Below are 72,089 nucleotides of genomic sequence, written 5' to 3' on the forward strand. Positions count from 1 at the left end.
CCTCACGTATGAGTGGCCCACGACCCACACCACTCTCTCCTCAGCCGGTGATCTCTGACCGCTGGTCCCCTGGTGCCGGGTCGACTGCAAATTCCGCCCGCATAACATGCTCGCGAAACTGTAAATCAAACAGAAGACAAGAAGCGTGAGTGCATGTAACTTGACTTCACAACATGTGCAATCGCACATACCTTTTAAAACAATTCGAGGACCATCGTCCCAACTGTTTCACCTCTTTAACACTCTGACCCCTGGCTGTAGCCTCAGTAGCAGCCCCTATCCTAAAGGAGTGGGTCCCAAAATCGCACGGGTCCAAGCCCGCCGCTGCGATTGCCATTGTTAGCACCCTCTGAAGCTGAAACCTCGTCAGTGGGGTGGCATCAATGTGTCTCAGCAGGCTCCCCCCCCATGTATCCGCCCTTCGTGCCAAATATTCCTCAACGCACTTTATCGGGCACATGGGGGACCCTCGCATGCGCTGGACAACAATACTGTCTCCCATAGCTCTCTGGTCAGTCTTGGACTTGGCTATTGTGACTACCATTGAATCACCCCTAATCAGGATGTGATCCCGACACAGACCTCCCTCCACATCTTTCTTATTCTTTGCGACCAGTTCGCTCACCCGCATAGCCCCATGGAACGCTAATGCGAAAGCGGCCCGGAACAGAACTGCTTCGAAATGGGAGGAACATGTCGTGGGCAGTATTGACATAAGCAGGGACAACCTATCTAACCCAATCGGGCGCCTCTCGTCTACTGTACGACCTTGCAGGCGTTGCCAGCCACGAAGGGCTTTCTTTACCAAAAAGGACGATGTCGGGTCCTTGATGCCCTGCGCCTGCGCCATAAATGAAATGGCGGCCCGGTGCCTATTGGCCGTTGCTACTGATCGGCCTTCCCTGTGTAATGCTACCAGAAACTTTAGGAAGCAATCCTCCTGACCACATTTGTCCTCCCCTGCCGGACCTAAAAATGCACAATAGGAACGAAACGCTCCTTCGTATGCCTTCCTCGTCCTGGGGGCTAAGCTTGCTGCCACGAGGTCTTGTAATCCGGGGCACCGAGTAGCCACAGTGCTTCGGGAAATGGTGCCGCCGCTAGGTCCGCGGAAGGTAGATAACCCCTGAAAGCCTGCATGTGTGAACGAGAGAGTGCATCAGCAGCCTGATTCAGTACACCCGGCACATGTTTCGCCCTGAATTGCACATTCAGTCTCATGCAAAGTAGCACAATTTCCTTCAATAATCGCAATATCCACTTGCAGCGTGCTGCCTGATTATTTATACATTCAACAACAGTCATATTGTCGGACCAAAACACCACAGAGCGATCTCTGAACTCATCCGGCCATGCCATCAGAGCCACAAAAATGGGGAATAACTTGAGGAACCCAATGTTACCTGTGAGACCGCTGGTGTGCCACCACGTCGGCCATGTTTGCGCCGACCATCGATTACCAAAGATTGCGCCAAATCCCACGCTCCCCGCCGAGTCGGTCCACAAACCCAGCTCGTCCGAAGACGCTGGCGGCTTGTTCCACACCACTCGACCGTTGAAATCCGCCAGAAATGCCAACCATATGCGCATGTCCTGGTGAACCTCTGCAGACAGTCTCGTGCGGTGGTGTCCTTCCTTGAGACCAACCATAGCTTGTGCGATAGAGCGGGAAAAGGGGCGGGCCATTGGTATCACTCCTAGGGCAAAGTTAAGTTGACCCACTGCTTGTTGTAACTGATGGAGGGTAACTTTCTCCTTGCTAAGGCACAGTTCCAGGGAAGCCCTGAATTTCGCTACTTTCCCTACTGGCAAACGGAAACATCCCTCCACAGAATCGAGCTCAATTCCCAGAAACTTGAGTGAAGTAGATGGTCCAACCGTCTTACCTGGTGCCAATGGCACTCCGAATCCCTTCATGAGGGTGCAAAATTCCTGTAGCGCCTGCGCACATTTTGTGTCGCCGGCTGCCCCCAAGAACGAAAAATCATCTAAGTAATGCATAACATGGCTATGGCCAGTGGCTTTGGTGAATGCCCATTCCAAAAAACAGCTGAATTTCTCAAAATAAGCACAAGAGATGGAGCACCCCATTGGCATACATCTGTCCATGTAGTAACGTCCCTGGAACACAAAGCCTAACAGACGCTGATCCCGTGGGTGTACCGGGAGCAACCGGAACGCCGACTCGATATCTGACTTCGCCATCAGCGCTCCGGGCCCCAGGCGATTCAACATGGTGACGGCATCATCGAAGGATGCGTACCGCACCAAACAAACTCCCGGGTCAATCGCATCGTTCACCGAGAGACCCCTCGGTGCTGACAAGTTATGGATCAGCCTAAATTCCCCCGGGTCCTTCTTGGGAACCACTCCTAACGGGGAACAGATGAAATTAGTTACTGGCGGGTGCCTATATGGGCCAGCAACCCGGCGAAGGGCAACCTCTTTTGCAATCTTCCTCTCCACCACCGCTGGATTGTGCTGAGCCGACAGTTGGTTTCTACAAAGTGGCTCCCCACGAAAATCCCCCGCCGGGATGTGGAAATCATATAAGAAGCCATTCCTCAACACCCCAGCGGAGACATGATCAGGGTATTCGTTTAGCCAGGGGATCATTGCCATGATATCAACGGGGGTAGGTAGCGGTAGACAGTGGTCCCCCTCAGTCTTGTTTGGACCCTCCTCTACCCACCGTCCCACTATTCCTGGATCTGCACGAACTCTCGGGGTGCGAGGAATTCCCGCAACCTGCACACGCATGTCTGAACTTACATGTCCCTTGTGGCCTGGTGCAGTTGCCCCTGTTAAAAACAGACCCCTCTCTTACCCCCATTCCCACCAGTCCTTGCTTGGTGGTCGCCACCGGGGCCCGCTCGAAAGGGTACCGCGGGCTGTTGGCGGGAATGCCCCGACCCATTTCCGCCTAGCAAGGACGACTTCGTCGCGCCCGGCAGGAGCTGCTTCTGCCAAGAAATCGAGTCGAGACAATCCCACGTCAGAGATGAATTGTACTCCTTGGCCTTACGGAACTTCATATCGTAACCCATCCACTCATTGCCCTCATACGTCTCATAAAAATCCATTATTCGTGCCTGATAGCAAGACAATTCGGGCAAAACCTCGGGCTTACGTTCCCCAATAATTGCAGTAAACATTGCAAAGGCCTTGGCCCAATTTGTGATTGTCTCATCAACCCTGAATCCCGCCATTTTTGCTCGCCATAGACTCGGGTGCCACAAATCTTTCTGCGTCTTAGCATACTCCATCTCGCCATGGTCAGTCAGCAGAGAAAACATATTTACATACTTATCAGCCCATATCAATTCTTTCGTGGCCAACGGTATATGTTGGACCACCTTCTCCCGTCTTGAGGGCAACGACCCCTCCCTCGCCATTGGCAATGCCTGCTTACCCGGCTCCATTGTCGTTCCCGCTGTTTTTTCGACGCTAGCTGCCGGTCCTTCCACGTTCACCTGTGGGGGGACAAGAGGGAGATTCGCCTTTGCGGCATCTCGCGACTGCCGCAACTGCTGCATTAGGAACTTGGCCTCTTCGGCCGTGTCTTCAGGCGCCGTAGCACCCCCTGTTTTTCTGCCGAGCCATGCGGCCAACTGGGCGGCTAATTCTGGAGGCATGTCCTCCTCGTTGGCGGGCGTAACAACAACCGGGATCGGTTGACCAGCGTCCGGGATTGGTACCGGGGCCTCGACTGGACTGGCCGGGCTCGCCGGGGGTACCTCGGGAACAGGGACCTCCCCCCCTGCCGCCCTATTCCTGACCCATTTACCCCTACCCACGGGGACAACTCCCGGCAATGCCGGGCCTATTACCTTCTTCGGTTTACCCGTATTGTTCATCGCCGCCATCTGCTTCTTCATGCTCGCCATATCTCTTACCAGCATGCGAAGCATCTGGTCAGTCTCGGACTTCTTTCCTGCCTTCTTTCCAGGCATTGTTATCGAATATTCGATCCAAGTTGATCAACACGGTCCTGGATCCTTAGCCTCGAAGTCGCTGAAAGAGAAACACAAGAATTACAAGTTCTCAAAATTGCTCCTTGTTCCGTCGAGGGCTCATGTGCAACGAGTGGGTGCAGCTTCCAAGCACAGGAACAAGAGGATGCTTCTTCGGATTCCCGCTCTCTTTATTCCTCTTCGGGAGGGCGTGAACCCTTCGCTGGTACGCCTACTGGGCGTGGCCATCGGTGTAGGTGTCTAGGACAACCCATCTTGGGCGGGAAAAAGGCGCGCCCCGGCTACGCCGCTTCGGGCATACCAGCCGTGACACGCCCCCCGCCCAAAATGGTTTCCCGGGAGGATCCGGGCCCCCAACCATACGTTCGGGGGGACCGAGTGGTCGCCCCTTTCCATTAGTAAAATAGCTGAGAAGCACGTCAACCACAATCTATCCCAATACCTCGAAACTAATAAACTACTGGAACCCTCTCAAACGGGATTCAGGATGGGCCAGAGCACAGAAACTGCAATATTGGCGGTAGTCGAAGAGGCAAGGAAAATCATGGACTCAGGAGGATCAGTGGCAGTGATCCTCCTGGACCTCAGCGCTGCCTTCCACACCGTCAACCACTCAATACTGATCCAAAGGCTCAGTAACCTTGGTATTGCAGGAGCTGCCTTGGCCTGGCTAGAATCCTTCCTCAAGAACAGATCCTTCCAGGTGGCCGAGGGCACCTTTACGTCCAGATCCACAGCCATCAGCTGCGGGGTACCTCAGGGCTCATCCTTGAGCCCAACCCTTTTTAATGTTTATATGTCCCCCCTCGAGAAAGTCGTCGCCCCTTTCGGAATTAAGCTACTGACCTACGCCGACAACACTCAACTGGTGGTATCCTTAAGCCAGCAAGACCATTCCCTTCCCAACCTCCAAACCTGTCTTATCGAAATAACTAAGTGGATGAACATTTCCCACCACAAGCTAAACAACGATAAAACAGAGATAATGATTCTGGGCAACAAATCCCTATATCACTCCACATCCATATGGCCTTCAACCATGGGTCCTCCCCCTGTTCCTAAACAAGAAATTAAGAGCCTGGGTATTTGGTTAGACGAAGATCTCAACTTCTCAGCGCAGGCACGGAAAACGGCTGGAACATGTCACGGCCTCCTAAGGTCAGCAAGGAAAATCTTACCCCTACTCCCGGCACAGTCCCGCACACTCCTTGTCCACGGCCTTGTGCTGTCCCGCCTGGACTACGGTAATGCCCTGTATCTAGGTGCCCCCCAAAAAGTTCTGGCAAAACTTCAGACAGCACAAAATGCTGCAGCCCGCATTCTCACAGGAACCCATCGTCGCTGCTCAGCCAAACCCTCCTTGAATGTCCTACACTGGCTCCCCATTCAGGAGAGAATACAATTTAAGGCTCTCTGCACGACCTACAAAATTCTGCACGGTAAGGCCCCCCCTATACTACAAAACCTCATCTCACCTCACACCACCACAAGAACGCTTCGATCTTCCAACTGCAATCTAGCCTCTGTACCTAGAATTAGGAGAGCTCGCTCTGGCGGCTGACTGTTCTCATACAACGCGTCCAAACTATGGAACACGCTTCCTCCACACCTCAGAGCTCAACCCAACCTTCTCTCATTTCGCAGAGCACTCAAAACATGGCTATTCCCATGAGGCTCGCCCTCATCAGGTTCTTGTCACTTAGCGCTGGGACGCTCACGGGCAGCCATGCGCTCTACAAATCTGTAAAATAAATAAATAAATAAAGCGTTGTATAGCGTAGGGTTAAAAATTACTATACACACTACAGAGGGTGCAACAGTAGGGAAAGCGTTGGATAGCGTAGGAGTAAAAATTACTATTCCCAGTGCCACTCCAAAGGGTGCAACAGAAGGGGAAGTGTTGGATAGCGTGGGGGTAAAAATTACTATTCCCACTCCAGAGAGTGCAACAGTAGGTAAAGCATTGGATAGCGTAAGGGTAAAAATTACTATTCCCACTCCATAGGGTGCAACAGTAGGGAAAGCGTTGGATAGCGTATGGTTAAAAATTACTATTCCCACTCCAAATGGTGCAACAGTAAGGAAAGCGTTGGATAGTGTGGGGGTAAAAATTACTATTCCCACTCCATAGAGTGCAACAGTAGGGAAAGCGTTGGATAGCGTAAGGGTAAAAATTACTATTCCCACTCCAAAGGGTGCAACAGTAGGGAAAGCGTTGGATAGCATGGGGGTAGAAATTACCATTTCCAGTCCAGAGGGTGCAATAGTAGCAAAAGCGCTGGATAGCGTAGGCGTTATATTAACATACGTATCAATGACCAATTTTTTTAAACTAAAAAAAGATGTAATATTTTATTTACAGAAATATATTACTAAATACCAAATATTTCTAATTAATATTTACTTAAATAACAAAAAATTACTTCCCACGCTACTCCCCCTTTAACACACAACACACTACACATACAAAAAACACAATTAATATAAATATCAATTAATCAATTAATAACAATTAATATTATTAAATTGATGTAATTATAAATTAACTAATTGACAAATATTAATTACCAATTATTAATTAATGAATTGTTAATAATTAATTAACAAGACATTTACAAGAATAAACAATATTTATTAATAAATTATTTATAATTAATATTATAAAATCATTTAAAAAAACGAATTACCAATTAATTAATTAACAATTAATTAATAATAAATACCAATAAATAGATACAATCGCTTTAATTATTTAATTTAATTATTTCACACCCTATTCCCCTATAAACACACAACCCACTATACATAAATAAATCACATAACAAATGTAATTGTCATTTAATCACCTAATAATAATTAATTAACAATTAATTATTAAATAACAATAACAAAAAATAAAACATATTACATTAACTCTAATTAATTTAATTAACTAATTAATAATAATTAATTACCAATTTATTGTTAATTAACAATTAATTATTAATCAAAAATATTTTTTTTAAAACATATTAATTAATTAATTATAATTAAATTACTTCCCACCCTATACCCCTATAAACCCACAACCTGCTCTGATACTAAAACGCAAAATGTAAACAAAATTACTAATTTCTAAACATACATTAAAAAACATGTTTAACAAACATATAAAATACATAATATTACATAACACTAAACAACATTTCGATATTAGTAACATAGATACCTTAAAATCGATATTCTGTCCATCGGTATTATTGCACATCAATATTCTATACAAACGAAATATTATTGTATATCGATATTTTAATTTCGATATTTTGGCTACCTACCGACTGCAACATCTGAAAATACATCATGTGCATGTGAGTGCTCCCCCTTTTCCTATCACAGGGAGCTGTCATGTACCACATAGAACCACCCTCTGGTGGTAATACTAGTGTTTGAATGGGTGTCCAATGTACACCAGCATTGATTTTGACGGACAGTTAAATGAGTCACATTGGCACCGGCGAAAGTACTACCAGGAGTAGAGCAGAGCACATGTGAAGCTAGATGAATGTTTTCTTCAGTGGTACTGGTTTTGATCAGAGTCGTACTGACCTATATGACAATCAGGCAGTACCTGATAGACTCTACGGACTTGTGAATATGTGTACCTGTTATGTGGCTGTTTTTTCGCTAGTTTTTACTGTTGATTTCCTTGCTATTAAAACAAACATTGCCTGCAACAAGTTGAAATCCATGCAGTCTTCCATACCTTGTAAAACGCTTTTACAATGTGTAATGCAAATTTTGAAAATGCCCCAATTTTTAAACATGGTCCACTTTTTGAGCTTTCTAATTCACTAAAGGAAGCTACTTTTATTTTGGTGCTATGGTCTATTTCTGTTCCAGTCTGACATTGGTCTGGTTGAGTTTCTCCTTTGACTGCAGGTTGTTAGCATATGGACAGAGGGCGGCTCACAGAAAATGGGCAGGGCGAACACATCTGGGCAGCTGTTTATGGTTTTCTTTTATTCTTGACTTTCATGTTGACAAATCAGAAATGTGATGAGCGAGGAGGGGTGGAGGCTTGTACAGATAATGCTCCAACAGGAGCATAATGGATTCTGTACCTTCGTTTTTTGGAAAACACAATTGTTTTTCTGTAATCTTCGAAATGTTATTTTCTCTTCAGTTTTAATGGGATTTGTGACACTTCCCAGCAGTAGAAATACAACTGTCCTATATTTGTATGTGTGGAGTCTCCACAGTCCTAAAAATACTACTAGAAAAAATATTTTGTGAATAGCAACCAGTCATAAACTATACGTTTTCCTTTGTGAATCATTCTTTTGTACCTATTTATCTTGGGAAAAATACTATTAGTAAACATTTCTATTTGCTCTGTGGGATTGTGCTCCTATTTGTTTATTACAGTACAGTCTCTGCAAATTGCTCTAATAACATCATTAATCAATGTAAGAATGCTTTAGAGGTGCGAAATAGAGTTATTGTTCGGGGACCAACTAGGAATTGTGCTTAGTTTATTAATAGCGCCCATTAATTTAGCAGCACTTCTGCAACCTGCTGCCCAAAATTGTATTTTAAAAATGCAATATAAATTTGATGCATTTTACGCTTAGCTTCATAAATGCTTCCTAGTAACTTAGCAGACTAATCGTTCAACTCGTAACATTAAATCATAAACATTACTAATCCTTTCGTTTGTAGTCATACCTATTAAAATGTTTTGCTTTAATTATCCTTGAAAGTATTATACCTCTTATAGGTTATATAATTCACTTCCTTAATTAACATTATAATATTTACTAATTTCAAGTAGGTATATGTGTGGGACTGAGTGGAACTAATTGGTTTCTCTAATGCTGCTTGGTAAAATAGCTGCCAAGAATGAAACACTGAAAGTGTTCTGTGTTCAGAATGGCCCGTTGAGCTCTGGCGACGCAGGGCCCGGTTCCGCATTCGCTGGGAACAGGAGACCGGACCACCTGTGACAAGACGCGTAAAAAACTGAAGCCAACTGCATGACAGTAACACATGCGCTGGCCTACATTGCTCTTAATGACTTGGGTATATTTTGTAATATTGCCCACATATATACCTAATAATATTGCAGATATGTGCTTAGATGAAAGGGCATACAGTAGTGGCTCTTATCCACATTAAAAGTGGTAGCCATGGTCAGTGTTAGCCAACCCAACCCATCCTGTGTTGAGATATCAGTCGTCTGTTTGCACAATATTGCTGTCCTTAAAGCTACTGCTAAATAGATGAATGTTCTGACCGACGATCAATTGTGGGACGAAATGATGCTTAGAACAGAAAGCGGCAGGCTGCTGGCCCAATCACAGACGAAGCCCCCAGATGGTATGGAATGTTATGTTACGGCATGTCATCTTCTGAAAAGTTAGGTTAAACTTCAATAGATTACCTTATGTTATGCTATGACGGCTTTTGATACACCATGGTATAGGGGCGCTAATATATATAACCGTGGGGCATATTATCAAGGGGGTTTATCTCCGCATTTTTGGCTTTAAAAGCCAAGAAAGCGGAGATAAAATGATCTCCCTATTACCTAGCTGGTGCTAAGACCAGTTAGCGACAGCTAGTAGGAGATAGCGACCATCTTGAGCCCCACTTTGCATGTCAGTGATATTTATCACTAATGACATGCAAAGTGGGCGTGCCAAGATGTTAGCGACTGGAAACAGTCGCTAATATCGCTATCTCCTATTACCAACTTTTGGAGATATTCGCGCTAAGCGCGAATATCTCCAAAAGCTAACACCTGCCCTGAGCAGTTCTTAGCCATGTTATCCAATGGGAGGTGGATAACATGGCTAAGAGCATTAGCTCGGTAATGCATGAATATCGCTGACTTTTCAGCGATATTCATGCATTGCGGCCGATTTTTATCGCATTTGCGATAAACCTTGGTAATACCAAAGTTTTTCTGCGATAAAAATCGCCGCAGCTCAGCAGTACATTTTTGACTCTAACCAAGCAATAGCGATAATTATCGCTATTGCTTGGTAATATGCCCCCGTGTTGTTAAGTGCTCAACTGGGTGATAGGAACATCTGTTATTTACAGCGCTTAGAAGCAGCCGAAGTGTAGTAGAAATGCATTTTTATTTTTGTTTCATCAGCGTTGCTATTCTTTACCATACTGTCAATCCCATCCGCACGTCGTCTGCCATGCTGAAAATGACTGCTCTTTGTTATGTCCTTTTAAATGTTCAAGGCCTTCACAGATAAACTAGTCTTCCCCAGCCAGACATGAACATCTGTTTCACCATCTGGATTGTCCAACAATGATGCACGGATTGTTAGCCTTTAAAGGGCATAATAAACGTTCAGTTTATTAAGAGTGCTACTGCTGTTTATTGCTGAAGCCAGAAGCAAAGGTTAAAATCTCTTATTTTCAAGTCCTTAATACATTGAACCGTAATAGAATATATAAGGTCAGTGAGACAGGCACCAGCAGGCGGACTATCTGTGGTACCAGGGTTCACTGACAAAATATTGAGGTGCAAAAATATCGACCTACACAATTATTGAGACATAAATATCTACTACAAAAATATCGCCAACCTATACTTAAAAAGGAAAGCACAAAAATATGGGGGGAAAATATTCCTTTTATTCATATTGTAGTATTAAATATCGATTGTGTATATATAAATTAATTAAAATATTAAAAATAAATTATATTAAATACTAGCATGAATTTAACACAAATTAAATATGTTTAGGGGCTTCATTCAGATGCTTCAGAAAACCTTTCTGTCTGTCGGTAGGCCGTTCCCTAATGCATCGTAATCAGTCGGTCTGATTCCCTTCCGACCGACCCATTAGGATGGTATCGGTTGGAAAGGAATCCGACGGGTCATTCTGACTGGCCTCCAATGGGCTCAGAGTGCCCATGCGCTAGTCAGAATGACTTCTGTATTCCCAAGGGCCGCTCTTTCTGCCAGAGGGATTACAATGGCGGATTCCGCCAGCCTTTCTCTTCCGACACAGAAGGGCTGTTGGAAGTCAAATTTGGGGTACTCCCAGCAGGGCCTGCATGGGTGCACGGCCTCCAGTTCTTGACAGAGGGGGCAATTATGCTGCCCCCCCTGTTGATTCATGCACCCTGTGGCAGGCACCTCAAGGTGCCTGCCACAAGGTGCAGGGATGAACTGCACCTCTTTGTTTTACAATGAGAGCATGCCTTCCGGTCGGAATGCATGCTCCCATTGTAAAGAAAAGGAGTGCGACCAAACACTGTTAGGTCGGATCCTAATTGTTCAGTTGGGACTTGACAGGAGGCCGGGAGATCCTACGATCAAAACGATGTCGGGCAGACTTAATTCCACCCAATATCATAACTAGGCCCTTAATATATATTGTAAAAAATATAACAAGTAAACTTACTTTAAAAAGTTAAACACACACACATACATATATATATATATCGAAAGAAGGTCCTGAACCGCTGAATCTCAAGCGGCACCAAGCAGGTACAGACCTCTTCCCCAGGAGTAGAGCGTTCAATAACGGGCCATTCAACACGATGAAGTGCAAGCAGTCATTGTTTTATTTGTGCAAATTACGGGCAGCTACCCTCCCTGACGCGTTTTGCTCCGTCAAGCGGACATCAGTGATGTCATCAGGGATGTCATATGAGATGTCATCAGTGATGTCATGAGTGATGTCACTGACCATGTCATGAGTGATGTAATATGTGACGTCATCAGCAGTGCATTGCGGTCTCGCAAGTTATAGTTAGCTGAGCTAACTATAACAGAGGAATTTCAAAGGTTTTGTATGAGAGAAATGTTCAGCTAACTAATACGTGTGAAACCTATGGTTTTTTCAAAGAATTTGCATGTTTTTTAAATGCTAATTCCTAACTATAACGTGTTTGAAACCTATGGTTTTTTCATTGAATTTCATAGGTTTTGTAAAAGGGGACGCCTCTCTGCATTTTGCTCTGACCTGTTTGGAGTTCGCCACCTGACCTGTTTGGAGTTCGTCACCAGCTCACTTCTTGCGGAACCCGCTCCGCGGGTCCCGCTGCGCCAGGAGTGCTGCCTGCTGTCTTACACAAGGGGACGCTGAGGGAAGGATTTTTGACGGGGCTGCGAGCGAGTGCGCGCGTTGAACTGGGACTGCATATCCCAGGAGCGCCCGCCTGCCTGCTTGACTGCTTACACCTGGGCCGCTCTCCCCGACCCCTCCCCCCTCTGCACCAATTTGTGTTCATAACGTTCATTACGCACCTTGCATCCCCGCTGCGCGGGAGCGCGCGGGAGGGCGCCGGGAGAAGCCCGGGACAAGGGCGGGACCGTCTGTGGCCGTCCGGGGCCGCTGGAGGCCGGGCTGGGCCACCCCATTAACATCCACGGTCCAGGTATTGACCCACCCACTGATATAGCAATTGACTTGTGACTTGTGTGTCTAGTGGGCTTACTGGTGGGTTGAAGGGGGGATCCCTCTACTATGGCTTCCTCAACAAGCACCTCCACCCTCCTACCTCCAATGGCCGAGGCAGAGCCGGCTGTTATGGGCCCCCTTGATTCCTACTTTAAACGCTTGCCACAGGATATAGATAAAGAAATCGCACTGGCGGAAAGGCGAGCTGGGCGTAGGCTCTCGATTGAGCTTTTGAAAAACCCGCCTGATAAAAATCAAGGTCTGAACTTTCCTGCGCTGGTCACACCTTTGTCATCTATTGTTTTACCAGCCACTCAGGATTTATTACTTGACTTATCCTCCCATAATGAGCTAACTGACATCTCACCACTAGTCTCCGTAGCAACTAGTCTATCTGTTGAGCAATCTGATGTAACTAGCCAACTATCCAAAGAGAAAGGAGATGTGGTAAAATCTAGTGTGTATTTGGAAGTGCCTAAACCCAAGCCCGGTGTCAAAAGGAAATGGGGAGTTACTGCCAAAAAACTACAACCCCAAAAACCTGTTAGAAAGCATAGGAAGGTGGGTTCCAAACCATTCTCAAGTAATGACCTTGTAATGTCAACGGGGGAGGCCATAGCAGCTCAATCAGAAGTGGACCCTGTAACTATGGTGCCTCCTACAAAACTGGTGGCACCAGCCGTAGATCCAACCTGCATAGTAATACCGGGGCCACTATCTCCCAAACATGACTTCCTGGTAGAAGTGGAAAAAATAATGCGTTCCCTCCTACATCCAGTAGAGCTTAGACTGCAAAAGTTAACTGAACAACTTGACCACCTAGAACAAGCTAGCCTAGATAATTTCTTTTCTATCAAATCACTAATTAAGGCTGGCAATAAAATGGGTGAGATTGGGAAACACCAACAGATAGTTGATAAAGACCAAGGAGTCGCGTTGGTAGACTCACAATTCGCGCCTGCAAATGTTACTCCTGTCCAGGGAAATAAAGGGGTGAATAGCAAGGATGTATCTGATTTAATGTCCACCAAAACCGTTAGCAATAGTGGGAAAACTAAGCCCAATAACACTGCCAACAAGGGTAGCAAGGTTAGTGTGAAAAACCTGCCCACCACTATTAGTAAAAATGCCACACCTCTGCCGACCGGACCGGGGAAAATTGCGGCCAAAGGGCCAGGAAAGGACAAAATCCCTTGTAGCAATGGCAACGGGAATAAGGGGGGGCCTACCTCCCAGATAGCAATGGGTGGTGGTCCCACAAGGGATGCCCCTAGTACCGGGAACGGGACTAATTCTGTTGTGGCAGTGGAAAACATCCTTACACAGTGCCGTGCTCCTCCTGAGCAAGCACAAACAGAACCCCATATAACTAAACCACCGACTAGGATCCCCCCAGTACAGCTCACCCCGGACTCCCACCCATATGTGGCCATACTTATGAATGTACCACCACTAATGGAGGGCCAAAGAGAAACCTATGACATGCTAAAAAACAAGGCCATGCATTGGCTTAGCGTCAATAGACCCCTGCCAGGGGGAGTGGATGGCTTGATAATTGGGGCAAGAAGGGTTAACTGGATAGGGAATACTTTAAAAAAGCAGGGGGGTGAGTGCATTATAATTAACTTCCAGGATCCAAGGGTTGTGGGGTTGATAACGGGACCTGGCTGGAATACTAATATAGGTGGGATTGGGGTTGTGGACCTCACTTTCTTTTATCCCAGACCGGTCATTCACCTAGGGGGCTGTAGGGAGCTACTGAGATCCAGTCCTTATACCGGGGTAGAGGCTGGCCCCATAGCTGCTCCCATACCAAGACCAAATAATTGCTATATACCAGCATTTATTCCCCAAAATGGGCAGGGGCAGATGAGATGGGGATGTTGACATAGATCAGTCACGCAATTACATCTGGAAGGGGAAAAAGCTGGGTGGAGTAACCCTGTTGAAACAATGATATACAACGAAGTTGAAACGAGCCCATCATCTGAAGTAGTGAAGGTGAATGATGGGAGCACCATTGCAAGTCCAGCAGGTTGTGCGGGTGAACTAGGCATTTCAACCACTATTTGTATGAAGGAGGGAATAGATGTAAATTGTGTAAATATTGCTTTAGGAAAGGATTGTGATGGTGGGAAGCCGGATGATTTCTTGCCCATGGCATTTAACAAAAAGGGCACTTGTATAGAAAACACTCTGGAGAGACTTTTGTCATGGAACATAGCGGGCTTGGGGGCCAGACTATTGTCACAGCATTGGATTGATTTTGTAAATGGATTCGAAATGTGCCTTTTCCAAGAGACGTGGGCTTCTGACCCAATTTATCTCCAAGGATATTTAAATTTTTGTATACCAGCTACGAGAGGCCCCAGGGGTAGACCTATGGGTGGCCTCGCAATTTGGATCAAACAAAACTCTAATGTTAAAGCAAAAATTATTGATCTAGGTTGCAAGGACATACAATTATTGAGATTATCCGTAGGAAAGGGTGGTTTGATAGACATCTACAATATATATGCTAGGGGCAGGAGTCTTGGGAATTCTCCTACCCTAGAGGTCCTATCCGCCTCCCTTGAATCCCGGTCACTGGGAAACAAAGTAATCTTGGCTGGTGATTTGAATAGGACTTTTGAGCCTCTAGAAAACAATGCATACCCAATAGGAATTGAGGAAGATGCCCTTTGGGGCATCCCAAACCTAAACCTCATACCTGTGAAGCGCTGGACAAAAGACATTCTGTTGTTGAACGCGTTATGTTTGGAGTATGGTTTGAGGGCCCTCAATGGCAGGACAAAAAGTGACCAAGGTGGCAATTGTACATTCGACAATGGGCACAATAAAAGTAGGATTGACTATGTCATCTGTAGTCTTGAGTTATGGTGTGGAGTGGGCGACATGGAAATTGTGGGGAGAGTAGAAAGTGACCATAACCCCCTCTGTGTCTCCCACTCATGGTGGAAGGCTGCACGAACTAACCTAGTTTCAGGCTGTGGGAGTGTACCTGTTATGGCTAATGACTTAAGACGGGTGAGATGGCCTTACGTCCTGGCCAATTCATCCATTATGGAGTCCATTAATATGGAGACAGTCAATGCTATTGATGCCATGGCAAAAGTAGACAAGGTAACACCAGACTCTGCCCAAATAGCTGACATACACGACACATTCTTCTCCTTGATAAAACCGCACTTTACCAAGCCTCCAAAGACTACCAGGAAAGCACCAATTACAATGGCGACCTGGTTCAACAAACAGTGCAGGGTAGCCAGACTGGAGTTGGGCAGAGCACTCAAAAGCAGGGACAAGGCCTCGATTAGCGCCACCAGGAAACTCTATAAGGACAGTATCCACAAGGCTAAGAAGCGGTGGGATGAGGAGTACTGGGAGGAGTTACTCGAGGCTTCAGGACAAAAGGATTCCAGACTTTTCTGGAAAATTGTGAAATGGGGAAGAGGGGGCGCCCCTAACAATCCCGACAACAATGTCGATGAGGCGTTGTGGGTCGAATATTTTAAACCCCAGTATGCTGAGAGTAGGGATACAATGGCCATTGAACCAATCCCTTTGGTATTCTGCAAGGGTGATTTATTCTCAACTAAGGACGCGGAACACGTAATAGCAAGTTTGCAGGGGGGAAAAGCCCCTGGGCTTGACGGAATCCCCTCAGATATTTTTAAACACGACAAGGTCCAGTGGGCAAAATACGCGACCTTGTTGGGAAACGGCCTAGCGAAAGGGGCAAAAATCCCAAGTATATGGAAGGGGGCAATAATAATACCGATCTTCAAGAAAGGGGATCGGTCACTCCCGGCAAATTATAGACCAATAAGTTTGCTGGCCACCATGCAAAAAGTAGTGGGGAAGATGCTGGTCGACAAACTTATGGCCTGGGTAGATGATAACAATGCTTTATCCCCCTTCCAGGCAGGATTCAGACGTGCAACCAGTACGGTCGACCACATTTTTCGTTTCACCATGCTGCGGTGGGGGACTGTACTCCTGGGCAAAGGCAGCCTTTATGTAGCATTTGTTGATCTAAGGGCTGCCTTTGATCTGGTGCCCAGGTGCACGCTGTGGGAGGTTCTGTCCAAAATAGGGGTCCCACCTGATTTGCTTACGCTGATAATGCGTTTGCATGAAAGTAACTATGCAAAGGTTCAGTGGGGGAGGAATGGGGAAACCACTACCAACTTTCCAGTCGAGCGGGGGGTCCGGCAGGGATGTGCAATGGCACCCCTGCTGTTCTCCCTGTTCATTAATGGCATTGTAGACAGGATGACGGGTGCAATGGTTGACGCACCTTCGCTAGCGGGCATCAGAGTTCCAATTCTGATGTTCGCTGACGATACTTTGATCGTGTCCAAAACCCCGTCGGGTCTTCAGCGAGCTTTGACCATTTTTGACTCATTCTGCAAAGAACGGGGTCTTGAGGTTAATGTAAACAAAACAAAGTTGATGGCCTTTGGGCAAAAGCGTCAATCTCGACCCAATGTATTTTTGAACAATGCCAAATTAGAGTTGGTAAATGTTTTTACATACCTTGGGGTCGAGATTTCAAGCAAACTTGGTTGGTCACGTCACATAGAGAAGGCGGTGTTGAAACACCAACAGATCTCGGGAGCCCTTAGGGTTGAACAAGTAAAATCCAAAACCAGGCCTGTAAAACCTGTTCTGATGGTCTACGACGCTAAAGCCTTGGGCGCAACCCTCTACGGGGCTGAAGTCTGGGGCTTTGAGAGTCTTACTACCCTCCAAAGATCAGAGAACAGGTTTATGAGAGGGATAACCAGCCTACCCCAAAGTACACCACTGATACCGCTTGGTTTGGATCTAGGTAGAAGATCGCTTAGTGACCGTGCCCGTCTGAGGCCTATCCTCTATTGGAGACGCCTATGGACCACAATGGAAATTAGACACTACGCTGAGGGGTTCTTAGCACTAGCCAAATTAGATGTTTTCCACAAAATCACATGGTTAAAAATGCTAAGGGACACCCTTGCTGAGCTTGGGCTCTCCAAACTATGGGAAAATCCCCTCGGGGAAGTATTCCCAAGTAAATCCAGTATTAAAGAACTATATTGGAATTATCTCGACCAGAAACTTTGGAGGAGCGTATCCTCGGAATCCATGGGGGGTAGATTTTTGGAAATTAAACAAAGACCTTCCTTAGAAAAATATTGGGACAGCATAACTGTCCCATTAGACAGGAAATTATTTTTCCAATTAAGGGCAGGTTCTCTCCCCCTGAGGTGCATGACGTCGAGATGGAGAACTAATAGTGACTCGTGTTGTCCGTCATGTGGGGCCCCTAAGGAAAGCATCGCACACTTTCTTTTTTTATGCGATGCTTATGTAAATGCAAGAAATTCTTGGCTGGCACCAGTTTGTAGGAACCTCGGTGTCCAAAGTGGTGTTGAGGGACTGAGAATTATTTGTTCCTCCACTGAAATACCAATCGTAGTTGGTACTGCTAAATATCTGGGGTGGGCTTGGTCTATAAGGAGGAGGGCTCTATCCTCTAATGTGTTATGAATTTTACACTTTCCTATGTACGACTTATCCTTGCAGACAACAACTGGGAGATATATATGAATTTTAAATTTAAAAATGCGGCTAATATGTATGGCATCAGCTCCTATTGTATAAACTTAGGAATGGTCCGCAAATTGGAGGTTGCTATATTGTAACATGCATTTAGTTTCCGCATACCATGAAAAAGCTATTTTTTTAATTCTAATTGATAACAATTTTTATCTTATATATCATGTATTTTTAATTATAAATTATTGTTATACGATGTTGATGATTTTAGAAATGTATGCATTTTTATGTGTGTGCTTTTATGAGTGTATAACTCGAATAAAGCTTTTTTCTATCTATCGTAAATAATAATTTATAAATGTATTAATTATTATGTCTTTCGTTTTATACTAATTTCTTATATTTTTAATATAAATATTTATATTTTATTTTAATTTTTAGATTATATTTCATATTCCTATTATAAAGTATTAACAAAACTAAATTGCAAAGTAATTTTTTGATGAATTATTGCTTGACACCGGTTGCAAGTATAACACAGCTCCAGCAATTCTCTTGGGGCCCTATGCTCACAATGCTGTATCAATCAAGCATGTGCAAGATTTTGATGCAGCATGAGCTCAAAAGTCACTTTTAGGAGGCCTTGCTGCACCCCCTTCTGCACAAGAAACCCTCTTCTGGCGCAGCGCTTTACACTGTAATACACCCTCCAGATGCGTCACATTGTTAATACCACACACCATGGCACATGTTTTCCACCACAGCTGTGTCACAAAAGTGACACAACGGCTGTGTAAAAGAGGCACAATGGGATTGTAAATCCACCCCTAAGATATGCAAATTCACCCAGGCACTTTCACCAGCAACGCAAATTGAAACATAGACTTGTAACATATTTATGTACATATGATACATTCAAGTGCTTCGGACATACTATGGTATACTATAGATAAACACCTTATAGATTTATGCTGTAGCAGTTCCTTATAGTTCTACACTTTCACATTCTCCATACACTAGTGACATATTCATTCATTCATTTAACTACTACACATTCATTCTGACAAACTTTTACACACTAACATAGAAATATAGTTCTTTCTTTGACCAGTGAAGGTAGTTCTAAAAAGAACTGTTTTTTTTGTTTTGTATTTTTTTTGTGTTTTCTCAACAAATTCCAAGCGGAACAAATGAATGAAAAAAAGAACAACTAATGTTGTGGACACCAATGATCCTGCATCCTGCGTTTCATCAAGTCTATGGACTGTTCCCCATAACACAAAAGTTTATCACAATAAATGCATAGAATTTTAACTTTAGCAAAGTCAGGATCAATATGTGGGTGTGGACTGCTTGCTGAAAATGCTGCTGCTAGTTGATGTGCTAGGTGTAGCAGAAGGTGGATTCCCGTGCAACCTCAGTTTTTCAGCACGAGCAAAGTTCTTCGGGTGCAAATTCTTCATGTGTCGCACCATATTTGCTGTGCAAAATGAGTATTTGTTACATGGATCCCCCCCTGAAAGAGTTGTTTCGCAAAATTTACAAGTTACTTTTGGAGCATTAACCTTTTTTCACCTTCTGGAAAAGTGAAAAACTTCCAAATTAGAGCTTCTTTCCTCTTCTTTGGAGGTTCTTCAGGAATGGAATCTCCCTCTGAAGAACTGCGGGAATATGACTCCATTGCTCTTATTATTGTGATCTTCCTTCTATTTGAGAAGATTCTCAGAACAAATGCTTATTCTTAGAAAGTCAAAGTCGAATAATTATAATGGGACGGTACTTTCAACAGTCGCAATAGGAAAAGTTATGAACCAATCAAATCTCTACTTTTTAAGTCACATGGCTTTACGTACGCTTATGATGCGCTTGTGCAACTCTTTCAATACGAGTACGCATGATTTTCTACCGCGATTTGTGTAATTCTTTTTAAAAGTAATAAATGATTATTACAAGTATTAAAAAAATGTATAGTTATCCCAAATGTCTGCCCTCAGTATGTACATTAAATACATACATGTTTTAAACCAAGTAGAAACATTGCCCCCTTTCGCATACAGAACGCCGTACATGACGTCACACCGAAGCTTTAATGCGACGCGTAACGTCAAAGCATATTCGTACTGTATGCGCGGGTACACGCTGAGTATGATAAGCAGTACAAACTATGGTGTGATCACCCTCTCAGTGACAAATCAGAGCTCAGGGCGCGCTAAGGAGAATGATTAGAAGTGCTGACTCATTGCAGATCCGATTCTGGGCCTGCCTCTGCACACATGATAACACCGCCCCATCTCTCTCTGTTGTTAATTGTTGGTGCACACACTCACACTTGCACATGCGCGGTGCACGCTTGCCCACACTACACACATGCCACCACCAAGCAAGCTTCTATCATTTAGCCTGGAAACCAATACATTAGCAAATGGGATGTCCCCCAGGGCAATCATTCTTGCAGACCGCGAAAACGCTACCAATGACGGCCTTGGTCAGCCCCCGCGGTTCCCATATAATGCGGGCACTGACGTGCGCAAGCTCTCTTTTGCCTGCCTCTGCTGCAATGACACACAGACTGTCGAAAACACCCCAGACTCAGTGAAACCACATCCTTTCAAGACACGACAAAAGACGACAAAAACAAAGGTAAGAGAAGACGTCACTACATCAGCCTCCACTGTAAATTGTATATGCATAATAGTATTTTTTAATCCTTCATATTGCTTTCCTACCCCTCAATGGTTTTAAATTGTACTTAAAAATTTGAAATATTTCTTTATAAGTCACGAGGTCCTATACACCTCTAATCTAAAAAATTGAGCACAAATTTCTGTGTCGCATTTCTGTACTACGCCACGTGCTTAGGCCTCTATTATTATTATTTGTGCGTCCATGATAGTATTTTTTTTTCTGCGTCACGAAGCCGTCCCAAGCCTCTATTAACTTATTGATCTTCCTTTGTTTGCTGTAGCTGCAACACTCTTAACTACGGAATATTAAGAACTCACAATAAAATTCACTTTTGATAGTAGTTACGCAACTCCGTTTACGATGACTAATCAAAATGTCCTTGTGTTTCCTTCAGCAAACATCGTTCAGAAGCAACTACGGCCTATCGACCAACAGCAATGGAATTCTCTGCAACTTATTGAATATACTTTTACGTATAGAAGCAGAGTTCAAGTGGAGTGGTGAACTCCGGTGGCCGCACTCTTTATACAAGGTAAGCACAGCAGCCTAGATATACAAAGCCTTCGCAGGAAGGCATTAGAAATAAGTCGCCATAACGGGCGTCAGTAATGCAGTAGGCACTTCCATATAGACACCACTTGAACGCGAACTATAACAACTGAAATATACCAGGTACACTTCACTCGTAAAACTGTAGTGTTAGCTTTATTTGTGAAACGAGAGAGGGCCATATTATCAAGCCTGGGAGACAAAATTATCACCACTTTATCAGGTGGAAAGTGGCAATAATGGGTTTGATAATATGCTCTATAGAATTCCAATCGAAGCTCATGTTAGATGTAAAGGACATCAGACAAGACCTTCGATTTGAATTCCATGGAGCATATTATCAAACGCATTATCGCCACTTTGGCGACACTTTCCTGCCGATAAAGTGGCAATAATTTTGTCGCCCAGGCTTGGTATTATGGCCCAGAGAGCATACTGTATAGTAGCTTCTGTTTAAATTCTATGATGACCTCCGAGCAGTGGCATCAAATAGGTTACAACAGTCTGACAAACAGATCTACAACCTTATTACGCCACTTTTGAGTCACTTTTAACATGGTTAAAGTGATGCAAGGAAAAAAACTCAACTCCAGACTCTGCAACACAGTTTTAATGTTGTTTTCTCTCTCTCTCATTCTCTGTGACATCATATCACTTTCTCTTTTAAACTTAGACAATGCTGTCTGCTTAAGCATGTAGAAGAATTGTTGAAATCAAGTTGTCAATCCAACTGCCTGAAGTGTTTGGCCGCAAGGTTTATACAACGGTAAGCACAGAGGCCTAGATAAACAAATCCTTCATAGGAGTGCATTAGAAATAATTCGGCATAACAGGCGTTAGTAACGCAGTAGGCACTTCCATATAGACACCACTTAAATGCGGCACTATAACAAATAAAATGTACCAGGTACACTGCACTCGTAAAACTATAGTGTAACTTTTAATTTATGAAAGGAGAGATGACCATATTATCAAACTTGGGCAACAAAATCATTGCCACTTTATCGGCACCAAACTGCAGCTAAAGTGGCCATAATAGGTTTGATAATATGCTCTATAGAATTTCAATCGAAGCTCATGCTAGATGTGAAGGGTATCTAACATGAGCTTCGATTGGAATTCCATAGAGAATATTATCAAACCCATTATCGCCACTTTAGTGTCACTTTCCTGCGGATAAAGTGGCAATAATTTTGTCGCCCAGGCTTGATATTATGGCCCAGAGTTTTAATGTTTTCTCTCTCTCTCACTCTCTGTGACATCATTTCTCTTTCTCTCTTAAACATAGACACTGCTGTCTGCTTGGACGTGTAGAAGAATTGTTGAACTTAAGTTGTGAAGTCTACTTTCTAATGTGTTTGTCCGCAAAGTTTATACAACGGTAAGCACAGAGGCCTAGATCTACAAATCCTTCATAGGAATGCATTAGAAATAATTCAGCATAACGGGCGTTAGTAACGCAGTAGGCACTTGAACACGGCACTATAACAAGTAAAATGCACCAGGTACACTGCACTCGTAAAACTGTAGTTTTAGCTTTATTTGTGAAATGAGAGAGGGACATATTATCAAGCCTTGGTGACAAAATTATTGCCACTTTATCGGCAGCAAACTGCCGCTACAGTGGCTATAATGGGTTTGATCTATAATTATCTCCGAGCAATGACAACAGATAGGTTACAACAGTCTGACAAACAGATCCACAACCTTATTACACCACTTTTGAGTCACTTTTAACATGAATAAAGTGACGCAAGGAAAAAATCTCAACTCCAGACTCTGCGACACAGTTTTAATGTTGTTTTCTCTCTCTTTCTCTCTCTCACTCTCTTTGACATAATTTCTCTTTCTCTCTTAAACTTAGACACTGCTGTCTTCGACGTGTAGATGTGTAGAAGAATTGTTCAGAATAAGTTGTGACATCAACTGCCTAAAATGATTACCCGCAAGGTTTATACAACGGTAAGCACAAAGGCCTAGATCTACAAAGCCTTCACAGGAATGCATTAGAAATAAGTCGCCATAACGGGCGTCAGTAACGCACTAGGCACTTCCATATAGACACCACTTCAACGCAGCACTATAACAGAATTGGAATGTACGAGTCACACTGCACACGTAAAACCGTAGAGTTACCAAAACTTGTAGGGGCATATTATCAAGAAAGGCGATAAAACTATCGCCGTTTTAGCGGCAAGAAACTGCCGCTAAAGCGACGATAATGAGCTTGATAATATGCCCTTGTAAATTCCCATACTAGCCCAGGTTAACACCAGAACTTGCACTGCTATGGGAATTCACAACAGCATATTATCAAGCCCATTATCGCCACTTTAGCTGTAGTTTCCTGCCGCTGAAACAGCAATTATTTTATCGCCGTTCTTGATAATATGCCCCGTAATGCTTCAGCTCATTTACTCACATCTACATAATTCTAAACTCTAATTTTCCTTTTTCTTTTGCAGATTAACAATCGGACACCTTTTGGAATCCATTTCACAATTTGTTTATAACATTGTTTAAGTTATTTTTCCAGTTCTAACATAGTTATAATTGAGTTTTTTTTATATTTATTATTTAATAAAAGTTATTTAAAAAAACTACAGGGGCGTGGCCAAGATGGCGGCTTAGGTGGACGTGTTTTCCGGAGGCTCCCCGTCCCGGACTTCCAAGCCCTGCCTAATTCGCTAACCACCCTACAGCCGGACCCCGGGCTTCGAGGCTAGGAGTGGGAGAAGGAGCTGGGACGACACCTTAGCCGCCGACGGGCGAAGAAAAGCACTCCACATTGCCGATAAGCGGAGACGGGCAGCGCGAGGCTGGAGGTGACCCGTCCCCCCACACTGCACACGGGGTCGGGGGGTCTGCGGAGGCGCAACACCACCTGAACGGGCCGTCGAGGCTGCCTTGGGCACTTGTGGAGACCCGGTGAAAGTTGGGTCCCGATTGGTGGCGGTGGACCGAGGGGACGACACGTGCAAGAGGCCGCCGGGGTGCCCGGCCACGAGCAGCTACGTGAGGCCCTGGCTGCGGCCTGGTGGACGGAGGTGGGAGACCCGGCCCGCCGGCCTGGAGAGACTGCAGCCCCTGGAGGTACGCGATTGGAGCGGGCCGGGACTGACACGGGCCAGCCCCCACTTGGGATCTGCTGGTGAGCGGGGGGCCTTGGGTCCCGTTGGGAGGCCTGGCAGGTGCGGCTGGAGGGGGCCCCGGCCACGGCCTGGAGATGGAGAGTGCATAGGCCCGGAGGCCGCAGCGGTGACAACGTGGGGCCTGAGGGCCGGTAGCGAGGCCATAACCGCCGGGGGTGCGAAGAGGCTGACACCACGCGGTCTGGGTCATCGAGGCTCGGGCCTGAGAGCTGGACAGGCCGGCGCAATTGGGGGGCTTGAACGCGAGGTGAGCCATGAGGAGGCGGCCCAGCCAGGGGTTCTGTGCAGGAGCCTGCCATTAGCCACGTGGGGTCCCCTCGCCCCAGGGAAGGAACGCAGGCCGGGCTGAAGGGGGCCCTGTTGGCACCGTGATCTGGTGTGGTCCGTCCCGGCAGCATCAAGCGCCCAGCAGTCGGAGCATTCTGCAGCCAGGAGGCGGAGGTGGGGGTGTACGAGCCCCGCAGCGTATCGAGGGATCGGGGGGTAAGGACCGTCCCCCGGTAAGCGAGCCTGCGGCCCAGGACAGGAGAGAAGCCCTGACGGTTGGGGAGGAGGGCCTGCGGTGGACCCACAGCTCAGGGCGGCCAACCCCTCTGCGGCGGACTGTGAGCGGTGAGCCCCCAGCTTCGGGGGTGGGGTGGCAACTGGAGGGCGTGAAGGGCCTGGAGACGCTGGAAGCCACAGGGGAGCCGCGAAAGGCCAAGGGGAACTGGGCCGCTGACGACTCGCCACGTTGCCTGACCGACCTGGGCTCCTGGTGTGGCTATCGGCCCAGACGACCCGATTGCACCCCCAACAGGCGGGCGCGGAGCTAGACGGTGGTGGAGTGGCTAGGGAGAGGGAAGATGGCGACCCCAGCCGCAAGGGAAACCGCACTATCACTGACTTGTTGTCGAAAGGGAACCCCAAACCCGAAAAAAGCCCGGACAAGCAGCTTCAGGGGCTCCAGACTAAGGGAAATGACCGGGATGGAGGCGAGGGCCCGGCGACCAAAGCCTTCATGGAAGCACTCTTCAACTCTCTTAAGGAGGACATTCAATCCCTTCGCCAGGACATGGCAGGGGAATACAAGGAACTCTGCAGCGATGTTGATGACCTAGGGAAACGAGTGGCGGCCAATGAGCTTTCCGGACAAGCTAGGAGCGAAGAGGTGGAATTTCTCCGACAGGAAATTGTCCGACTTAATGACCAGCAGACTGACCTCCAGTCCCACACGGAGGACCTAGAAAATCGTTCCAGACGGAACAACATCAGAGTCCGGAACGTGCCCTCCTCGGCTGAAGGGGGAGATGTTACCAGCTACTTACAAGGCCTGTTCCGGGCAGTCCTCGAGGTGGGAGACGACTTCGAGATCCGCATCGATCGAGCGCACCGGGTGGGCCCGGCACGCAGGTCCCAAGGGCCTCCCCAGGACATCCTTGCCTTTCTGCCCGATTACACCTTAAAGGAACGCATCCTGAAGGCGGCACGCCTCAAACAGCCCATGCAATACCAAGGCCACGCTCTGGAACTCTTTCAGGACCTCTCGGTGATCACACTACAGAAGAGGAGATCCTTCAAACCCGCAACTACATTCTTGCGCAATGAAGGGGTCCAATATTCCTGGGGTCACCCCTTTAGATTGATCTTCCGCTGGAATGGGACTCTCCACCAATTGCGCTCCCTGAGAGACACCTGTTCAGTGCTCGGGATTACTTACGAGGAGCCCCAACCAGGCTTTGGAGGCGGTGGAGGCACGGTGGGGTCTCCGCCTTCATCCTTTCAATCGACAAGCGACGGCTGGCAGAAAGTTAGACGCGGCCGATCATCGAGGAAAACGCTCAAACCTGACTTGAAGACAATGGAACAAGAAAAGGCAGCAGCAACCCAAGAAGTCTCCAAAGACACAGGCGCTGGTCCATGAGGTCCGGTAAGGGGGTTATACACAGCGACCTGTAGAGCGAGGGGTGGGGAATGGGGCGGGGACTCTCGAACCGTCAAGCCTCCACTGCCAACTACCCACTACAAGTACTCTTTGACTGCAGTCCTGGACTGGCAGGAGGGGGACAGCAGTCATGGTCCGAACTCATGACCTCCAGTGTTGGGGAGTGTTGTTCTGATAATTTGTTGGGGGGGAGGGGGGAGGGGATTGAGTGGTAATGTGATGTTGCACTGTGGCTCCCGGGGCCTTCCACTGGGTGTGGGAAAGGGGGTGGGCGGGGGGCCTCGCCGAGGCAGTGGTGACAGAATGACCCGGGGGAGCTTTCTTGGAGCCTTTGCCAGACGAGGTGGGGTGTGCAGGAGGGGCGTGAGGGGTGCGGAGATGCCCCGGTTTGGGAGGGTGGGGCAGGGAATGGCATGTACGAAGCGGTGGTCAGGTCTCCTTCCTAAATGCCTATAACTATCGGGACCTGGAATGTTAAGGGCCTAAACTCCCAGCAGAAGCGCCAGAAAGTGTGGAAGTATGAGCTAGACCAACACTTAGATGTAGTCGCTTTGCAGAAAACACATCTCCTAAAGTCGGAAGACCACCGGCTCAAGCACAAGAAGTACCCCCTTATATATAAAGCCTCTGCGTTCACTAAGCAAAAAGGGGTGGCGCTACGGTTCAGTCCGGCCGCGCAGTTCGAGCCAATGTGCACACAGTGTGACAAAGACGGGAGGTGGTTAATGGTCAAGGGCCGCTTAAAGGGTAAAGTGTGCACTCTGGTGTCCGTTTATGCCCCCAATGCGGGTCAAAAGAGTTTTCTGCTTACACTTCTGGGTAAGGTGACAGACTTTGCTGAGGGTCCTGTTTTCCTTTTGGGAGACTTTAACCTAGTTTGGCATCCAACACTAGACAGTACACACACTAGAAGATCTGACATGGGCCTCTTCCCGGACTCTATCCAGACACAGATTGGGGATATGGGGCTTCTGGACAGCTGGCGAGTGGCACGCCCGGACACGCGGGACTTCTCGTTCTACTCCCATGTACACCACACCTACTCCCGCCTCGATTACATCTTTTTTAGTCAGTCCCTACAGGGCTCCCTGCAAGACGCAAAGATCCTCCCCATCTCCGTATTTGACCATGGGATGTACACTATTTGTTTAACCTGGCTGGGGGGGTGCCCCGAAACCGGCGCGATGGTACATCTCGGAAGCATTAGTAAGGGACAAGGAATCTTGCACGCAACTGAGGGAGGCGATTGGGGAGTTTTTCTCCTTCAATAACCCGGAGGAGACCTCTGAATACAACACCTGGGACTCGTTTAAAGCGGTTCTTAGGGGTAAATGCATAGCGCTTAACACGGCCCTTAACAAACAGCGCGCTGGAGAACGGCAAGGCCTCGAACAGGAGCTATTGAAGGTCGAACAGGTCCACAAGCAGAAGCCCACCAGACAGACGTTGCGAGCACTCACGGCCCTTCGAGGCAAATTGCGAGCCATATATAACAACAGAGCGGAATTTACCCTCCTCAAGCTGCGCAGCCTAGCCTACACGCAGGGGGACAAAGTGGGGAAGCACCTGGCCAGGCAGTTGAAGGATAAACGGGAAAGGGAATATATCGGGGGCATACGAGATGGGGCGGGAAACCTTCAGCACAGGGATGAGGACAAAGCTGACCTCTTTGGGAGGTTCTATGCATCACTGTATACAGCTGATACTCATGACGCTGAACGTCAGGGCGCCTTTTTGCGGGACCTGCCTGCCCCACAGGTGCCCACGGAGTGGAACGAGATCCTCGTGGCCCCTATCACCTTGGAAGAAGTCCTAGCGGCTATCAAGTCGCTCAAGGCCCATAAGGCACCGGGGATAGATGGATACACCGCAGTCTTCTATAAGACCTTTGCCTACGAGATTGCACCCCTCCTGGTCAACCTCTTCAATCGTATGGCCGCGGAGGGCGACTCAGCGGCCTCCATGAACGAGGCGGTGATCTCGGTAATCCCCAAACCAGGCAAAGATCCCTCCTTCTGTGCCTCATACAGACCCATTGCCCTCCTTAACGTGGACGCCAAACTTTACTCCTCTATTCTGGCCAAGAGACTGGGCGACCTTATGCCGCTTCTCATACACCCCGACCAGTCGGGCTTTATCAAGGGGAGGCAAACTTTCAACAACACCAGGCGCATCGTCCATTTAATAGAGAAGGCCAATAAATTCTAAATACCTGCAGTGTTAATCGGTCTTGACGCCGAAAAAGCGTTCGACCGTGTGGATTGGAGCTTCCTGTGGTCCAGCCTAAGGAGGTTTGGGTTTTCCACCCAGTTCATTACAATGCTCCAGGCCAACTATAGGCACCCGTGCTCTAGGGTCTCGGTCAATGGGGTGCAATCGACCCCCTTCGGACACACTAGGGGGACGAGGCAGGGTTGTCCCCTGTCCCCCTTACTCTTTGCCCTCAGCATAGAACCCCTAGCTATAGCGATCCGGGAGCACCAAGGGATAGAGGGACTCCCCTTCACTGGTGAGACCCACAAAATCTCACTCTTTGCGGATGATGTCCTCCTCTCCTTGTCCAATCCGATGAGTTCCCTCCCACATTTACAAGAAGTGCTCACCTCCTTTGAGGGGGTGGCGGGCTTCCGAGTCAACCTGGCCAAATACTCCATACTTAACCTAAATCTCTCTAGAGCTGAGGCCTCGCAGCTTCGGGCGCTCTCTCCACTGGACTGGGCTCCCTCCTCCTTGCAGTATCTTGGGGCCCAACTAACTCCCAAGATCGATCAGCTATATGCGGCCAATTTCCCTGTTCTCCTCACCCGCCTCCAACGAGAACTGTTCCACTGGAAGCCGCTTTTCCTCTCCTGGTTGGGACGCATACATGCCATCAAAATAACCCTCCTACTCAAACTCCTCTATTTATTCCAAGCACTCCCTATAGAACTGGAGGAAGACTTCTTTGTACGTCTCAAGACCATGATCCAGAAGTTCGTATGGCAGGGGGGAAGGGCATGTTTCTCCTTCTACATGCTACGGCGTCCACAGCGCGAGAGGGGGGGGCGGGACTTCCAGACCTTCGCCTCTATTATAAGGCGGCTCAACTGCGCATCCTGGTTGAGTGGGCACAGATGGAATCGGAAAAGCACTGGCTCCATATGGACCGCAGCGTGGCAGGTAGAACTATTCGGGATCTAATATGGTGCGCTAAAAAAGACAGACCCCTCAATGCGTACATCAGCACCCCGACACGCACCACCCTTAAAGTGTGGGACACTGTGGCTGAGAGGGAGGGCTGGACGTCCTTCCCGTCGCCGCTTACCCCAATCCACTTCACCTCTTCCTTCCCTCCAGCGCTCCGAGAGGGGCCGTTCGATGCCTGGAGGACGGGCGGATGTCTCGCACTCACACACCTGTTCCTCAACTACGACCCACTTACTTTTGACAATTGCAAGAGAGACTACGGGGTGGGAGACCGGGAGCGCTACCATCATGCGCAACTCCTTCACTGGGCTCTGAACCCGCAGGTCAGGGAGGGAGCCACTAGACCCCTTACCGCATTCGAGTTGTTCTTGCTCAAGGCTAAGACTATGAAAGGGGCCATCTCGACACTGTATAAACTGCTGCTCTCCATGGAAACTGCACCACAGCCACGCTTTATGTCTTGGTGGGAGGTGTTGGCTCAGCGGGACATTGGGGAGGAGGAGTGGAAACACTTGTGGGCTGACATCTTTCGCTTCAACCGCTCCACGAAACTGAGGGAGGCACACATGAAGGTAATGGCGGACTGGTACTTGTACCCAGCTAGACTGGCTAAGATCTTCCCAGGGGCCACAGATAGGTGCTGGAGGGGGTGTGGTCTACTGGGTGACTTCCAACACATATGGTGGGACTGCCCCTCCATTAGGCCATTTTGGGAGGAGATTCTCGCTCAGATAAAATCCATCTTAGGATACCCGGTCCCGGTTACGATGGCGGAAGCTCTTCTGGGCCTTCGGGACCCCCAGCTAGAGCGCCAAACCAGAGCCGATAAAAGAATTATGTGGTTATGCTTGGGAGCTGCTAAACTATCAATAGCTAATGCTTGGAAACAGAGGGAGGCGCTGGCGATGTCACTGTGGCACGCCCGCCTGTGGCAGCTGCTCAGCCTGGAGCGCATGTCCGACATTTCCCGTGAGGACTTTAAGAACTTTGAGTCCCGCTGGGGACCACTGGTCTCGTTCATCTCTAAGGGCCTCCCATCTGCGATGTGCCCCTCTACTATCAGAGCCTTGCACTTGTTCCAGTTTTAAGTAGGCCTCAAGGGCTGACACGCTACTGAATGGCACTTTCACCACTGGGGGGCGGGAAAAGGGTTTTCGGGGGGTGGGGAGGGTGAGTGGGGGGGTTGCTGGGGTTTCTTTGTTACTGTTCATATACGGATAAAATGTTTACCATTAGCTGTCCTGGAACATTGGGGACACGACACTGGCGGAGGCTCTCGCAGGTATGGGGGGAGCTTGGAGGTTGAGGATACCTATCATGCACAGAGGTATTGTGATGTACCAGGGCACTTGGGGTTTCTCCTTTCTGGACTCTGCTGAGACCCGTCCCTGGCGGCTCACGCAAGGATTGTTATAGACTTACAGTGCATGGTCCAGAGGTGGCTTGCGTCGTGGGGACGTAATGACCCCTTCCCTTAGCCATACTGCGGATGGGATGCTCCTTGTCTTATGGGCCCCTGCGTGGGCATGTTGGCGGATTGTGCCCTGTTATTTTTTTAATGTGGACAACAATAAAATCTGTTTACAAAAAAAAAAAACGACATACTTTTTTTATTTTGTGGGGGAGGGGTATGACGGCCCACAATAAAAATAATGTTGAAATACTATAGTAAGATAGTCAAGACTAGGATTGAAAACTACTGAGTTCTACTAAAATGGCGGTTGACGAAGTACGTAATCAACGTTTGGCTCCTCGGCACTACCTTTCAAATAAATATATAAAAAATATGACTATTAATACTGTACCGAAGTACAGCAGCGGATGACACAAAAGAAAGCAACAGATTTACTAACTGATATAAAGAAAGGTTTGCTTGTTAAACTTGAAGAAAAAGAAAATGTGGGCTTCGAAACGACGCTGAGCATGCAAAGACAGTACAACTGCTACACCAAAAAAAAGGAAAGCTTTTCATACTATCATAGAAATGAAGGAGCATATTATCAACAAAAGGCGATACATTATCGCCGCTTTTATCGACAGGAAACTGATGATAAAGAGGCGATAATGTGCTTGATAATAGGCCCTTGTAACTTCCCATAGCAGCCCAGGTTCTGGTGTTAACCTCGGCTCCTATGGTTATTCACAAGGGCATATTATCAAGCCCATTATCGCCGCTTTATCAGCAGTTTCCTGCTGATAAAAGCGACAATGTATCTCCTTTTGTTGATAATATGACTCATTGCTCTTCTTTTGACCAGTAAAATTAGGTGCACATTATCAAAGACCGGTGTTAAAATTATCGCCGTTGTCAGGAAACTGACGATAAAATGGCAATAATGAGCTTCATAATACGGCCTTGTTATTTCCCATGGAATATGACTATTAATACTGTACAACAGTACACCAGCGGATGACACACATGAACCGGAAAAAGAAAGCGACAGATTTACAAACTGATATAAAGAAAGGTTGGCTTGTTGAACTTGAAGAAAAAGAAAACGTGGGGTTCGAAACGACGCTGAGCATGCGAAGAGAGTACAACTGCTACACCAACAAAAAAGGAAACCTTTACATACTATCATAGAAATTAAGGAGCATATCGTCAACAAAAGGCGATACATTATTGCCGCTTTTATAGACAGGAAACTGCAGATAAAGCGGTGATAATGGGCTTGATAATAGGCCCTTGTAACTTCCCATGCACCCCAAGTTCTGGTGTTAACCTGGGCTCCTATGGTTATTCACAAGGGCATATTATCAAGCCCATTATCGCCGCTTTATCGGCTGTTTCCTGCTGATAAAAGCGACGATAATGTATCGCCTTTTGTTGATAATATGGCTCATTTTTTTGGGACCAGTAAACTTAGGTGCATATTATCAAGGACCGGTGTTACAATTATCGACGTTTTATTGGCAAGAAACTGCTGCTAAAACGGCGATAATGACCATGATAATAAGGCCTTGTTATTTCCTATAGAAGGCCGTGTTAACACCAGAACATAGGCTTCTATGGCAATTAACAAGAACATATTATCAAGCCCACCCTCCCAACATTAAGCAAAAACCATAGGCCCTTTTAAATTCCCATACCAGCCCAAGTTCTGATGTTAACCTGGGCTGCTATGGTTATTCACAAGGGCATATTATCAAGCCCATTATCGCAGCTTTATCTGCAGTTTCCTGACAATAATGTATCGCCTTTTGTTGGTAATATGGCCCATTGCTCTTTTTTTTTACCACTAAACACAGCGAGCACATAGGCAGCGTGTTACTCTGCTGCTTAGCACAACGCTTAGAAGATATTTACAAGCTGTATTTTGTCGAACTTGATTATTTTTAAAATTGAATTTGTATTTTAATACTCTGTACTTGCATCATTTTAAAACTGACAGACAGCATACTTGTCGCTGACCCGCAATCACTTCCAGCACATTTTCGCTCGGTACCTGCCAATCTAGGGCAAGGCACCGAGCACCAGGGACTTTAGTGGCGGCCATCTTAGGTCGGGACAGAGCGGTGAGAGCGCTCTAGTCTCCGGCATAAAAGGAGCCCCCAGACTGTGTTTGCGAGCTTAGCGAGCACATAGGCAGCGTGTTACTCTGCTGCTTAGCACAACGCTTAGAAGATATTTACAAGCTGTATTTTGTTGAACTTGATTATTTTTAAAATTGAATTTGTATTTTAATACTCTGTACTTGCATCATTTTAAAACTCACGAAATTGCAGACAGCATACTTGTCGCTGACCCGCAATCACTTCCAGCACATTTTCGCTCGGTACCTGCCGATCTAGGGCAAGGCACCGAGCACCAGGGACTTTAGTGGCGGCCATCTTAGGTCGGGACAGAGTGGTGAGAGCGCTCTAGTCTCCGGCATAAAAGGAGCCCCCAGACTGTGTTTGCGAGCTTAGCGAGCACATAGGCAGCGTGTTACTCTGCTGCTTAGCACAACGCTTAGAAGATATTTACAAGCTGTATTTTGTCGAACTTGATTATTTTTAAAATTGAATTTGTATTTTAATACTCTGTACTTGCATCATTTTAAAACTCACAAAATTGCGGACAGCATACTTGTTGCTGACCCGCAATCACTTCCAGCACATTTTTGCTCGGTACCTGCCGATCTAGGGCAAGGTACCGAGCACCAGGGACTTTAGTGGCGGCCATCTTAGGTCGGGACAGAGCGGTGAGAGCGCTCTAGTCTCCGGCATAAAAGGAAACAGTCCCTCTCCGCGCTAGTGGACACGCTTTGTGGATGCGCCTCGTCTGCGCCGGAGTCCGGGCCAGGCCGGGACACAGGGCACAGATCTCTGCCCCACCCATTCCAGGTACGCTAACATGTGAGCAACTTAGGGCGTTTCGCCCCATCAGCCATGATAAATGTATAACAACACTGAACCCGCTATTAGCTGGAATACAAACTTGTCCCAAGTGTACTCTCTCTTTGACAAATCATCAGCCTTATCCTGATACTCCCCACGGTACCATTCACAAACCTCACTGTCTGGGAAAGAGTCCCGGTGATTTTACATTCTACCTGGTAAATTGTCGTTCATTACCACAACATAAACTAGACATCTTCCATCTTTTAATGGAGGAAAAGCCCAGCGCGATATTTTTAACGGAGACTTGGCTACATGATGGTGCAGGTCCAGATGTTGCAACTGCCCTCCCCCCGAGTTACGCTATTGCAAGGAGGGACCGTGCTGACCAACTAGGAGGGGGCATTGCTGTTATCCACAGTAGAGATCTTGTGTGTAATTTTGAACCTGCAGACATTCCTAGCTTCGAAGCGGCATCATTTAAAATTACCCTCAGTCCCCACTTTTGTCAGGGTCTGACTAACGTGCCTACCTAGAATTGGACTACGCCTCCCAGAATGCCTAGCAAAGGGGGAAAGGCATATATTCTCTTGGACGCCATCTACTGGTGCTTGTGATTTGTCTTGTTGAGCCTATCGGATGCGGACGCCCTGTCCCCGCGGAGTTCCAGGGAAGGTGTGGTTCGTTTTGTTCTGTGGCTGCAGAACAAGCTGTAGTGATCCACGTAACGACAGATACCGGCTGGTACTGTCGAGAGGTTTCTACCGCAAGACGCGTGAGACGCCAGGATTGCCCCCTCCGCGTTCTTGCGCTTCTGGTTCTAATTGTTTATGTGAGTGAACAGGAGACGCTTGGATTTCCCCCTCACTGTTACTCACGGGACGCGGATTTTTCTGTGCAACAAACACCGGCGGGTGTTGTAATTCATAGGTGGCGTGGGAGACGCGGGATTTCACCCTCCACGCTCATCTATTTTTGACCGTTGTTTCTCGGCTGAGAACACTAAACGGGAGACGCAGGATTGCCCCCTCCTGTTCCAGGGACTTTACTTTTGTTGTTCTTTTCTTTTCATCAGCGGATGCTGATGCACCTTACAAGAAGCGCCTGGGAGAGACTGTTATCTATCCAGACGCCTCTTGAGAACCCCATGTACAGTCACGATTTCCACAGGCTACTGGTGAGTGAATGAGGGTGTTACAGGTGGGGGGTTGATGTGTGTGTTTCTGTCAGGAAATAGACAGGTTATAACAAACTGTTCTTCCATTTAGTCTGAGGAAGATTCCATCAGAGGGAATGGTTTATTATTTCCTGAGAGTTATCAGGTGAGGATTTATAACAGCACATGTGACATGGTTGAGGAGTTAGAGTACAAGGAACTAACGTGTCCTTCCTTGTCGTTACAGGTCCTTATCCCTGCTGTTCCTTCCCCTTCCCTGGTTTTTCCCTCGCCTGACTGCTTTTATACTCTGGAAATACTCAGTCAGAGTGTGGAGACGTCAGGAGGTGGACCCCTATTGAGCATCTTTCCGATCCTGAGGACTAGCAGCCGTGACAGAATCACAAGCCCAAGAAAGTATTCCTCCTGGTCGGAAACTTGCTCATACCATGGCGACTATGGACGATGTGCTCCAGGCCCTGGTGTTAGTCCAACGGGAACTAGCGACATCAAAGGCAGAGACTACTGCCTTAAAAGAAAGGCTAGATCGGCAACAGGCCAATCCTTTCGATGCTGCTACCAGTGGCCGCACTATCCAAGTAACCGTTCCCCCCCCGATACCTTTAGCTAGCCCAGAAAGATATTCAGGTGACCCTCAAAGAATCCAAGCATTCCTGACACAAGTCACCTTGCATTTTTCGTGTCGACCAGCGTCGTTCCCGAACAATATGTCTCGAGTGGCTTTCGCCATCTCTTATTTATCCGGGGATGCGGCGAACTGGGCAGTCCCTTTCGTCAGAAACGATGACCCTATCCTGAACGATTGGACGGCCTTTCGCCGTGAGTTTGAAAGAGTGTTTGATCGCAGAGCGACAACCCTGAGTGCAGACCGAGAGCTGCTGGGTCTTAGACAGGGAAAGAAAGATCTGGTCACATACATGACTACTTTCAACCGTCTGGTGGCCGAAACAGCATGGCCCGAAGACAAAAGGATGGCGCTGTACTACCAAGGCCTATCAGATGAGTTGAAAGATGTAATTGCTCAAATCGACCCTCAACCTGCAACCTGTGTCGATTTAATCAACCTCACGCTCCGCTTGGATCATCGTCTAGGCGAGCGAGGAGGGGACCGTAGGAGACATGATGGCCCTTCAGGGTCTATGGGACAAGGACCTTCATCCGGTCCTCGACCTTGCGATAGTCCGCCTGAGCCAATGGATGTTGGCGCCATCAGGCCCCCACTTACCAGAGCAGAAAGAGAAACCCGCCGCACACAGGGCCTGTGCATGTATTGCGGGAAGAAGGGGCACTACGTTAAAGAGTGTCCCTCTAAGCCCAAGAGATCCAAGACCTTTTTCTCGGGTAAGAAAGTGGCTCTCACCACAACTGAGTCCGAGAAAAACGTCGAAGAAGCTCCTTCAGCTCAAGGCCGGGAAACTAAGGAATGGAGACTAACATCGTTAGCCTCGGTTGAGAACGAAGCCCCGAGCACTCATGTAGCCTTGCCCACTTCCCTGTTGTCTCAGGGAAAGACACATGCGGTGTGGAGCATGGTGGATTCGGGGGCAACAGGGAATTTTGTGGACGACGGTTTGGTGCGTCGTTTAGGGTTAGGAAGAGTGTCCGTTGACAACCCAGAGACCGTGTTGGCGGTGGATGGCACCCCCCTCAAATCTGGTCCCATCATTGAGCGAACGGAGGAACTGGTATTGATATTGGAAAACAGTGCTCTTTCCCATGTCGAGAGCATAGTGTTAAATATAATCGAAGCTCCGCAGTACGAACTGATATTGGGTATTCCGTGGTTGGAGAAACACAATCCTTCTATTGACTGGAGGGAGAAAACGTTGTCTTTTCGGTCTGTTGAGTGCCAGAACTTGTGTTTAAATACATCCACAGCACATACTGTGGCATTAACTCAGACGTTGTACGTCGCTACCGCGGCGGAAAAGGTAACTGTCTTGCCCATAGAGTATCACAAGTACAGTGAGGTGTTCAGTGAGAGTCAGGCCGAGGTACTACCCCCACATCGGGAGTACGACTGCCGTATAGACCTGGTGGAAGGTGCTGTTATTCCTTCTTGTAGGGTATACGCGTTGTCTGAACCCGAGTCCAAACATTTACAAGAATATCTGGCGCACTTTAGTGCTATCGGCTTTATTAGGCCCTCCCGGTCACCAGCAGCGTCCCCTCTGTTCTTTACATCGAAGGCCAATGGGGAGCTGCGCACCCTCATCGACTATCGCCAATTGAACAAACAGACCATACGGAATCGGTACCCTCTTCCACTCATCCCCGTGCTGTTGGATCAGGTGAGGGAGGCCGTGATCTACACCCGGCTGGATCTTCGTGGGGCCTATCATCTGGTCAGAGTACGCAGCGGTGATGAGTGGAAGACGGCCTTCAAAACCCGTTATGGCCTTTTTGAGTATTTGGTAATGCCGTTCGGGCTTTGTAACGCCCCGGCGGCATTCCAATACTTTTTAAACGATGTGTTGAAAGAGTATCTGGACCAGTTTGTCATCGTGTACATCGATGACATTCTGGTCTACTCGGATACATGTCAACAACACGCCAGTCATGTCCTCCTGGTGTTGCAAAAGTTGCTGGAGCACCGACTATACTGTAAACTCAGTAAATGCGAGTTTGGTGTGGAGGAGGTGGAGTTCCTAGGGGTTATCCTGACACCGGGAGGGTTTCGCATGGCAGAGAGAAAGGTTGATGCTGTGCGTGCCTGGCCAGTACCTACCTGTGTGAAAGAGGTGCAGTGTTTCCTCGGCTTCGCCAACTACTACAGACGTTTCATCTCCCAGTTCTCCTTGTTGGCCTCTCCCCTTACCAAATTGCTAAGGAAAGGATGTACGTTCCAATGGAACGCTGATGCCATGGAAGCATTTGAGTCACTGAAGGAAGCCTTTGTCACTGCCCCAATCTTGACACATCCTCAACTAGATCTGCCCTTTATCGTCGAGGCGGATGCCTCCGATACAGCATTAGGAGCTGTGCTGTCACAAAGAGACAGGGAGACGGGCCAGCTTCATCCGGTGGCCTTTCTGTCAAGAAAACTGAATGCTGCTGAAGCCAACTACACTATCTCGGAGAAGGAATTGTTGGCCATCAAGCGAGCATTCCAGGAGTGGAGGCACTATTTGTGGGGGTCACAACACCCAGTGACTGTATATTCCGACCATAAGAACTTGTTGTTCATGAAGACCGCTCGCCACTTGTCCCAGCGTCAAATGCGGTGGATGCTGTTTTTCGCAGAATACAATTTCATCGTTACGTTCCGTCCCGGAACAGACAACAGAAAAGCAGATTCGCTCTCTCGTCAAGGGGGGGAGGCGGCGCCAGCGAAGGAACAAACAAGATCGATTATCGATCCAGAGAAAGTGGTGTGTCTGGTGACAGCTGACCGTTTCATTGAACAAGTACAAAAGGACAGAGATCAAGGCCAATGGCGGTACTGGGCAAGTCAGAACAACACCCGGACCATCCACCATGGAGTGCCCTTGCACGGAGGGAAGTTGTTTTTGCCCTCGCACGAACTGCGTCTCCAGGCGTTCAACTGGTGTCATGGGAACACTATGGCAGGCCATCCGGGGGTGAGAAAAACAGTTCACCTCGTGAAACGCCAATTTTGGTGGGACACTCTAGTGAAAGACGTGGAGAAATGGATAGGACAGTGTGACACATGTGCAAGAGCGAAGGGGGACCATGCCATGAGTCGGGGGAAACTCAGACCACTGCCCACTCCGTCACGTCCGTGGCACACCATCAGCCTTGACTTCATCGTGGGGTTGCCCATGGACCAAGGGTACAACGCAATTATGGTAGTTGTGGACAGTCTGACCAAAATGGGGCATTTTGTTCCCTGCAAGAACTTACCTACTGCCAGCCAGACTGTTCAAATGCTCTTGACTCAAGTTGTACGGATACACGGACTCCCACGGGTGATAGTCTCAGATCGGGGGCCGCAGTTCGTGGCCAGGTTCTGGCACATGTGGTGTAAGGCTCTGAAAGTGGAGGACGCTCTGTCCACCAGTTTCCACCCCCAGACAGACGGTCAGACAGAGCGGCTGAACCAGACTCTCAAACAATACCTGAGGTGCTATTCGGAAGAAGCCAGTCATTCCTGGGTTTCTCTTCTCTGGTTGGCGGAGTTATCATACAATAACGCATGGCACAGTGCTATAAACGAATCTCCATTCAAGGCGAATACTGGGTTCCATGCTAACACCTTACCCTTGACAGTACCCAGTGAAGTTCAGAATCAACCCAATGTGGCGGCACATGTAAAGGCGTTGCTGGAGACTCATCGGCAGATCCAAAAGTCTCTGGGTCAAGCAAAAGGCTCCTATAAGAAATGGGCAGACAAACATCGACAGGAGAGTCCTGTGTATCAGATAGGAGACAAGGTCTGGTTGTCTACCAAAAACATTCGATTCAGGTATCGTAGTATTTTCCATCCACGATTCATCGGTCCTTATGCTGTCATCAAGAGAATCAACCCAGTGGCGTACAAGCTGAAACTACCCATGTCTATGCGGATACACCCGGTGTTTCACAGCAGTTTGCTGAAACCAGCTGGTTCGCTGCAACAAAGGGCCGCGCCACCGGTGCTGAGGGACGGACAGATGGAGTTCGAGGTCCGGCGTATCGTAGACTCCAAGATCCGTCAGGGAAAGCTATGGTTTCTGGTCTCTTGGAAGGGCTATGGTTCCGAGGATGACTCGTGGGAGCCCTGCTGTGATGTCCACGCTCCACGCCTAATCCGTTCCTTCTTTGCTCGCAACCCGACGAAGCCGGGCGCTAGGAGGCACAGAGCAGGGGGGCATACTGTCAGGGTCTGACTAACGTGCCTACCTAGAATTGGACTACGCCTCCCAGAATGCCTAGCAAAGGGGGAAAGGCATATATTCTCTTGGACGCCATCTACTGGTGCTTGTGATTTGTCTTGTTGAGCCTATCGGATGCGGACGCCCTGTCCCCGCGGAGTTCCAGGGAAGGTGTGGTTCGTTTTGTTCTGTGGCTGCAGAACAAGCTGTAGTGATCCACGTAACGACAGATACCGGCTGGTACTGTCGAGAGGTTTCTACCGCAAGACGCGTGAGACGCCAGGATTGCCCCCTCCGCGTTCTTGCGCTTCTGGTTCTAATTGTTTATGTGAGTGAACAGGAGACGCTTGGATTTCCCCCTCACTGTTACTCACGGGACGCGGATTTTTCTGTGCAACAAACACCGGCGGGTGTTGTAATTCATAGGTGGCGTGGGAGACGCGGGATTTCACCCTCCACGCTCATCTATTTTTGACCGTTGTTTCTCGGCTGAGAACACTAAACGGGAGACGCAGGATTGCCCCCTCCTGTTCCAGGGACTTTACTTTTGTTGTTCTTTTCTTTTCATCAGCGGATGCTGATGCACCTTACAAGAAGCGCCTGGGAGAGACTGTTATCTATCCAGACGCCTCTTGAGAACCCCATGTACAGTCACGATTTCCACAGGCTACTGGTGAGTGAATGAGGGTGTTACAGGTGGGGGGTTGATGTGTGTGTTTCTGTCAGGAAATAGACAGGTTATAACAAACTGTTCTTCCATTTAGTCTGAGGAAGATTCCATCAGAGGGAATGGTTTATTATTTCCTGAGAGTTATCAGGTGAGGATTTATAACAGCACATGTGACATGGTTGAGGAGTTAGAGTACAAGGAACTAACGTGTCCTTCCTTGTCGTTACAGGTCCTTATCCCTGCTGTTCCTTCCCCTTCCCTGGTTTTTCCCTCGCCTGACTGCTTTTATACTCTGGAAATACTCAGTCAGAGTGTGGAGACGTCAGGAGGTGGACCCCTATTGAGCATCTTTCCGATCCTGAGGACTAGCAGCCGTGACAACTTTACTTTCTCTGGCCTACTTATCTACCGTCCGCCAGGAAGTAATCCCTCATGGTCAGAAAACTTGGTAAACCACATCTTACCCCACCATTTGAACGCCCAAAATTTTACAGTACTTGGAGATCTAAATCTTCATTTAGAAGACGACAATAACAAGACCTGTAAAAATCTAATTGATGACTTTATGGCCTTAGACATGACACTACGCAAAAAGGGCCCCACCCACAAAGCTGGACATTTGTTAGACCCTATCATATCTAACATGAAAGAACTATTATGGCTGAACACCACTCCCATTTGCTGGTCAGACCATTTCCTCACACTTTTCTCTATCTCACTTAAACCTGCCAAACGCCCTTCCACGACTCCCTCTGAAACATTTAGGAGAAATTGGAAAACCCTAAACATGGATGATCTCAATAATGTATTGAGGAAAGACCACCCATGTTTAGATGGGGATATGGAAAGCATATCAGATGCCACACTGAAATGGCTAAACGGCGCAGTGGATGCCTGCTTGCCCCTATCTAAGCATGGGCGAATTTTGCGAATCTCGCGTTCGCGAATTTTGCGGATTTGCGAACTCGCAATTCGCAAAATCCGCGAATTCTCGCGAATTTGCTGATTTTTTTTTTTGTGTTCGCGCGGGTTTCTGCCAGTTCGCGAGGGTTTTGTACAATTTCGCAAACGCGAACTTACCTGTCGGGTCGCAAGTTTTGCGAACTTGTTATTTCTACATGTCCAGCCTGTTTGGGACACTCTTCTTCATCACTGTCACTCTCTGTCACCACTGCCACTCTCTGACTACTCATGCCACCCTCTGGCCCACCCATGCCACCCTCTGTTTCATCACAGCACCCTCTGGTTGTCCAGTCAGTGTACATTATTGTGGCAAAGCAAAGCACACCTTCCCTGCCTCAAGTGACCTGAATTAATTTGGGGCTGATTAATGTGTCACAGAATATTTTTTTAGCTGCCACCTGCTTCCTTAGTGCTTCCTGATTAGTGATCTTTTGCACTTGCTAAGTGCTTTCATTGTTGCAAAATTAGTTACAACACCTGCCCTGCCCCAACTGACAATAATGAATTAGGGGCTGATTAATGAATTTGAACTTCCAGCCTGGCTCCTGCTTGTCTCCCTTAGCTGTAATTCAGGACCTTTGTGGCATATGTGTAACTATTCTGAGGTTCAGAGCAGGGTCACATAATAGTTGCAAGTAGGCAACTGAACTCTGGAGGGGCCCCTCAGGAAGCACTACAGGAAATGGCTACTAATGATGAGCCTGAACTTTTGAACCTGGTAAGTAGTTTCAGTTTTGCTAAGATCGTATTTCTGCAATTTAGCGCTTATTCGCGGGCCGCGAAGTTGTACTGGGAAGCCGCGAACTCACGCGAACAGTGCGAGCAAGCCATAAAATCCGCTGCTCGTGGATTTGCGGATTTTGCGGGAGATTCGCGAATCTCGCGGATTGCGAATTTACCGAAAATCCGCAAAATCCGCGAGCGAAACGGATTTTCCGCCCATGCTTACCCCTATCCCGCTGCAAAGGGAAAGTGCACCGCCCCCCCGCCCCCTGGTATACAGAGGCCCTTAAGAAAGAAAAATCTACATGTAAGGCCCTGGAGAGGCAGTGGCGTAAGAAATATGAACTGCATCAAAAAGAGGTTTATCGCAAGGCCAGAAATAGCTACCACTTGGCCTGCATGAAAGCCAAAGCGTGCTATGTCACTACTACTATTAACACAGCCGTAAATAAATCCCAGACCCTCTTTAACACCGTAAAAGAGCTGGCTGGAGAGAATTCAAGGGCGGAGGTTAACCCTCTCAATACTCAGCAGTGCCAGGATATGGCGTCTTTTTTCATTGATAAGATTGAGACTATTGTCTCTAACATCAACGGAAACAGTATCAACACACACAAGCAAGACAACACCCCCCAAGTCCCCAGAGGAAGATGTCGCCTTGAAGCTTGGCCCCCCATTACCTTGGACAAACTGAAGAAATTGCAAAAATTTATCAAATCGGGTTCCCCACGTGACCCCATTCCTATTAGTATCATTTGTCAGCTGGAGGACCCCGCCATGACCTCCATAGCAGAGATACTTAACTCCTCCATAGAACAGGCCACAGTTCCTGCTTTATGGAAACATGCTATGGTCAGTCCACTGCTCAAAAAGCCGGCCGCCGACCCCACGATATTGGCCAACCATCGCCCAATATCGTTACTTCCTGCTTTTTCCAAAATCTTGGAGAGGCACATTCATAAGGCTCTTTCAACTTATGTGGAAAACAATGACTTACTTCATTCGTCCCAATCTGGTTTCAGGAGTGGTTACTCCACCGAGACTGCCCTGCTCGGGGTCACAGAAAAGATCAGGGAGCTTATGGATGATGGCCAAACGGTAGCATTGGTCCTGTTAGACCTCAGTGCGGCCTTTGACACCATTTCTCACTCCAGACTGCTTGCCAGGTTGGAGGAGAATGGTGTCGAGGGCAGGGCACTAGAGTGGATTAGATCATACTTATCCCTCCGCACCTTTCAGATCGCCTCTTCCTCGGCATGTTCCGATGTATTCTACTCCCCCCATGGTGTACCACAGGGATCTATCCTGAGCCCACTATTTTTCAACTTGTACCTACGACCACTTGCCGACCTTGCAGAAAATTATGGTCTTACCTAATGACCTATGCAGACGACTCTCAAATTCTGTTTTCACTCTCTAAATCTGACCTGTCTGCTCCATCTGCACTAAAAATAGGCCTTCACGAAGTGTTTCGTTGGATGTCGGCTAACCAACTTAAACTAAATGGGGAGAAAACCGAGATCCTCCTCCTAGGGAATAGTAAAGATCTTTGGAGCGATCCTCACTGGCCGGCGTCATTAGGTAAGCTCCTGCCACCAGCTTCCCAGGTTAGAAATCTCGGGGTCATCATAGATGACAGTTTATCTATGACACAGCAAGCCAACAAAGTGGCAGGCATGTGCTTCACCATTCTTAGATGGCTACGCAAAATTGTCTGGATGTTACCACCTACCACCCAGAAGACCGTAGTCAATGCCTTAGTTACATCTCGGCTTGACTACGGTAACATCCTGTACCTGGGTTCAAACAAAGCAGTAATAAGACGCTTGCAACTCGTGCAAAACGCTGCTGCCAGATTGCTTTGCAGAATTCCTAGATCCGTTAGGATCACAAAACATCTTAGGGACCTGCATTGGCTCAGGGTAGAAAATCGGATTCGCTTTAAAACCCTGAACTATCTGTTTAAAATCAAAGCTGGTACTGCCCCCAGGTACCTACAAGATCTTGCTAAGCCTTATCTCCCCAATCGCAGCCTCCGTTCATGTACAGCAGCAAACTTCGCGGTGCCTAGGAACAAACGGGCTAGAATGGGCGGGAGATCCTTCTCTTATCTGGGTCCAACTCTCTGGAACACACTGCCCGTCCATATACGCAAGGAAGAAAACCATATGAGATTCAGGAAAAGCGTAAAAACTTGGTTGTTCGACATATAATTGCCTGCTGATTGCTTTCTCTCTAGTTGTGTCATGTGCTTTGCTATTCCGGCGCTGGGAAACCCTTTGTGGGTAGCTGCGCGCCTTATAAGTGCTATAAAATAATAAAATAATAATAATAAATAAATAAATAGGTGCATATTATCAAGGACCGGTGTTAAAATTATCGCTGTTTTATTGGCAGGAAACTGCCGATAAAACGGCGATAATGACCTTCATAATACGGCCTTGTTATTTCCCATACAAGCCCATGTTAACACCAGAACATAGGCTTCTATGGGAATTAACAAGGACCTATTATCAATCCCACCCTCCCAACATTAATAAAAAACTCCACACAATGCAATGTACCCCGAGCTGGAAGGTCATTTTACATATCACTGCCCCAGAAATGTGCTGCTCCCCGCGAGGTGTATGGGGAGAGAGAGAGATAGACCTCAAAACATATTTGTTTTTATTAAAAGGCCCTAGGAGTGCCGCTCACCGAGACTGTGGGGAGTATGACCGTAACCCCCCCACACACTTCAAAATAAGACCAGAGGAGTTCCGTTCCCCAGTGCTCGGGTACCTTACAAGCCCCCATTATGCAGAAAAATTGCCCCTGTAATTTCCCCCCCGGACCTAATAAATAAAACGGATTTCTACTTTTTTTTCAACTTTTCCTCCGCGTACAACTACTGCACGGGTACCCCGCCATTTTTTTTTTAAACTGAGCCTAAAGATCCATGTACCACCCCTGACCAAAACTATAGGCTCAGAATATTTCTACCTGCCCTGTTTCCTTATTTCTCAACTTTGTTTTACTGTTTTCTTCTGACTCTGCTCACCCGACAAACAACATGGCTGTTTGGAGTATTAACAGCCAACCAGCATGCAGCTCCTACTCGTAATTGTACGTATTTCCATACGTCGCGATTTTTCTTAAAAAAATCAAATAAAATAGAGCCTAAACATCCATGTACCTCCCCCTAGAGTGTCAGAATGGCTCTACCCTACCCCCTTCCCTTATTTCTCCACTTTGTTTTACTGTTTTCTTTTGACTTGGTTCTAGCGAGGCACAAGATGGCCGCCAACACTTCCTGGTTTCGAGGGTTGACAGACAGTTCACAGCCAATCTGCATGGAGCTCGCGCTCGTAATTGAACAGATTTCAATACGCGTGCTGAACTCCGTCTATAGATATCGCTATGATTTTACTTGCAATTTTCACAATTAGCACAATCTGCGAACAGAACTCTACCTTTCTGCCAAATTTCGTGTAATTCCGTTCAGACGTTCGGGCTGTAGCCCTGGCTAAAGGTCCCTATGAAAAATTGCGTGGGGAAAACATGTTTTGGGACCCCCCTTTTTTCTCAGCCCCCGCTTGACAAATCACACCCAATCTTTCAGGGAAGGAGCGGGACTGAGCAGGACATTTTCTTGGAGAAATTCACAAAGATTTGTGCACCAGCGCCAAAGTTATTCCAAATAGAATGTTGTGGATTTCCTATGGAAACTAGGTCCTAACTATAACTACCTACTGGCGACCGCCAGTAGGTGATATATATATATATATATATATTCACTGAAAAAACCATAGGTTATAGACCATATATAGTTAGGAATTTGCATTTACAAAACCATGAAAATTCACTGAAAAAACCATAGGTTAGAGACCATATATAGTTAGCTGGACATTTTATTGACATAAAACCAATGAAATTCCATATATAGTTAGTTGCACTAACTATATATCGCGCACCCGCAATCCACTGCTGATGATGTCACATATTACATCATTCATGACATGGTCAGTGACATCACTGATGACATCACTGATGACATCTCAAATGACATCACTGATGACATCACTGATGACATCTCAAATGACATCACTGATGACATCATCTAGTGTCTGTGTGTTTTTGTAAAGTTTAAATATGTTTTACATATTGAAGAATGAGTGGATGTATGGAAGACTGAGTGTGTGTGTGGCTGGCTGGGAGGTGTGTGACTCTGTGCATATCAATGTGTACTTGTATCAGTGATTGTATAAGAGAGTAAGTATGTGTTAGTATATGTGTGAAAAGTATGGTGTTCTGTGTTTAACTGTATAGATGAGGAAATCGAAGTGTGATTGATTCTTCACAGGACTGACTAGGTGTATGAGTGCATATGATAGTGTTGTAATAATGAGTGACTGTATGTATGAGTGATTGTATGGGTGAATGAGTGAATGTGTGTGTAGACGTAGGAATCAGTGAGTGCGTATGTAGTAACTGGTATTGGTGTGTCATGATGTCATCAGTGATGTCATTTGAGATGTCATCAGTGATGTCATTTGAGATGTCATCAGTGATGTCATCAGTGATGTCACTGAAGTATGGTGTTCTGTGTTTAACTGTATAGATGAGGAAATGGAAGTGTGATTGATTCTTTACAGGACTGACTAGGTGTGTGAGTAACTCCATGGATGATTGGCAGTGTGTGAGTGTCTGCATAGGTGTATGAGTGCATATGATAGTGTTGTAATAATGAGTGACTGTATGTATGAGTGATTGTATGGGTGAATGAGTGAATGTGTGTGTAGACGTAGGAATCAGTGAGTGCGTATGTAGTAACTGGTATTGGTGTATCATGATGTCATCACTGATGTCATTTGAGATGTCATCAGTGATGTCATCAGTGATGTCATTTGAGATGTCATCAGTGATGTCACTGACCATGTCATGAATGATGTAATATGTGACATCATCAGCAGTGGATTGCGGGTGCGCGATATATAGTTAGTGCAACTAACTATATATGGAATTTCATTGGTTTTATGTCAATAAAATGTCCAGCTAACTATATATGGTCTCTAACCTATGGTTTTTTCAGTGAATTTTCATGGTTTTGTAAATGCAAATTCCTAACTATATATGGTCTATAACCTATGGTTTTTTCAGTGAATTTCATTGGTTTTTTAAAAGCTAATATCTATAGCTGTAAAAAATATTCTTTATTACGTGACGTATCACGCAGCCACGTGAGACGCCTCATGACGCGTCGCATAACCGTGACGTATCGGTTCTGCAGTGCAAACAAAACCCGTAACGTAAGCGTGCCGGAGCACGCTTACAGATATATATATTTTTTTTAACCTTAATTAGACAAAATCCACACGTGCACATATCTTGAGGCCTTGCAAAGGCACATCAAACAAACAGTCCCTACAATTTTGCCAAGTTTGCTGGAAATCTATTCCCTTAATTTTTTTTTTACTGTTTCTCTTGGTTTTCCCCTTGTTACGCTTACCGGGACGCTACCCGGTACGCGAACCGGACGCTCCAAAAACACAAGATGGCGGACTCCCGTTACGCTGCCGGTTAGCTGCCCGGTTCGCGTACCGGGAAGCGCCTCTACCGCGAAAAATCGCGGGGGACTTTAATATCCCCCTCATCAATCCTAGGGGGTCAGGAGGGGTTTACCATGCCCCCTTTCCTTCATTTCCCCCTTCTTTTTTCACCACATCTTGTCTCTCGAACCTACCGAGAGACAAGATGGCGGCCGCTCCGGACTGTTTACAATGTTGACAGCTACGCTGCCGGTTAGCTGCCCGGTTAGCTGCCCGGTGAGCTGCCCGGTTCGCGTACCGGGACGCGCCTCTACGGCGTAAAATCGCAAATTTTTTTGCCCCGCGGGGCACTTTAATATCCCCCTCATCAATCCTAGGGGGTCAGGAGTGGTCTACCTTGCCCCCTTTCCTTCATTTCCCCCTTCGTTTTTCACCACATCTTGTCTCTCGATCGTACCGAGAGACAAGATGGCGGCCGCTCCGGTTTGTTTAGAATGTTGACAGACACCGGAGAGCCAATCAGATTTGCTTCGCGAAGTTCCGTTACGCATCAGGTACGCGAACCGGGGCGCTAACCGGAGCGCTGTCACAGATATATATTTTTTTTTAAACGTTAATTTCTCAAAATCCACTGGAGCACATATATTGAGACATAGCAAAGGCACGTCGGGCAAACCATATCTACAATTTTGCCAAGTTTCATGTAAATCTATTCAGCCGTTCGAGCTAAAAGTGAGTCCAACCGCCCTGCTGCTCAGAAACAAAATGTGCCATTTTCCTGAAAATTTCAGCCAATTCCGTCCACAAACGCCAAAGTTATTAGACATAGAATTTTCAGAAATCCCATAGAGAAAAAATCCTAACTATATATACCCACTGGCTATCGCCAGTAGGTAATATACATATATAAACATATGTAATCTGCATATCTATATAAATATAAATGCATGCATACATATACATATATGCATACATATGCATGTTATTTACATGAAAGTTTTAAAAACACTAATAAAAGCAAAGCTAAAAAGCCACCTCATTACAAACAGAATGGCTTTAACTTAAACGAGGGCGAGATCTATTGCATTTTCAATGCTTGTTTACTTTGGTTCTATCAAGAAGGCATTCAGATGTGTCACACATTTGCCATAAATTCTGAATGTTAGCACTCTAGTTGCTCATTAGATCACTGTAGTAAAGCTAGTGCTCACCAGGGAAGTCTGCTGCTAATCATGGTTTGCAGCCATTTTCCCGCATTTTTTATCCCGCAGACTTTCAGTCCGCATACCATTATCCCGCAAGGTCATTGAGCTCGCATACCATTATCCCGCATTTTTTCAAAACGCATGTGCATTTATCGCGCATGCCTTTACAAAGAATTACGTTTTAAAGGCATGTATGGTAAATGCATTTGCGTTGTGAAAACCACGATGACGAGAGAGGTAAGTGGGTTTGTGTTAATTTTTTCATGGGTTAGTGATTGTGTAGTGTAGTGTAGTGTTGTGTAGTGTAGTGTTGTGTTAGTGTAGTGTAGAGTTGTGGTGGTTGTTTAGTGTAGGGTCATGCTGGGGGTAGTGTTTTAGGGTTTAGGGTTGTGTTGTAGTGTTTGCGTAGTGTAGGGTCATGCTGGGGGTAGTGTTTTAGGGTTCAGGGTAGTGTTGTAGTGTTTGCGTAGTGTAGGGTCATGCTGGGCGTAGTGTTTTAGGGTTTAGGGTAGTGTTGTAGTGTTTGCGTAGTGTAGGGTCATGCTGGGGGTAGTGTTTTAGGGTTTTGGGTAGTGTTGTAGTGTTTGCGTAGTGTAGGGTCATGCTGGAGTGTAGTATTTTAGGGTTTAGGGTAGTGTTGTAGTGTTTGCGTAGTGTAGGGTCATGCTGGGGGTAGTGTTTTAGGGTTTTGGGTAGTGTTGTAGTGTTTGCGTAGTGTAGGGTCATGCTTGGGGGTAGTGTTTTAGGGTTTTGGGTAGTGTTGTAGTGTTTGCGTAGTGTAGGGTCATGCTGGGGGTAGTGTTTTAGGGTTTTGGGTAGTGTTGTAGTGTTTGCGTAGTGTAGGGTCATGCTGGGGGGTAGTCTTTTAGGGTTTTGGGTAGTGCTGTAGTGTTTGCGTAGTGTAGGGTCATGCTGGGGGTAGTGTTTTAGGGTTTTGGGTAGTGTTGTAGTGTTTACGTAGTGTAGGGTCATGCTGAGGGTAGTGTTTTAGGGTTTAGGGTAGTGTTGTAGTGTTTGCGTAGTGTAGGGTCATGCTGGGGGTAGTGTTTTAGGGTTTAGGGTAGTGTTGTAGTGTTTGCGTAGTGTAGGGTCATGCTGGGGGTAGTGTTTTAGGGTTTAGGGTAGTGTTGTAGTGTTTGCGTAGTGTAGGGTCATGCTGGGGTGTAGTGTTTTAGGGTTTTGGGTAGTGTTGTAGTGTTTGCGTAGTGTAGGGTCATGCTGGGGGTAGTGTTTTAGGGTTTTGGGTAGTGTTGTAGTGTTTGCGTAGTGTAGGGTCATGCTGGGGGGTAGTGTTTTAGGGTTTTGGGTAGTGTTGTAGTGTTTGCATAGTGTAGGGTCATGCTGGGGGTAGTGTTTTAGGGTTTTGGGTAGTGTTGTAGTGTTTGCGTAGTGTAGGGTCATGCTGAGGGTAGTGTTTTAGGGTTTAGGGTAGTGTTGTAGTGTTTGCGTAGTGTAGGGTCATGCTGGGGGTAGTGTTTTAGGGTTTAGGGTAGTGTTGTAGTGTTTGCGTAGTGTAGGGTCATGCTGGGGGTAGTGTTTTAGGGTTTAGGGTAGTGTTGTAGTGTTTGCGTAGTGTAGGGTCATGCTGGGGGTAGTTTTTTAGGGTTTAGGGTAGTGTTGTAGTGTTTGCGTAGTGTAGGGTCATGCTAGGGGTAGTGTTTTAGGGTTTAGGGTAGTGTTGTAGTGTTTGCGTAGTGTAGGGTCATGCTGGGGGTAGTGTTTTAGGGTTTAGGGTAGTGTTGTAGTGTTTGCGTAGTGTAGGGTCATGCTGGGTTGTAGTTTTTTAGGGTTTTGGGTAGTGTTGTAGTGTTTGCGTAGTGTAGGGTCATGCTGGGGGTAGTGTTTTAGGATTTAGGTTTGTGTTGTAGTGTTTGCGTAGTGTAGGGTCATGCTGGGGGTAGTGTTTTAGGGTTTAGGGTTGTGTTGTAGTGTTTGCGTAGTGTGGGGTCATGCTGGGGGTAGTGTTTTAGGGTTTAGGGTTGTGTTGTAGTGTTTGCGTAGTGTAGGGTCATGCTGGGGGTAGTGTTTTAGGGTTTAGGGTAGTGTTGTAGTGTTTGCGTAGTGTAGGGTCATGCTGGGGTGTAGTGTTTTAGGGTTTTGGGTAGTGTTGTAGTGTTTGCGTAGTGTAGGGTCATGCTGGGGGTAGTGTTTTAGGGTTTAGGGTAGTGTTGTAGTGTTTGCGTAGTGTAGGGTCATGCTGGGGGTAGTGTTTTAGGGTTTAGGGTAGTGTTGTAGTGTTTGTGTAGTGTAGGGTCATGCTGGGGGTAGTGTTTTAGGGTTTAGGGTAGTGTTGTAGTGTTTGTGTAGTGTAGGGTCATGCTGGGGGTAGTGTTTTAGGGTTTAGGGTAGTGTTGTACTGTTTGTGTAGTGTAGGGTCATGCTGGGGGTAGTGTTTTAGGGTTTAGGGTAGTTTAGTTGTTTAGTGTATGCTAAAGGCATATTCGTTCTAAAAGTTTTCGTTATTTTAATTTGCGGCCTAATAGTACATGCGGGATTTTTTTTGCGGACTGATGGTATGCGGGATTTCGTCATATATTCGCTAATCATACTTTCTATGGCAAAATGAACCCCCTCATTTTGTTCCTTTTTAAATTAAATGTTTTAAGAGTTACCACTTTATTCCAATCAAGATGGCTTCAGGTGTGCCATACCTTTGTAATAAGTAGGACTGTTAGCACTCTAGTTGTTCTTTAGAACACTCTGGGACAATCTGTCATTGGGCTATAGTTGGGCTACATCTGGCTGATATTTGGGCTACATTTGTTTTTTTTTGTCTCTGGTGGCCATCTTTGGGCTACATTGGGCTACATTGGGCTACATTGGGCTACATTTGGGCTCCAACATATATATAGCCCAATGTAGCCCAATATATATTTTTCAAAAAGTTAATTTTCGTAAAAACCACTGGAGCCTATATCTTGAGACATAGCAAAGGCACATCGGGCTACCAGTCCCTACAATTTTGCCAAGTTTGGTGTAAATCCATTCAGCCGTTCAGGCTAAAAGTGAGGCCAACCGCCCTATGGAAAATTGCATGGGAAAAACACGTTTTGGGACCCCCCTTTTTTCTCGGCCCCCCCTTGACGAAACCCCCCCAAATTTTCAGGGGCTGCTCAGAAACAAAATGTTCCATTTTCCTGAATATTTCAGCCAATTTTGTCCTCATAAGCCAAAGTTATTCGACATAGAATTTTCAAAAATCCCATAGGAAAAAAATCCTAACTATATATACCTACTGGCTATCGCCAGTAGGTAATATATATATATATATATATATATATATATATATATATATATATATATATATATATATATATATATATATATATATATATATATATATATATATATATATATATATATATATATTAAGTTCCACAGGTTACCCACATAGCAGGGCGCACTCACTGGTTGGCGTTTCATCAGGACAAGGAAGGGTCAGGTACATCCAGCGTCTGCAGATACCTGACGCGTTTCGAGTATTCCACCCTTAATCATAGGTTTCTCTGCTGCACACAAGAAAACTGCCAGCAAAATGGCTTCCAGCAATCACCCTTTTATTTGATAAACAATTCCACTCAGGTGAGTAAAACTTCAGATTGCATGCTGGGACTGGAAGTCCATACATAAATCCCCAGTGGGCTGCAAGCAGTTTTTGTGTGAATAATGTCCAATCACGGATGCACCAGGATACACCCTTCCAAAATAAACCATACGCCTGTAAGTCCTGCACCGCTGAAAACAAATCCAGCGACAGAGCCGCCTGCTTCGCGGCGGTGCGCCCCCCGGCCGGGTCGGCCGTATTTATTAAGTTCCACAGGTTACCCACATAGCAGGGCGCACTCACTGGTTGGCGTTTCATCAGGACAAGGAAGGGTCAGGTACATCCAGCGTCTGCAGATACCTGACGCGTTTCGAGTATTCCACCCTTAATCATAGGTTTCTCTGCTGCACACAAGAAAACTGCCAGCAAAATGGCTTCCAGCAATCACCCTTTTATTTGATAAACAATTCCACTCAGGTGAGTAAAACTTCAGATTGCATGCTGGGACTGGAAGTCCATACATAAATCCCCAGTGGGCTGCAAGCAGTTTTTGTGTGAATAATGTCCAATCACGGATGCACCAGGATACACCCTTCCGAAATAAACCATACGCCTGTAAGTCCTGCACCGCTGAAAACAAATCCAGCGACAGAGCCGCCTGCTTCGCGGCGGTGCACCCCCCGGCCGGGTCGGCCGTATTTATTAAGTTCCACAGGTTACCCACATAGCAGGGCGCACTCACTGGTTGGCGTTTCATCAGGACAAGGAAGGGTCAGGTACATCCAGCGTCTGCAGATACCTGACGCGTTTCGAGTATTCCACCCTTAATCATAGGTTTCTCTGCTGCACACAAGAAAACTGCCAGCAAAATGGCTTCCAGCAATCACCCTTTTATTTGATAAACAATTCCACTCAGGTGAGTAAAACTTCAGATTGCATGCTGGGACTGGAAGTCCATACATAAATCCCCAGTGGGCTGCAAGCAGTTTTTGTGTGAATAATGTCCAATCACAGATGCACCAGGATACACCCTTCCAAAATAAACCATACGCCTGTAAGTCCTGCACCGCTGAAAACAAATCCAGCGACAGAGCCGCCTGCTTCGCGGCGGTGCGCCCCCCGGCCGGGTCGGCCGTATTTATTAAGTTCCACAGGTTACCCACATAGCAGGGCGCACTCACTGGTTGGCGTTTCATCAGGACAAGGAAGGGTCAGGTACATCCAGCGTCTGCAGATACCTGACGCGTTTCGAGTATTCCACCCTTAATCATAGGTTTCTCTGCTGCACACAAGAAAACTGCCAGCCAAATGGCTTCCAGCAATCACCCTTTTATTTGATAAACAATTCCACTCAGGTGAGTAAAACTTCAGATTGCATGCTGGGACTGGAAGTCCATACATAAATCCCCAGTGGGCTGCAAGCAGTTTTTGTGTGAATAATGTCCAATCACGGATGCACCAGGATACACCCTTCCAAAATAAACCATACGCCTGTAAGTCCTGCACCGCTGAAAACAAATCCAGCGACAGAGCCGCCTGCTTCGCGGCGGTGCGCCCCCCGGCCGGGTCGGCCGTATTTATTAAGTTCCACAGGTTACCCACATAGCAGGGCGCACTCACTGGTTGGCGTTTCATCAGGACAAGGAAGGGTCAGGTACATCCAGCGTCTGCAGATACCTGACGCGTTTCGAGTATTCCACCCTTAATCATAGGTTTCTCTGCTGCACACAAGAAAACTGCCAGCAAAATGGCTTCCAGCAATCACCCTTTTATTTGATAAACAATTCCACTCAGGTGAGTAAAACTTCAGATTGCATGCTGGGACTGGAAGTCCATACATAAATCCCCAGTGGGCTGCAAGCAGTTTTTGTGTGAATAATGTCCAATCACGGATGCACCAGGATACACCCTTCCAAAATAAACCATACGCCTGTAAGTCCTGCACCGCTGAAAACAAATCCAGCGACAGAGCCGCCTGCTTCGCGGCGGTGCGCCCCCCGGCCGGGTCGGCCGTATTTATTAAGTTCCACAGGTTACCCACATAGCAGGGCGCACTCACTGGTTTGCGTTTCATCAGGACAAGGAAGGGTCAGGTACATCCAGCGTCTGCAGATACCTGACGCGTTTCAAGTATTCCACCCTTAATCATAGGTTTCTCTGCTGCACACAAGAAAACTGCCAGCAAAATGGCTTCCAGCAATCACCCTTTTATTTGATAAACAATTCCACTCAGGTGAGTAAAACTTCAGATTGCATGCTGGGACTGGAAGTCCATACATAAATCCCCAGTGGGCTGCAAGCAGTTTTTGTGTGAATAATGTCCAATCACGGATGCACCAGGATACACCCTTCCAAAATAAACCATACGCCTGTAAGTCCTGCACCGCTGAAAACAAATCCAGCGACAGAGCCGCCTGCTTCGCGGCGGTGCGCCCCCCGGCCGGGTCGGCCGTATTTATTAAGTTCCACAGGTTACCCACATAGCAGGGCGCACTCACTGGTTGGCGTTTCATCAGGACAAGGAAGGGTCAGGTACATCCAGCGTCTGCAGATACCTGACCCGTTTCGAGTATTCCACCCTTAATCATAGGTTTCTCTGCTGCACACAAGAAAACTGCCAGCAAAATGGCTTCCAGCAATCACCCTTTTATTTGATAAACAATTCCACTCAGGTGAGTAAAACTTCAGATTGCATGCTGGGACTGGAAGTCCATACATAAATCCCCAGTGGGCTGCAAGTAGTTTTTGTGTGAATAATGTCCAATCACGGATGCACCAGGATACACCCTTCCAAAATAAACCATACGCCTGTAAGTCCTGCACCGCTGAAAACAAATCCAGCGACAGAGCCGCCTGCTTCGCGGCGGTGCGCCCCCCGGCCGGGTCGGCCGTATTTATTAAGTTCCACAGGTTACCCACATAGCAGGGCGCACTCACTGGTTGGCGTTTCATCAGGACAAGGAAGGGTCAGGTACATCCAGCGTCTGCAGATACCTGAAGCATTTCGAGTATTCCACCCTTAATCATAGGTCTCTCTGCTGCACACAAGAAAACTGCCAGCAAAATGGCTTCCAGCAATCACCCTTTTATTTGATAAACAATACCACTCAGGTGAGTAAAACTTCAGATTGCATGCTGGGACTGGAAGTCCATACATAAATCCCCAGTGGGCTGCAAGCAGTTTTTGTGTGAATAATGTCCAATCACGGATGCACCAGGATACACCCTTCCAAAATAAACCATACGCCTGTAAGTCCTGCACCGCTGAAAACAAATCCAGCGACAGAGCCGCCTGCTTCGCGGCGGTGCGCCCCCCGGCCGGGTCGGCCGTATTTATTAAGTTCCACAGGTTACCCACATAGCAGGGCGCACTCACTGGTTGGCGTTTCATCAGGACAAGGAAGGGTCAGGTACATCCAGCGTCTGCAGATACCTGACGCGTTTCGAGTATTCCACCCTTAATCATAGGTTTCTCTGCTGCACACAAGAAAACTGCCAGCAAAATGGCTTCCAGCAATCACCCTTTTATTTGATAAACAATTCCACTCAGGTGAGTAAAACTTCAGATTGCATGCTGGGACTGGAAGTCCATACATAAATCCCCAGTGGGCTGCAAGCAGTTTTTGTGTGAATAATGTCCAATCACGGATGCACCAGGATACACCCTTCCAAAATAAACCATACGCCTGTAAGTCCTGCACCGCTGAAAACAAATCCAGCGACAGAGCCGCCTGCTTCGCGGCGGTGCGCCCCCCGGCCGGGTCGGCCGTATTTATTAAGTTCCACAGGTTACCCACATAGCAGGGCGCACTCACTGGTTGGCGTTTCATCAGGACAAGGAAGGGTCAGGTACATCCAGCGTCTGCAGATACCTGACGCGTTTCGAGTATTCCACCCTTAATCATAGGTTTCTCTGCTGCACACAAGAAAACTGCCAGCAAAATGGCTTCCAGCAATCACCCTTTTATTTGATAAACAATTCCACTCAGGTGAGTAAAACTTCAGATTGCATGCTGGGACTGGAAGTCCATACATAAATCCCCAGTGGGCTGCAAGCAGTTTTTGTGTGAATAATGTCCAATCACGGATGCACCAGGATAGACCCTTCCAAAATAAACCATACGCCTGTAAGTCCTGCACCGCTGAAAACAAATCCAGCGACAGAGCCGCCTGCTTCGCGGCGGTGCGCCCCCCGGCCGGGTCGGCCGTATTTATTAAGTTCCACAGGTTACCCACATAGCAGGGCGCACTCACTGGTTGGCGTTTCATCAGGACAAGGAAGGGTCAGGTACATCCAGCGTCTGCAGATACCTGACGCGTTTCGAGTATTCCACCCTTAATCATAGGTTTCTCTGCTGCACACAAGAAAACTGCCAGCAAAATGGCTTCCAGCAATCACCCTTTTATTTGATAAACAATTCCACTCAGGTGAGTAAAACTTCAGATTGCATGCTGGGACTGGAAGTCCATACATAAATCCCCAGTGGGCTGCAAGCAGTTTTTGTGTGAATAATGTCCAATCACGGATGCACCAGGATACACCCTTCCAAAATAAACCATACGCCTGTAAGTCCTGCACCGCTGAAAACAAATCCAGCGACAGAGCCGCCTGCTTCGCGGCGGTGCGCCCCCCGGCCGGGTCGGCCGTATTTATTAAGTTCCACAGGTTACCCACATAGCAGGGCGCACTCACTGGTTGGCGTTTCATCAGGACAAGGAAGGGTCAGGTACATCCAGCGTCTGCAGATACCTGACGCGTTTCGAGTATTCCACCCTTAATCATAGGTTTCTATGACCTATGATTAAGGGTGGAATACCTGTGGAACTTGATATATATATATATATATATATATATATATATATATATATATATATATATATATATATATATATATATATATATATTATATTCACTGAAAAAAACATAGGTTATAGACCATATATAGTTAGGGATTAGCATTTAAAAAACCTTATTTTATTTGCACAAAACCATTGAAATTCCATATATAGTTAGTTGCACTAACTATATATCGCGGACCCGCAATCCACTGCTAATGATGTCACATATTACATCATTCATGACATGGTCAGTGACATCACTGATGACATCACTGATGACATCTCAAATGACATCACTGATGACATCACTGATGACATCTCAAATGACATCACTGATGACATCACTGACATCTCATTTGACATTACTGATTACATCACTGATGATATCATTTATGTGATAATACATCTTCAGACTCTAATATAACCTTTGATACACTCAGTGTAAACAGGCACTCACAGACTGTCACACATCCATGGAGTTACTCACACACCTATTCAGTCATGCAAAGAATCAATCACATCTCCATTTCCTTAACTATACAGTTATACACACCTTACTTATTCAAACATATACTAACACATATTTACTCTCTTATACAATCCTTGATACAAGTTCACAATGATTCATACAGCCACTCTCACATTCACTGACTCTTATGTTCAGTTATTTATATATGTCAACTCTCACATGGAGTGTGCTTTACATATGTACTTACTTTGACATGTAGAACTGAGATATCCATTCACTCACCAATATACTCATGCACACAGTCAACTGTCCATACAGCTGTTTCTACATGCACTTTTGAACCCATACACCTAGGGAATCAACCGCTCACACATCTATGCACAGAGTTATACACCTCCCAGCCACCCACACACACACTCAGTCTCCCATACAAATACTTGGGCAACCATTCAATAACCCATATAGTTACTGATATAGCTACTGATTTAAACATGCAGCAGTTTACAGAAGAACATAAATATTGATTGCCAAATTAAGACACTTTAATCACTAACCCATGCACTCAGTGAGACACATTTAATCATTCTCTCATACAGTCAGTCATGCACCTACTAAATCCTTCATCCAGACACTTATACATCCACTCATTCTTCAATATGTAAGACATATTTTAACTTTACAGAAACATACAGTCACTGGGTGTTGTCATCAGTGATGTCATCAGTGATGTCATTTGAGATGTCATCAGTGATGTCATCAGTGATGTCACTGACCATGTCATGAATGATGTAATATGTGACATCATTAGCAGTGGATTGCGGGTCCGCGATATATAGTTAGTGCAACTAACTATATATGGAATTTCAATGGTTTTGTGCAAATAAAATAAGGTTTTTTAAATGCTAATCCCTAACTATATATGGTCTATAACCTATGTTTTTTTCAGTGAATTTTCAAGGTTTTGTAAATGCAAATTCCTAACTATATATGGTCTATAACCTATGGTTTTTTCTGTGAATTTCATTGGTTTTTTAAAAGCTAATATCTATAGCTGTAAAATATATTCTTTATTAAGTGACGTATCACGTAGCCCGTGAGACGCCTCATGATGCATCGCATAACCGTGACGTATCGTCTCTGCAGCGCAAACCAAACCCAAAACGTAAGCGCGCCAGAACACGCTTAAAGATATATATATATTTTTTAACCTTAATTAGACAAAATCCACACGTGCACATATCACAAACGTTCAAAAAACACAATATGTCGGACTCCCGTTACGCTGCCGGTTAGCTGCCCGGTTAACGTACCAGGAAGCACCTTTACCGCGAAAATCGCAAATTTTTTTTTTCACCCCCCAGGGAACTTTAATAGCCCCCTCATCAATCCTAGGGGTTCAGGAGGGGTCTGCCTTACCCCTTTCATTCATTTACACCTTTTTTTTTTCCACCTCTTGTCTCTCGATCCCACAGAGAGACAAGATGGCGGCCGCTCCAGACTGTTTACAATGATAACAGCCAATCAGCTTCTCCTCAGACTCCCGTTACACTGCCGATTAGCTTCCCGGTAGCTGCCCGGTTAGCTGCCCAGTTCGCGTACCAAGGTGCGTCTCTACGGCGAAAAAATCGGATTTTTTTGTTTGTTTTTTTTTGGCCCCACGTGGTTTTATAATATCCCCCTCATAAATCCTAGGGGGTCAGAAGGGGTCTACCTTGCCCTCTTTCCTTCATTTCCCCCTTTGTTTTGGCCTCCTCTTGTCTCTCGATCCTACCGAGAGACACGATGGCGGCCGCTCCGGACTGTTTACAATATTGACAGCCAATCAGCTACTCCTCAGACTCCCGTTACACTGACGGTTAGCTTCCCGGTTAGCTGCCCGGTTAGCTGCCCGGTTCGCGAACCAAGACGCGTCTCTACGGCGAAAAAATCGGATTTTTTTTTTTTTTTTTTTGGGCCCGGCGTGGCTCTATAATATCCCCCTCATCAATCCCAGGGGGTCAGGAGGGGTCTACCTTGCCCCCTTTCCTTCATTTCCCCCTTTGTTTTGGCCTCCTCTTGTCTCTCGATCCTACCGAGAGACAAGATGGCGGCCGCACCGGACTGTTTAGAATGTTGACAGACACCGGAGAGCCAATCAGCTTCGCTTTGCAAAGTTCCGATACGCGAAAAGTTCGCTAACCGGATCGCTGCCCGGAGCGCTGTTACAGATATATATCTTGATTTAAACGTTAATTTCTCAAAATCCACTGAAGCACATATATTGAGACCTAGCAAAGGCACATCGGGCTAACAGTCCCTACAATTTTGCCAAGTTTCGTGAAAATCCATTCAGCCGTTCGGGCTAAAAGTGAGTCCAACCGCCCTATGGAAATTAACATGGGAAAAACGCGTTTTGGGACCCCCCTTTTTTCACGGCCCCCCCTTGACGAACCCCCCCCAAATTTTCAGGAGCTGCTCAGAAACAAAATGTGCCATTTTCCTGAAAATTTCAGCCGATTCCGTCCACAAACGCCAAAGTTATTAGACATAGAATTTTCAAAAGTCCCATAGGAAAAAAATCCTAACTATATATACCTACTGGCTATCGCCAGTAGGTAATATATATATATATATATATATATATATATATATATATATATATATATATATATATATATATATATATATATATATATATATATATATATATATATATATATATATATATATATATATATATATATATATATATATATATATATATATATAAATATATTTATATATATTTATATATATATAGATATATATATGTATATATATAGATATATATAGATATATATAGATATATTACCTACTGGCGGTCGCCAGTAGGTATATATAGTTAGGACGGTTTACCATAGGAAATCCCCAACATTCTATTGGGAATAACTTTGGCCCTGGTTGATGAATCTTCACAAATTTCTCAAAGAAGATGGCTCGCTCCGCTCCGCTCCTTCCCTGAAAGTTTGGGGGGGATTCGTCAAGTGGGGGCTGAGAAAAAAGGGGGGTCCCAAAACGTGTTTCCCCATGTTAATTTCTATAGGACCTTTAGACTCGGCTACAGCTTGAACCACTGAAGGGAATTACACCAAACTTGTCAAAATAGTAGTGTCTGGTATGCAGATTACGCTTTTGGTAAAATCGTGTAAATCCCTCCAGTGGTTCCTGAGAAAATTAAAAGAGAATCAAATTATATATCTGGGCGGAGCCTAACAACATATCTCTGATCGTGCGATCTGATTGGCTGTCAGCATCTCATCGTGAGATCTGATTGGCTGTCAGCAGTTATCCATGAAGTGTTATCCATGAAGTGTTGGCACCCCGCGATTTTGCGCTGTATTTTGCCACTAGCGCTTTGGGAGCGCTTTATGCCCACCCGGCATTGCCCGCTGAAATTGTCCCGCTGTTGCCGCCCGGCCGCGACCAGGAAGTCAGGCAGGCCGGGGGCGGAACTGTGACCTTATTCCCCGGGCTGCGCTCTGATTGGCTGCCGGCCCGGGACAGGACAGAGGAAGCCGGAAGCTGCCGGGAGCCGACCCCGGGATCCGGTGAGTGCACCGGCGTAGCTAGGGGGGGGCGGTCCGCCCCAGCAAGACAGAGGAAGCCGGAAGCTGCCGGGAGCCGACCCCGGGATCCGGTGAGTGCACCGGCATAGCTGGGGGGGGCGGTCCGCCCCAGCAGGACAGAGGAAGCGGGAAGCTGCCGGGAGCCGACCCCGGGATGCGGTGAGTGCACCGGTGTAGCTAGGGGGGGCGGTCCGCCCCAGCAGGACAGAAGAAGCCCGAAGCTGCCGGGAGCCGACCCCGGGATCCGGTGAATGCACCGGCGTAGCTAGGGGAGGGGCGGTCCGCCCCAGGCGGCACCACGCACAGTCACTGGACCAGGAGCCGGTGCTTGGCAGAGGGAGAGCAGAGACGGTCACCAGAGGCTGCAGGCGCTGCTTTTGCTGACAGCGTGGAATCTTGCCTCTCAGGCCGCCTGGGAGCACAGGGCAGCCCCAGGGCCCGAGGGCGGGTCACTGGCACAGCCAGAGCTGCACCGCGTGCCCGGAGGCACCAGGGCGCACCCCGGAGGAGCCCGATGCCCCTCCGCACCTTTCTTCCCCACGGCCAGCCTGCGTACATGCTCTAAATGCCGACCCTATGGCAACTCCGGCCACTTGCAATGTGATGCCTGTGCCCCGAGGGAGAGCCGCCACTCGAAGATGGGTAACAAGCAAACGATATTTACTGACGAACAGCTAGACGCCTACCAGGTGAGGACCAAGGAGCCGCGTGGCGGGGGTGTGATGGGAGTGGGCGCTGTGCTGCACCTGGCGTGAGAAGGCGCAGTGTTGCAGCTGTCTGGGGGGTGGGTGCCGTGCTGTACATGGCTGTGGTTGGAGCTGTGTTGCACCTGGTAGGGGGTGGGAGCCGTGCTGCACCTGGTAGAGGGTGGGAGCCGTGCTGCACCTGGTAGAGGGTGGGCGCCGTGCTGCACCTGGTAGAGGGTGGGAGCCGTGCTGCACCTGGTAGAGGGTGGGAGCCCTGCTGCACCTCGTAGAGGGTGGGAGTCGTACTGCACCTGGTAGAGGTGGGAGCCGTGCTGCACCTGGTAGAGGGTGGGAGCCGTGCTGCACCTGGTAGAGGGTGGGAGCCGTGCTATATCTGGTAGAGGGTGGGAGCCGTGCTGCACCTGGTAGAGGGTGGGAGCTGTGCTGCACCTGGTAGAGGGTGGGAGCTGTGCTGCACCTGGTAGAGGGTGGGAGCCGTGCTGCACCTGGTAGAGGGTAGAAGGTGTGCTGCACCCGACGGGGTGGGAGCCGTGCTGCACCTGGTAGAGGGTGGGAGCCGCGCTGCACCTGGTAGAGGGTGGGAGCCGTGCTGCACCTGGTAGAGGGTAGAAGGTGTGCTGCACCTGGTAGAGGGTAGAAGGTGTGCTGCACCTGGTAGAGGGTGGGAGCCGTGCTGCACCTGGTAGAGGGTAGGAGCCGTGCTGCACCTGGTAGAGGGCGGGAGCCGAGCTGCACCTGGTAGAGAGTAGAGGTCGCTGGCGAGCTGTGCATGCGGGAGAGCTTCGTCCTAAGGCGGAAGGCCATGCCCTGGGAGCCCGGGCTGCACGTTCAGCCGCATCAGTAACTGTTACATAATCTGCTGGGAGCGAGCCTTCATTACCATGATGTATTAGCAGCAGGTTCGGCCCGGCAGGCAGGCACGCTTCCTCCCAGCCAGGCTCAGGAGAGCTCGCGCAGCAGCAGCCTCTACACGCCGGCACTTATGGGAGCTCCTGGCTGCAATTTATGATAATGTCCTTTTATCCATTCGGCTGCCATGTCATCATAGTCTTTTATGTGAGTTTAACCATGTTAAATGTTTGGTTAGTATGTGCATGTGGTTACGTATGGGTCATGATTATTTTAATGTAGGTGATCTGTAAATAATAAAACACGAGAGGGCTTCAGCTGTTTCATGTCTGCTGCGAATGGCTCTCCCAGTCTTACTCTTACATTCTGGTATTTGTAAATCTGGTTTTCTTTTGCTGTGCTAGGCCTGTGTATGTAATGTAAAGCCATTTATCCATAAGAAACCACAGTATCTTGGGCCGGATTCTGGTATTAGAATGCAAATAAAATTATGTCTCTGTGGCTTGCTCACTCACTCTCAGGTTGGAAAGCTCGGGCCCGCTGCTCCTGAGTGCTAGGCACATAAAATGTTCCAGGTCAACACAACATCTGCGAGTATATATGTATATTCGCCGAGTATAGATATATATATATGTATGTGTATGTGTGTATATATATATCACTGAAAAAACCAAAGGTTATATACTATATAAAGTTAGGAATTAGCCTTTAAAAAACCAATGAAATTCACTAAAAAAAACATAGGTTTTAGGCCTTATATAGTTAGGAATTAACATATAAAAAACCATTGAAATTCCTCCTATATATATATATATATATATATATTAGCATTTAAAAAACCAATGAAATTCACTGAAAAAACCAAAGGTTATTCACTATATATAGTTAGGAATTAGCCTTTAAAAAAACCAATGAAATTCACTAAAAAAACCATAGGTTTTAGGCCTTATATAGTTAGGAATTAACATATAAAAAACCATTGAAATTCCTCCTATATAGTTAGCTGGACATTTTATTGACATAAAACCCAATGAAATCCCATATATAGTTAGTTGCAATAACTATATATCGCGCACCCGCAATCCACTGCTGATGATGTCACATATTACATCATTCATGACATGGTCAGTGACATCACTGATGACATCACTGATGACAACTCAAATGACATCACTGATGACATAACTGATGACATATCAAATGACATCACTGATGACATCATGACACACCAATACCAGTTACTACATATGCACTCACTGATTCCTACGTCTACGCACACATTCACTCATTCACCCATACAATCACTCGTACATACAGTCACTCATTTTTACAACACTGTCATATGCACTCATACACCTATGCAGACACTCACACACTGCCACTCATCCATGGAGTTACTCACACACCTAGTCAGTCCTGTAAAGAATCAATCACACTTCGATTTCCTCATCTATACAGTTAAACACAAAACACCTTACTTTTCCAAACATATACTAACACATACTTACTCTCTTATACAATTACTGATACAAGTACACATTGATCTGCACATAGTCACTCGCCTCCCAGCCAGTTACACACACACTCAGTCTTCCATACAAATACTTGGGCAACCAATCAATAAGCTATATAGCCACTCATATAGCTACTGATCAACACATGCAGCAGCTTGCACTACAACAGACATATTGATGCACACTTTCAGACAGTTTAGTCATTAACCCATGCATTCAGTAAGACACATTCATTCACTCAGTCAGTCACGCACCTACTAAATCCTTCATCCACACACTTATACATCCACTCATTCTTCAATATGTAAAACATATTTAAACTTTACAGAAACACACAGTCACTGGATGATGTCATCAGTGATGTCATCAGTGATGTCACTGACCATGTCATGAATGATGTAATATGTGACATCATCAGCAGTGGATTGCGGGTGCGCGATCTATAGTTATTGCAACTAACTATATATGGAATTTCATTGGGTTTTATGTCAATAAAATGTCCAGCTAACTATATAGGAGGAATTTCAATGGTTTTTTATATGTTAATTCCTAACTATATAAGGCCTAAAACCTATGTTTTTTTTAGTGAATTTCATTGGTTTTTTTAAAGGCTAATTCCTAACTATATATAGTGTATAACCTTTGGTTTTTTCAGTGAATATAGATATAGATATAGATATATTTATATTTAAAGTATATCTAATTAAAAAAACTAATACAAAATTATAAAACTAATGTTTTTAATTATATTATAAACAAAGAATAAGTTAAATACACATACATAGTTATATATATAGATATATATATTTAACATATATGTAATTAAAAAACTAATACAAAATTATAAAACTATAAAACTAATATTTTTTAATGTTATTATAATAAAAGAATATTACATAATATAATATAACAATTATTTATATATAAATATACCCATAACATAACATATTTAAAAAGCAAACCACTTTAATTAAAATTAAAAAGTAAACAATATACATTTTTTTACAATTTAATAAACATATTTTACAAATAAAAAACATTGACAACAATACATATTATTTTTTTCAACATACAGAAACATAATTATATACAATAAAACAATATAAACAATATAAAATAAATGATTAAATATTAAAATATGAAAAAGGTACTTCCGCTGCGGTGCGTGCGTTCTGATGAGTGGGCGGGGCTGCGCCAGCCAACAGAGGTGCGCAGCACTACGGCGATAGTGCTTGCGATGGCTGTTGGCCGACGGTCGCAAGGAAAGGCTTAATACACATATATAATGCCAACTACAATATATACAAAAATAGACAAATTCTTATACTAATATTATATAGAATTTACTTCTCTCACCAGTAATAACATTGTTACATCACACAAAGGTAAAATGTACTACTCTCACCATAAAAAATGCAAAACTAGATAAACTATTGTATTACAGAGCACTACAATTAATGTAACACTAGGACATTTTTTGGATTACAGAGAGCTAAAGTGTACTATTCCCACTCCAATAAAGTCAACAATAGAGAAAGTGTTGGATTACGAAGTGGAAGACTTTACTATTCCCACTCTACTACGGTCAGTCAGCCCTCCGAGACGTGCAGTAGCCTTACCTTAGGGCCAAACCGTACCAGGAGCGGGACCGTCCAGGCGAGGAAGTACGATGCGGACAAGTGCCAAATTCCCGACCGACACGCTCGCTCCGACTCTTTCCACAATTTCCGTCCAAGCCTAACCCGGAAACACTCAATTTGCGCCGCACGGCACCATAAACACTGCTACTTACGGCCGGTTAAGTATGCTGTGCAGTTCCTATGTTCTGGATGGGTCGCCACATAAAGCACATCACAGCACCCGGAAGAGCTGCATATCAATTTTGCTTCGCGCCATTAACCCATTCCATGGATTCGAAACGGAGCAGCTAGCAACGGAGCATGAATCCAATTGCGCAAGTCATACCAGTCCTGCACATATATGACCGGATCAGGAACAGACGGGGACGGCGTAGACAGTAATTCTGACACCCACCCTACAAACAAACCCAGGGGGTCCACACCCTGTCCACCAATACCACGCCTTCTCAGGGAACCCATGGCCACCACTACTGCCACCCCATCCATAGGGGCATGTTACCTATCACTGATGCCACCCCACCCATATGTGTCATGTGCTCTATCGCTGATGCCACCCCACCCATATGTGTCATGTGCTCTATCACTCATGCTACCCCATCCATAGGGGCATGTACACTATCACTGATGCCACCCCATCCATAGGGGCATGTGCAGTATCAATGATGCCACCCCACCCATATGTGTCATGTGCACTATTACTGATGCCACCCCACCCATAGGGGCATGTTGCCCATCACTACTGCCTCACCCACCCATAGAGGTCAGTGTGGCAGATACTATTGACACTCCCACCCATTGAGGATGATGCACCACACATCCATCAAACATCAACCACAGGTAAGTCATCCAAATACATTTCACCACAACATCATGCCAACAGTGTGTAGTGACTGACAGGGAAAGTGTCAAACTGTACATTGTGAAGCATATTATATGTGCATGGATGCAAGACACAGATGTGGCCATGCCAATGAAATGTTACCATCCCTGTGCTAAATTAGTTAATCATGACACACCCAGTCAGCTGCAAATGATGACATGGATACCAACATGACAGGAAACATATCTCATGGTCCACATGGAGTACACCACATCGCCACCTCAGTAACAGACATTTGTAAATCCTGCATCCCCACAGCAAGGTCAGGGTAAACAGCATCAACAATATGTACAGCTAAATCAAATGCACAAGGATAACAAAAAATTGTTTAATCAGCAATTTGACATCTGAAAGAGAAAATCCAAAACGAAATTTAGTCCAATGTCCTTCCAAAAATACAAAGTCCAATGAAGGTGTGAGTGACACCTGTCACCAGTTCGTGCAGTGGAGGTGTCTGGCATGGTTTGTGCCGCCACAACTGTGGGGCACAACTCTGATGGGGTGGGTGCTGGAACCACTGCAGTGGGCAGGTCAGGTGTAGTGGACAAGGTCCCTACTGCAGTGCCCATGTCAGACTAGGTGGTCGTGGACTCCACTGCAGTGCCTAACCCCATGGGAGTGGAAAGGGGTGCAGGTGAGGTTGGCAGGAGAGCTGGGGGGGCCACGGGCCCCACAGTCGTTGCAGTAGCAGACAGACTGGTGATGGTGTTCAGTCGAAGAGCAAGTGGGAGTTGGGGAGGGCCTGAGCATTTTGGGGATGATGGATCTGTGGGAGGGGGAACCTGGGACAGCGTTTGGCGGGGGAACCTGTGGTGTGCTGACCTGGGGATGGAGGAAGGAGACTGTGCAGTGGAGCTGGGGGGTGGGGTCTTGCTGGTGGGGGCCTCAGCCTGCCTGCACCTGGGGGAGGGTGTCTGATTGTGAGGGCACTCTTCTCTGTGTGTGGGGTCTTCCTCTTCCCCCTGTAGTCTGGATCTGATGGATCTTAGGGGAAGAGGCCTAGGTCATACAGGAAGCTTCTTAGAAGATGGGGTTGAGGGTGAGGCAAGTGAAGGGCTCTTGGAGGGAGAGGGATCTGATGACTGTGGAGTGCTTGTGGATGTCTGTGTGTGTGTTTGTGACCCATCCCCTGTGTGTGTGGTATCAGCCCCTTGACTATGCTCGCATGCACGTTTTGACTTTTGTTTGGGTGATTGTGTGCTGTCTGTGTCTGTATGTTTAGGTGACCGTGCTGGTGTGTGTGTGTTGAGGACAGGTAGGGTGATAGGAGTTGTTGTTTGGGCAGAGGCTGAAGGGGTCAGGAACTGCTGGAGGACGGATACTGCTGCCGTCAGGGAGGAGGCCATGGACTGATTGGTCCTCTGTAGGGCAGACATGCCTGATGAGTTGCCCTCCATGAATGACACCAGTTGTGTCAACAGACTGGTGTGTGCATGAAGGACACTCAGCATTGATGTCTACCCTACAAGGATCTGTTTAAGCAGGTCCACAGACTCCACACTCAGGGCAGCAGGGGACACAGGGGCAGGGGGTGCGCTGCCTGGCAGGAAGGAGACATGCTCCCGAACACGGGAGCTGCCATGGACCTGTGGGATGGGAGCCGAGGTGAGGGTGGTGGTGGTGGCGGGAACAGCCTCACTATCCGTGCTTTGCTGGCTGCTGACACCCGCCCCCACAAGGGAGTCATCCTCTGAGCTGCTGTGGTCCTCAGCTGAGGTGGATGGTGCGGAGGGACCACTGGGTCCCTCCGACTCCTCAGTTGCTGGCCCAGGCTGGCTCTGCGGCTCCTCCTGTTCCATGGCGCTGTCTCCTGTGCCCGTGGATATATCTGCATATAAGTAGGAAAAGAAGGACCGCATTAGTCGCCTGCACTGACTGCACACCACACTGTCAATACACCACATTATAGGTCATGCACTGGCATCCTTAGCTGATATCTGCTCAAAATGCACACGTAGATCTACATAGGGCAATTGCCAGTCTGAACATTATTCATGGCACCCATATCCCTCCTGGACTTGTACCCATATGTCTGTTGTATGCTGGCTGATAATACCCCAAAGTGCACACATGCACCACATACACACTTGTTGTACATGAAAATAACCATGTAGATGTACATTACTATTGACATACATCACATCACATGCCAATCACTTAGTACAGGTGTCTGGATGAATATATGCCCAGACTCACATTTCACAATCTTGTGATGCCTAGCAGCACAACACACAATGATGTCCTTAAGTCCTAAAAGTTAATGACACAATGGGGTGCATGGAGCACCTCTGACTCCAATGCAGGATCCCAGTCTTCTCAAGTCAATGCCCTGGCACAGACATGCATGGTAAGTCAGTCTTCACTGTCACATGTCATGGGGCAATGCATCCGGACAACATCAGTCTACACTGCATCACATTCATAGGTTATGTTATGTTATGTTATATTTTATTTCTATAGCGCACGGCTACTCCAACGGAGTGTCCCAGCGCTTTATTTGGCAGCTCATAAGAAGAAAACATAACAGATGAAAACATTCAGAAGAGCAAAATAACATAACTAAAGGGTAAAAAGCCAGGTTTTTAAGCCTTTCCTAAAAGACAGCAGATTAGAGGTCATGCGGAGGGCCAGTGGCAGAGTGTTCCAAAGCTGGGGCGCCCTCACACTAACGGCGCGCCCTCCAATACGGGCCTTCCTAACTCGAGGGACCACTGCCAGAGACAGGGAATCAGAATGCAGAGCTCTGGTAGGACGATAGAAAGCAAGCCTGCGTTGGAGATATTTTGCTCCCAAGCCGAAGAGCGCTTTATGGGCCAGGGTCAGTGCCTTAAAAACTATCCGCTGCCGGATAGGCAGCCAATGGAGTGACTGTAAAAGGCCGGACATTCTGGCTCGCCTGCGGAGGCCAAAAATGGCACGTGCCGCAGAATTCTGCACGACCTGAAGTCGCTGCACAAGATAATCTGGGAGACCCAGATAAAGAACATTGGCATAATCCAATCTGGAGCCAATCAGAGCTTGCACCGTAATCTTCCTATGCTCTTCAGTGAGCAGAGGGAGGAACTTCCGCAGCATCCTCAGAATGCCAAAACAAGTGCCCATGAGGCCTAGGATCTCATCGCCAGAGTGTTGTCAATCTTAACTCCCAGGTTTTTTGCCACCTGGGATGCCTGAGCTTGAGGAAACAGGTCATGCCCATTCCAAACTCTGCAGCTGACAAGTGCACCAGTTTGGCCCCTGCCACACACTGTTCTTGGACTATGTTGTACCTACATCCCTCAAATGTTACATATGAGTGACTGCAAACACAAGTACCTGAACATGAACACCTCACAGTCTGCTGCTAATGAAACACAGCTGCGTAAAAGTCACTGTTGCATACACCATTGTACACATTCAACTGACCACACCCCTATATGTTGCACAGGTATCATCCCCATTGTCACAACTCAGATATCCTGCTGACACTAAAATCCTCAACACACCAGTTGACACAAAACAGGAAGCCACACTACAATGATATTGTGTCAGACCCCTGATGGCAAATGTCAGGAAGCACAATCAGTCAGCCAATACATGTGAGTGTGAGTACAGAGTCTCCCAATGCTGTGGAGGGGGCATGACTGACCAGGTAAGCCTAAAACATGGTATTTTCATGGACAGTGGGCAGGTATCTGGGCTAGTGTGATATACTTCCTATACATAGTCCTGAGGCACTACATGGACTCACCGGCTGCAATGGTATGTTTTAAGAAGCCTACACACATGTTGTGACCCAGACCAACAATTAGAACACATACGAAAGGCACACACAGAACACATGTCGGAGACCAGGCATAGTGCAAAGAATAGATCTTCCCACGAAAAAAGTTACAGACTGTAGGGGCCACAACTGTGGGTCAGATGAGGAGTGTGACTTACACAATTGAGGGACATGATTCCTGGACTCCAGGACCAAAGTAATGTGGGAGTATGACCAGGCCAAAAGACTGCAAATAGCTTGTCAGACATAGTTCACAGATTCAACATGGACTTACCCCCTTCCTTGCTGCTGTCTGGCTTTCAGTTGCCCATCCAGGTCCACGAAGACCACCGCCAGAATCCTGAACATGTGGGGGGTCAGGGTCCGGTGTCCGCCTCTACAGCGAGGAGGTGACAGCTTCAGCTGGACCCTCATGATCCTCCGGGTCCAGCCACGTCGGTCCTGCCATCTCTTCTTGCAGTTGCGGATCCAACGCTTTTAGACCCCCACTGATCTCACTGCCTGGGCGATGGTCAGACAGATTTTTTGCTTCTGGTGGACATCAACCTGTGAGTATGACAAAGTGAAGAGGACATTACCACACATGCACCGTAATTGTGCTGCATACAGTTGAAAATACATGTACTCATCACAAAGCTAAAAGAGGTACACAGGTAGTGCACTCATATAAATGTGCATTTGTGCTGCAGCTCTGGCATGGTAACATTGGCTAGGAATTTAAGGCTAGTACTACTGCACTACTGCAGCAGGACACCTGTTCATTATACGTACCCACATAAATAGGTAGCTGACGGTATTCAGTGCATATGCCTCACACTGATGTGCACACTTCTATCACTTTTACAAAGAAAACTTGCAGAAAATGATAGGCAGTGGACTGCCCACTCACCTGCTCCCCTGGTTTCCCATACAGCTTGCTGTACTCTGGGAGGACCCCATCCAGCAGGGCCTGGTTCTCCTCCTCTGTGAATGCTGGGGCCCTCTCCAGAGTACATGCCCTTGCAGGATCCAGAGGAAACATTCCAATCCATGGAAATGTAAGACGGTAGGCAGAAAAAATATCGATTTTTAAATATCGACATACAATAATGTTGATGTTTAAATATCGAAGGGACAGAATATGGAAGGTAAGTAATATCTATATTTTTAATATTGATGGGACAGAATTTTGAAGGTAAATAATAACGATTTTGTTAATATTGATGTTAGTAATATCGATGTTACTAATATCGATGTTAATAATTTCGGTGTTACTAATATCGATTTTTATTTGATGTTTATGTATATTACTAGCAGCCCGCCCGGGGAAGAAAGGGCTGGGGGCAGCATCGCAGCAGGAGAGGTGCAGCAGAGCGGCCGTTTTGTTGGTCCTGTCCGCTTCTGCCCACGCTTTGTTTTCCCCGACGTCCCGACTTTGTGGAAAAGGCTTTCTGAGCAATCAGTGTTCATGGCCCCCACCCGTCGTAGGTCCTGGGCGC

This window comes from Lissotriton vulgaris, chromosome 8 (assembly GCF_964263255.1).
Source record: "Lissotriton vulgaris chromosome 8, aLisVul1.2, whole genome shotgun sequence".
NCBI lineage: Eukaryota > Metazoa > Chordata > Amphibia > Caudata > Salamandridae > Lissotriton > Lissotriton vulgaris.